The 72,089-nt window shown below is 45.8% G+C and overlaps 1 protein-coding gene across 1 annotated transcript; it reads right to left on the bottom strand.

The window, feature by feature from the left end:
* Nucleotides 1–30,880: 30,880 nt before the first annotated feature.
* ARF4 (ARF GTPase 4) lies at nt 30,881–68,587 on the bottom strand. The gene is made up of 6 exons (XM_078661569.1): nt 68,318–68,587; nt 40,928–41,008; nt 38,195–38,304; nt 36,444–36,515; nt 34,600–34,725; nt 30,881–31,981 (listed from the first exon to the last, which is right to left on the bottom strand). Exons 1-6 carry the CDS (start codon nt 68,382–68,384, stop codon nt 31,895–31,897), a joined length of 543 nt encoding a protein of 180 aa, XP_078517695.1. The 5' UTR covers nt 68,385–68,587; the 3' UTR covers nt 30,881–31,894.
* Between the last annotated feature and the right edge of the window lie 3,502 nt (nt 68,588–72,089).

Genomic DNA, 72,089 nt, shown 5'->3' with positions numbered 1-72,089 from the left:
CAGGATATCGGCCTCCGCCTGGAGCTCGCGCAGCTGATACTGCGAGCTGACCGGAGGAATCGATGGAGGAGGGCTGATGAACCGAAGACTGTATCCATTGCAAACAATATTCAGCACCCACTTGTCCGGAGTAATTTTTCTCCACTCTGCCAGAAAAAATTGAACGCTTCCCCCCACCGGAGCGGGTAACGGATGAAGGGGAAGTGACCGCTCAGGGGCGAGACCCGGCCGGGCTTTTGGTCGCGGTAGAGGACTGCTGTCCACCTCTACCCCTCTGACGTTTTTGGAAGGGTCTTCGGAACTGCTGCTGTTGTTGTCCAGAAGACTGTCCTCTTCCTTTCCCCTGCGAGCCGAACCGCCGTTGGAACTGGCGGTAAGGCTTTTTGTCCTTGGGTTTCTCCAGACCCACAGCCGTCAGGGTTTCAGCCTCGGCCTTCATCCGGGCCATTTCGTCGTCGGCATGTTTTCCGAAGAGTGTTTCACCGGAAAACGGCAGATTGGCCACCCGCTGTAGTGCCTCAGGCTTGAGTGACGTAAGCCTGAGCCAAGCATGGCGGCGCTGGTTGACCCCGTGACAGTAGCCATGTGCGGCCAACAGCGCTATGTCTGCAGCGGCACTGATGGCCTGGTTGGAAACCAGCATCCCTTCCGAGACAATTTCCAGGAAGTCCTCCCTCCTGTCGCGTGGCACAAGGTCCGCAAACTGTTCCAGGGAGTCCCATAGCGCACGGTTGTACCGCCCTAGCAAAGCCGAATCGCTGGAGGCTTTCATAGTGGTGAAGAAGTCCCACAGGCTTTCCTACCAGCCGAATCAATCCAGCGGCTCTCTTTATCCGGTGGCACTGTGGAGGACGGGGAGGTAGAATGCAACTTCCTGGCCGCCGTCACTATCACCGAGTCGGGCACCGGGTCCACACGTAGGAAGGCCGGATCCGAGTCAGGAGCTCGGTACTTTTTCAGGAGTCTTGAGGGAGCAGCCTTCACCACCGCCGGTGTAAGGAACAGCACCTCCGCCGGTTCGACCAGTCCTGGGACCAACGGCAGAAGAGGGCGAGATAGGTGCTTCTTGTGAAGCGTCTCGACTATCACGGACGTCGTAGGTGTAAGAGCCGTCACCGTGATACCCAACTTCGCAGCCCCCCTCAGGAGCACCTCCTGGAACGTGCCAATGTCGTCGACCGGGGACACCCTAGTCTCCGGAGAATCCGATAGAGTAGGCGAATAGGAACGGGTCCTAGATGATGCCGTACGGGATCTGGACCTATGCCTCCTGTGGCGATGTCTAGATCTGGTCGAGGACCTGTGTCTGCTCCTCAATCTGTCTCTCCGCCTGGAGCGCGACCTTGACCTCCTGGGTCTGGGGCGTTCTGCCGGTTTCCCCGGGGTGGACGTCTTGGGCTTGGGCGGTTCCTTAGACTTAGGAGTCTTCTCGGGAGGGGTCGGAAGCCTGGGCAACAAGACCGACCTTGGCACAGGGGTCCTAGGTCCTGTTGGAAGTGGAGGCAGAGGAGGCAACGGAGGAGGGGTTGGAGCCCTCGGAGGTAGACCTCCTGGCAACGGAGGAGGAGGTGGAACAGCCTTCTTCGGGGTATACACCTCCGAGTACACCGATCCCGGTGAGCCGCCATCCTTTCCGGACTGAGGGGAGCCCCCCACAGTCCTAGGCCTGTCCGCACGACCCCTCGACGCCAAAGAACGGTGACCAGGCGTCAAACGTAGGTCCCTCGACGTCGAGCACCCCTTCGGCGTCGACCGTCTTCTATGCTTCGGCGTCGAACGGCCTCCATGCCTGGACGTCGAGCCCGACCATCTCGATGACGATCCTTTATGTCTCGACGGCGATCTCTTGTGCCTCGACGGCGACCTCGACCACCTCGACCTCTTCGAACGCCTTGACGGCGACCTTGTCCGCCTCGACGGCGACCTCGACCGCCTCGACGGCGACGCCTTCCTCGCCGGAGATCTCTTCTGCCTCGACCGCGACCTCTTCCGTTTCGACGTCGGCCTCGACGACGAGGATCCCCTCGACGACGACAATGTCTTGTCTGTCGACGGCGATCGGCGGTGTCGCCTCGGAGGCGAGCGCCGACGCCGGGCCCGTCGACGTCGATCACTCGACGTCGACGCCGAAGACGACGACGAAGAAATCGTCACTGGGTTCGACGGCGGCCTGTGTAAGTCTCTCGACGTCGACGGGCGACGTTTTCTCGACCCAGAGCCCTGGGGAGACTGGGAGCTGGCCGTGGACCTTCCTCTCGACGTCGTGGTCAGTGCTACCGACCCAGGCGGAGAATGTGGACGTTTACTGGACTTCCTGCCCCTGGGGAGCCCCCCAGAGGCCTCAGCATGGGCAGATGAAGCCCCTCCAGACCCACCTTGCGCCTTCAGCCTCCTTTCCTCGAGGCCCTGAAGTCTGATCTTCATTCTGTCCTTCAGGGTCCTGCCAGAGAAGCCTTGTCAGATCTCACACTCCTCTGGAATATGGGAAGAGTGCAGGCAGAGGATACACACCTCATGAGGGTCTGACTTTGCCTTCTTCCTGGAGCACTTCGGGCATTTGTCAAATAATGCAGGCATATTTGACATCAAAAGAGTGCAAAACACCAAGAAGAAAAGCCTAAAAGTACTTAGAAAGTACTCAAATCGATTTTATAGTGAAAAAACACCAATAAACCCTTGAAAAGGGAGAGCTCAATGCTCCAGGGTCCTGCTTGCAGGAGCCCGAAAAAAGAACTGAAAGTAACTGGGACCTGCAGGGCATTCTGGGATACTGTGAAGTTCTTGAAAGTTCTCTTAAAGGCACAGTATCCTGTTCTGAGCCACATAATGGCAGCCTAAGGGGCTTGTCTGTCCAAGTTCTTCTGTCTATCATTCCTGAGGGATTTTGCTGTTAAAGCAAGGGAAATCTGTACAGGCTTTAATGTTTTGTGGATTTTTGTGGTGGAATTTCTAGTTGAAGTACTGGACAGTGTAGCCTTTTTAGGCTGCATTATCTGTCTTTAAATTCTCTCTTAAGTGTCTGTGCAGTTCTGCATTTTTCGACACTGTAAGAGATTATTTTTGATTGCTCCGGGGTCCACGCACATGGGCGGGACTATTCACTAGATTATGACTATACACAGAGATCTCCTACTACAGAAGGGTAATTGGCGCCTGAACCATTCTCTTTTAAAAGACCCAGTAGAGATGCATGCAATCAGGGGAAAAGATTAGATTATACTATAACAACATAGGTGAGACGATTAAAGGAGAACTATGGGATGTCTTCAAGGCGGTAATCAGAAGCTTGTTTATGTAGGAAGCAGCCTGACATAAATGTATGACAGCACTGGCGCCAGAGATTCTGACAAGCTGACATAAAAAGCTGAAAGGAAAACAGAGCAAATCCCTCCCAGGCAACTAGGAGTAAGCTGATAATGGCAAGGAGACCGCACTGTGTTCTAGAAAATGGCTGAGTCAATAACACATTAGCCTGACCAGTGGCCCGTTTCCATAAAATGGAAACAAAACAGACATACTCCTGGCAAACCCAGGCATACTAGTCACGCCCACAGGAATATCTGAGAGATCATAGATGAGAATGGGAAGGTTCAGACTGATGATGGAAAGCTACAGGTGTTGCACACCTAGTACTAGATACACAGCTGTACCCCACAATCTTATAGTGAGTCACATATCTAGAGCTCATAACCCTCTGTAAGCTATCTGATTGGGATGTAGGGCAATAAATAGTTTACAGTTAGGTAAGACTCTTGGCCCAGGTGGTTTCATCCCTGCCTTCTATTAACAATTTGCTTCCCAGTTGCTCGTAATGACGACAGAGATCTTTAATGACTTTAATCACGGACTGGGTTACCCGTACCATGGAGGAAGCTAAGCCAAACAAAGACATTACTCAAAGCATATTATTGCCCAATCATCCAAGCTTTTCACAAAAATTCTCTTTATTTTTGCATGTCTATAAAACACTTGTTTAACCGTTAAATACGAACTCACACATATGCATTCCCCGTTTCATACTCCTGTCTTGAATTTTTTTTATGTTTACTGTTCTTTAACTGTTTTTACACACCTTAGCAAAGTGCCCAATCTTGCCATATCTGTTATATTTTTTGTTATATTCTGGGCAATTACTCAAATTAGCTGTATAGAAATGAGAACCACGTCTGTAACAATTTATTAGTTTTGTACCCCACTTATCAATACATTTGTATTGCCATTTTTCATTGAATCTAGTTTTTGTGACGCAGTTACTGCATTTCCAAGAGTAGAAGCCGCCAAAGAAGAATACTTAACTTTCTATAGTTTTCTGGAAGCTATGACCGATCGTCCTAGCCTGTTGGTGATGTCGCTGCTTTCAGCTAAACTAGCAGCATAAGAGGTATTCCAAATTTGGTGGTATCAATGCCCACCTCCGACAAAATTAATTTGATCCAGCAGCAAGTGTTGGACTAGAAACAGGACAAAAAGGATGCACAAAAGGGGCTAACAATTGCCCTGGGGCTGAAGATTCTACGAGTGAGATCGCACTTTCATATTGTCAAAGACAGTGAACCACCCATTACCTATGATATCCTGAGAAAGCTGGAAAGGAGACATGTCTGGAGGTAAATGTTTGTCCTTTTGGAAATTACGAAAAACTCCTTTGGAGTAAAGAACCTACCCACCAGGTCTGGTGCTCCAACATCTGACACTCACTTACAGGGACCCAAATATAGGTGTAAAACCATAAGATCAATGACAGTGGAACCTCTCCGAACTAGCACCTAACCTACTATCCCCTATTTATTAAGCTATTAGGGAAGTGCCCTAGTGATGTGATCACGCAATATATAGGCACCCACAGTCACGGTGCAGTCCAGCCACTGGACTTAACAAAATGTAAAAAACAGAGCATACGGTGCACCACTTTATGAACAATTATAAAATCCATGTCCAAATCTGTTTCTTCAAGTTTTCCTTTATTTAAATTAAGAATGGTATGAAACAGAACAGCCAACGCAATTCGTCCAAAGAGATGGACTTCTTCAGGGCAAAAAAGGGGATACTCCTGACATCCAGCATCAAGGATGTTCGTGTTAGATGTACAAGACCAGCATATGTGCATAAATCATGATGTGCAGGCTCTATTATTTATAAATGAGATAATAGCATCCAGAATAGGTGGACCAAGACAAGAACAGTGTGCAATTTCACACTTATTAATTAATGGAAAGATTTTTGCACATAAAAAGGTTCCTTCGATATTAAGGAATGTGGGGAGATCACGTTCCGTTGTAATCTGCACTTATTATGGTGTGGAACCTTTGACTGTGTTTGCTCTGGCCCGACATACCTGGTTGTGACCATACATTTGTTTTGAACTGGACACTTTGGAAGTCGGGTTATCTATTTTTATGTGCAAACATATTCCAATAATTAATAATTGTGAAATTGCCACAGGATCAACACTTTATTCTTTGCATCAGCAAGACCACCTGTTTCAGGCCGATTTGTATTGCTTGCGTTGCATTTGACCAAGCTGTGTTGATGAGGTTGAGAGTCAGTTTTGAAAGTCCTGGCACTTGCCAGCATCTCCAGGAAGTCTCTACATCAGAAGAATGACTAGTGGGTGCTGTTGGCCCAGAGAATCCAACAGCAGATCCAGAAAATGAGGAAGAACCATAGAAGAATCGCAAGGTAACCCCAGGAGCAGAACGAACATGCTCTGAGTCCCCCACAGTGGAGCTATCAAGATCACTTCTGAGCCTTGCGGTCCGACCAGGAGGGCAACTCTCAGAATCATGGATCGGGGGGTTGAGGGGAAAGCATAGTTCAGAGGTTTCCAACCCTGTAGAAATGGCACTGCCAGAGGGTCCATATCTGGCTGTGGAACAAGGCTAACTGAAAGGTCAGTTGGAATGCAAAGAGGTCCACACAACAAGGACCTCATTTCAGCATTATCCTGGAGAACAAAAATGAACCCATTACTGAGATATGAGTCAAACAATAGTGACAAAAATCTTTGGCTAACTCCACTGGAAGACAATTGAAATATTGAACCGCCGAAAAGTTGCCAATTTTTAAAAGAATACAACTGGTGCACCAGGTGTAGAATGAGCAAGTCACAAATTGATCCTGCCAAAAACTCGAGTCAGTTGATGGGGAAGTTCAGTTTGTCCCTGTACTACCTGCCTCCTGTCCACTAATCCATCCATCTTGCACACTAGCCGAGGCGGCTCGAAACTGACAATTACCATACGCAGAAAGAGGCAAAACTGGCCTCCCGTTCCAAACATCCAGAACTTCGAGCCAACACTGGAGCTCTTGATGAACTTCTTTAGACAAGCAGACTTGCTTGAAGTAAAAAAAGAACCTTTTGCAAATGATGAATCTTGAGCCATTGAAGGGCCCAATAGTGAAGTGGACCTGGGATGACTGCCTGGATGGATGAGGCCAGGAGGCCTACCAATCCGGCAAGCCAAGGCAAAGTCTTTCCTCAGGACATGGTGAATCTTCTTTTTTTTTAGCATGGATCTTGTGAAACAGAAGAGACAGGGTAGCCAAGACATAGTCTATTTCAAAACCCAGAAAGGACGTCTGATTTGGGGTAGTTCAGGATGAAACTCAAATCTTCTAAGAGAGAGATAAATAGATCCGATTACTGTTTTACAAGGAGTAGGTCTGAGGACATGAGAAAACTTGGCCAAGTAGATAAGGTGAAGACCTCTGGCTCTCATGAACGGCATTATCGTTTTGAAGAGATAGGAAAAGCACCAAGGAACTGATGAGAGCCCGAAGGACACCGCAAGAAATTCATACGTTGTCAGCCGTTACTAGAATTGGAGGAAATGACGAGGAGGCAGAATGGGAAATGTCAGGTAAGCATCCTTCAGCTCCAACTTGACCATGAAGTTGTCTTTTCTTAGGATGCCTCCCAACAAGTGTATTCCTTCCATTTGGAAGAGCCTATAAAGGATCTAGGCGTTAAGCTTCTTGAGATTGATTACACGGCAAAAGCCTCTTCTTTTGTCCAGGAAGAAGACATTGCTTAAGAAACCTCTAGAATGATGAGAGTACGATATGATGTGTTTCTTCAAAGTCAAGAGTATAATTGGCCTAAACCGGAGAAACAGATTTCCAGCATAAAATTCCAGGTGAAATCCCTGGATTGTCCGAAAGGGCAAACACATCTTACGTGATCTGCTGCTAAATGTGATGGAAATGCTGGATTCGACCGACCAGTTCTTAAGGGAAAGGGCTTACCTTGAAATGTACAATAGGAAGACGATCTGTGGAATCCTTTGGGCTGGTATCAGTCTCTTTAGCCCCTGGTTCTTAAAGGGAAGTAGGGGGTTCTCCTCTGATTGTCTATCCAGGAGTGATGTCTGGAGTTCTTTCAGTTGGATGGAGCCTGATCGACGAAGCGGCTGCTTCTGCAATCCCTGTAGAAGAGGTGAGGCTGGAATGCTTTTTTCAAGGCCGACTGTTCCTTGTCTAAGGAGATAATGGTATTTATAAAGCAGGCTACCTCCTTGACAAAAGGGTCATCAAATAAAACACCATCTGCAGACAACCCAATTTCATTGGTGGCCAAATCTCATAATTCAGGATCTAGCTTGAGCAGGATGGACTGGAGAGTTCATTAGATAGGGCACACTTTGCATTTCCCTGAAGGCAAATGGCATGCTGTACCCAGCCTGCCAGCATTGCAGGATCAAGAGGGAATTTTGGTCTTTAGCTCTAAAGACCAAATCTAGGATCTTGGCAAGGGAGGCAGAAAGGTCAAACAGCTTGTCCTGGCAAGCTTTCCAGGATTTGTTGGATCCTTTACAAATGTATCTAGGAATTAAGACAATTTTGGATCAATGTTAAGAGCTATAGCAACCTTGCCAGGCAAGGATGGGTGGGGCATTCTGCCCGAAGCCAGCTTCTAAGGGAAAGGCTTGCACAGCCTATTCTTTAGATAAGCCACAGTCTTCGTGGGACGGACTCCACTCTGAAGAACAAGGATGAATCATGTCTTCAAGACCAAATTTCGTAAGATGAGAGGAACAGATTGTGTATTGATGAACCCTCTCCTGCTTCAAGGTCTACATGTTTTCCTTTCTTTGGAACTAGGAGACGGGAGTGGGTATTGTCATCCTCCGAGGTGTCTATATCGACATCCACCTATATGATTTTGGGTAAAGAGGTCACACTTTCTTCTAAAGCTTCCTCCTTTCCTTCCTCTGGGACTTCAGGACAAAACCTCGTAAGATGAGAGGAACAGATTGTATATTGGATGAGCTCTCTCCTGCTTCAAGGTCTAGATGTTTTCCTTTCTTTGGAACTGGGAGACAGGAGTGGGTATTGTCATTCTCCGAGGCATCTGTATCGACATTCGCCTAAATGATTTTGGGGAAAGAGGTCACACTTTCTTCCAAAGTTTCCTCTTTCCTTTCCTATGGGACTTCAGCCAGATAGTCTAGCTAAACCTTATTTACATTTTCCAAAGCTTCTTGCTTAGCCTGTGATTGCTTGCTGTTTTTGGGGACTCTGGATTTGAAGTTCTCATAGGTAAGGCGAACCGGGGTACAGGAGTTCCTGCAATAAAAGCCTTCAGTTGCTGCATTATAGGGCCCAAAAAGGAGCAAATAGATTTCTGTACATTGTTTTGAAGGATTTGATTTTGCACCGAGCAGTCTGAGCCGATGACAAGGTCTTGGGCATTATCCGCTATGAGATCCACAGGAACATCAACAGGGTTTCCTTGTAACATGGTCAAATCACAGGACCTTCTTAAATCACAAGGGGTCTGCAACATTTCATCCCAACCAACCTGGGCATTACTGAAAACCATGAAGCAAAGAAATGTTAAAAATGGGGACAAATCGATTCTAGGTATGATGTACGCTAAACTTAATATAGCGAAATGTTGGGGGGCAGAGGGGGTACCGACGCGGAGAGATTTGTCTTGGATCTGGACGCAGCAGTGATGGCAGAGAGGATGGTTTATGTGCACCGGGGATGTCCCCGGAAATGGGAGAAAGTATGGGGGGCCTGGAATAAATATAGGGGTAACTTGTGTGAACCGCCTACAATGGAGGAAGGTAGTGACTCGGAGGACTGAGGGATGGGAGGGGGGAAGCGGAACAGTGTATTGTTTGTGGTGTACACCATGCTGCGGCCTTTGTAATGAGACTTGTTGAAGATCTAGAGTGATAATCAACTTTTACACCCAATGTCTGTATCCCTTGATTGCAGAATGTCCTGTATTGCTTCCAATAAAAACTTTTCAGAAAAAATAAAAATGGGGACAAATTAAGATGAAATTAAAGTTATAACCAGTAGATATTCAACTTACTATTAGACTGTGGTTTATTCACAAGAGAGTAATTACACAACTTCAAAAATGACAACCATCAATTTTCAAGCAGCACTTTTATATATCTTTAGAAATGGTCATTATATACAAGACACACAGGGCAGATTTACATGCCCCTTGCGCTGCCAGTACGTCACTTTTTGTGACGCACTAGCAGCGCATTTCTTTGCCCCATATTAACACGGACAGGAAAAGCCACCCTGCGTGGCTTTTCCGGTCCTTATAAATATGGGCCCTTTACACGCAGCACTTTGAGTGAAAGGAGAGTTCCATGGGTGTTGCTGTGGGTGTTCCCACGCAACACCCATGGAATCAGACACATTTCCATATTTACGAGAAATCGTGAACCTGGAAATGCGTCAGTTTGCTACACCATCCCAGGGGTGGCGTAGCCAGGCGCAGCAAGGAGAAATTTTTCATTTCTCCTCGTTTTTTCTCTTTCAATGCATGCTGCATTCTACAGCACACATTGAAAGAGGAAAATGCCTATAGTGATTGTTTTTCAAAACAATCTCCTCATGGCGCAGGCACATGGCAGCTGTTTGTGCGTCAGCGCAGAGTAGAGCACAGGAATGCGACATATCATTGTAGATATGTCGCAGTCCTGTGCTCTAAAAGTGCTGCAGCGTGGCGCAGCCAAAGGGCTTGCGGTGCCACGCTACGTCGCTTTCTTGTAAATCTGCCCCACAATATCTTACAATTGAAAAATTTCTCCCTTATTCAACAAATGTTGACATAGAATTACCAAGTATATACAATTATAAGGAAAGCAAGGTAATACTTAACATGACTATCGTGGAGCAAAGAGAAGAAGTCTCCATGAAAATTGGGCTGTTTATATGGATACCAGCCTCTTCCTGGTTGATTGTCGGACTGTTTATGGAACATGTAGTTTTTGGATTCTGGGTATTTCTAGTCCATCCATCATCTACTTGTGTTTGCTTCATTCGCCCTAAGTTGGCAGGGTATGCCCAGACGTGGGTCACTTGCTCACTACGCTCGAGTACTATTTGCTAAAGTGCATCCCGCACATAGGTGTGCTCAAGGTTACCACCTTACACTTGTAAGGTTGGTTTCTACTCACTTGCTCACTTTGCCACTGGATTCAAGCTAGTCTGGCTGATGAGGGCTGTTAGCTCGGAATGTCCCAGCTGCTTGTTTCCGGTCCAGGGAAGACATGGCTTGGCAGTTCAGGCTAGACTGTGCCCATGAGGCACAGGGTCAAGACTGATTTGCATATATCTGTGTCTGAACTGAGGAGGCAAAGTGAGCTAAAGAACGATGATGGATACAACCCAGATCTGTGACTGGGGATGAGTATCTGAAAAGTTTCAGCGCTCCATCAATCATCTCCTTGTGTTTGCCCTAAGTTGCAGGGTATGCCCAGACGTGGATCCCTTGCTCACTTTGCCACTGGATTCAAGCTAATCTGGCTGATGAAGGCTGTTAGCCCAAAACCAGTCCCAGGATGCTTATTTCCGGTTCAGGGAAGACATGGCATGGCAGTTTGGGCTGAACTGTTCCCATGAGGCACAGGGTCAAGACTGATTTGCATAAAGATGTGTCTGAACTGGGGTGGCAAAGTGAGCTAAAGAACGATGATGGACTCAACCCAGATCTGTGAGTGTCTGAAAAGTTTCAGCACTATGTCCATTATCTCCTTGTGTTTGCTTATTTCTAGTCTGTACTATACTTCACCCTCTTTATTTATTCATGGTTGTTTCAATGGCTGCTATGTTAAATAGAGCAGAGAAGAGAAAGCTTATCCGAAGTCACCGATACACACAGTTCTTATACCTTCACCAGGATGACATTACAAAGATGAAATGTCCAGAACATCCTTTGATTTAATGATAGAAGTAGCTATAAGGCTTTCTACTTGAATCAGCTGATAATGAGTGTTGGGCAACGTATGATGGGTTCAGTTAAGTCGTCTCTACTTGTTAAGTTAGCTTGTGATGCACAAGAGGCCTGTTGACAGATGCGTAAATGATTTATTGGAGTAGAAGTACTGTCCGTACTAATGACACCAGCCATGTTGGTCACAGGACTCCACCAACGGTGACTTGCAGAATACGGAGACCGTCACATCCAGCTCCAAACAGGTGCCAGTAAACATAACATTCCAAACAATCTAAGGACACATAACAGTTTTGTGTTCAACGATTAAATTTAACACTCATATATATCTGCCTTCTGGAATGGCTGTGTGGGCACAAATCATGAGTCGTCCTTCTCTTTCATGCTTTAGCAATTCCAACCCTCGGACACAGACACCGGGGTCAGATTGGCAAGCAGGCAGTCAGCTGTTGCAGGGCTCAATTTGTAAAATAATTAGTGCCAGGGCCCTCCTCAGGACACTGCACCTTGCACCATCTATTGTCCCTGCCAGCGACAGTACCAACACAACACCTACCCATCACACTCTTACAAGTGAGACATTTCATAGTATACCAGGCCCCCAAAGCTATAAGAATGGCTTGGGAGGCAGATATGTGTCATTAAAAATGTAAATTGAATTAATAAACAGCTGCTCTTGTGCACATACCTAAATTAGGAAGACAGCGCCACCACGCGTCAGACTGTCAATTAAGTACCGGCGCTTAGCATCGGAAACCATCAGCTCAAATTATGCACTGGGTTGTTGACTGAGGCCAGCTGGGTGCCATTTTTTCCATACTTGTAACTGTGTGAGAGCATATGAAATATTGCTTGCACTGTCCCCATGGAACCCCAGATGCTGCACGGCCCTGAATGCACACTGTTGAACAAACCATTGTTATGCATAGATTACCAATGCATATGGTACGCCTTCTCCCATCCTGGCCTCAGGGCAAAGGCGGAGGCTTCTCTGCAGAAGTTTTTGCTTAAGAGCAGCAAAGTGTGCAATCGCTTTGCTAGTGGAGAGAAGCTCTGGTGGGAGTTAACTGACTGTGAAACATGTCCCGACTAGGCCCTAAAATCCTGCCCTTTTTTACAGAAAAAAACACTAATCCATCTCTCAAGAAAGAATGTAAGAACCTGTAAGGTAATCCATGCAGTCCTTGTTTACATTTAATGTTTACATCTTGCATTCCCTGGGGGTATTTGCTTTTTTCCACAGCTTTATTGTTTTTGTAGTTTGCCTATGCAACACATGACTCTCGTGTAGTGCATACTGTGAATAAAGTTAGGTGTTCATGAAGGGGCATGACTGCGAGCTTTGGAGCGGATAATGAAATCAATGAGAAATTTGCGTAGTGCCTTGAGTAGGTCTTAAATGTGTGCAGAATACTTGCTCAGTCAACCGTTGGCGTCTCTGTAGAGCACACGAAGCAATGGTCACATATGTGCCCGTTGTAATTACAATTCTAAGTCACATGTATTGAGCCCCTAATTACATAGAACATTCCTGTCGGAAAGATTCCTTGTAATACCTCTTTGGCCACACCCCACCTCCTTTTTCATCCCATTTAAAGCATTTGGGTGAACCAAACACTTCCTGGACATAGTCAGTACTGTCTCTGCTTAATTACAGAGGCCCTCTTATCTCTCTGTACTCTCGTTCTGCTACTAGTAGCCCCAGAAAACTGTAACTGGGTAAAAACTGAAAGCATCTGAAAGCTCCATCTGGCACGTGCATCAAGATCAAGGTAGGATTTTGCGAGTCCTTAATTGCGATAATTAAGGAGTCGCAATTAAGGACTATGCATGTAGGATTTGCTGTAAAAATAGCGATTCCTACACAATCCTTATTTGCGACTTGCAAATTACAAGTCGCAAATAAGGAATGGCTTCCCATTCATTCCTATGGGCCTACAGACCCATAGGAATGAATGGGAAATTACAATGCACAATTTGCAAGTACCAATAGGTCCTCGCAAATTGCTCATGCAATTTCAGGGTGCAAGGGTGTCAAAAGGACACCCTGTTGCACCCCTGAAATTGATCTGTGCACATATGTGGCACACATTACCATGAAGTTCAACCCCCTGCACCCCCTATTGGCGAATTCGCTCATTTTTTTAACTTTAATACATTGCATTTATGGAATCTCAATTTGCAATCGCAATTTAAGTAATCGCAATTTAGAGATTAATAAACTGCGATTTCTGCATTTGGGATGATGCATCCCAAATGCAAAAATACCGGTCGCAAAGGGGCAGATTCTGAGAATCTGCTTGTTTGCGACCGGTTTTTCTTTTGATGCATGTGCCTGCATGTGCGCAATGCAGAGCTGCCAATGCAGACCAGAGAGGGTATAGCACCTGCCAACCACAATGTTCAGTGTGCAGGTGCTGCTAACCGTGTCAATTTACCAAAGCTTCTACCAGATCAGAACAAGCCAAGCATAAAGTAAGTACACTGGCATTGCAGACACCACAAATAAGTAAGAACAGAACTATAGAAGCTCAAAGTGGGGGCTGAAAGACTATGGGCCCCATCCAACGTCAAAGAAAGTAACTTCCATTCGTCCCAAGGCATACACAGTTCTTTCTCTTCCTGTTTTTAACTGCATGAAACTGATGAGAACTCAGAGGATCCCCTCTGTTCACCCTTTCCTTGACGCTTGAAGGCACATATTCTGACCCTGTAGTGTACTCCCGTTTCATACTGTGTGATTCACACCGCAAACTGGAATATCTCTTGGTGCCTATTTATTAGGTATTAGGACAATCCAACCTTGGTATTCATTTAAACATCCTTAAAAATGCTGAAAGTTAATCCGTGGCAATCTAGGATATTTGAGTATTATTAATCCCCTCTGCTCCTCCCACCGAGTTTTCTGTCTTTATTAGGTTTAAGAGGCCCCCGGAGGACTTCATGACCCACAGATTACCTGCATATTGCGTCTGTCTAGCCCCTTTCATTCAGGTGGATAGGTCACCATGCTGAGCACCTCAGCTAACTCTTTGAAGATGCTGAACCACTCGGTTTGCCAGCTGCAATTTCTTCTTTATATGGACAGCACCCCTTGTGCCTGCCTGTGGCACTCCCCCATTTCTCCCTTGTGGTTGCCATCCTTCAAGATTTAGCTGATCCTACGAGAGTCAGTGGGCTTTGGCCCTGCAAATTAATTAGATTCCGGCTGCATGCGCAGACAAGGATTTCGTCTCATCAACAATTGACTGACGTCTCGGATCGCTGATGCGACCGATTTTGGAAGGTTGAGGTCTGTTGGGTCCCGGTGACTTAGTCTATTCATTTTTACATTATTACAGCCACCAACTGATGCTTCGGATTGATGTTGAGCTTGATTTTGGAAAACAGAGGAATGTTAGGTCGAGGTTACTCTGGTAACCAGAGCACATGGCCATAAAATCAATACTTAATCTCTGATGTGGCCTTCAACTTCCAGTAGCTGCAACACTCCTGAAGTGCCTTTTGCACAACATAACTCATTTGTGGGTTTTGGTGACCCAGGTTCTACTTTGTCCTGAGGAGGCCAAAATGTTAAGCCGAAACGCGTCAACCCCTATTTTCCAGGATCATTGCCAAACGTTAAGGAAACATTTATGTACTTTATTGAGTTTTGTGACCATAGAGACATTATTTGAGGCAACGTTTTGAGCCATTAACTAGACGGTCATAAATCAATTTGGTGTTGATACCGGATGGGGGAATACTCCTATTGGAATTGTTGTAATGAGTTTAAATAATCTGCTATTGCGGTAACTTGTGTTCACCTAGTTTTTATACTAATGTGATGTCTTTCTTGTGTTGTGTTAATCCTGATTATATATATGATGGTGTTTGTCAAGTTATTATTTGTGAAAAGATTTTGACTATTGAAATTTACACCATCAAAAGAGATAATAAAGAAACAGTGCTGTGACTTGGTGTTCAGTAATGCCCTTTTTGAGTTAAGAGGCACGAATTCCCCTCAGGTCCAATAGTAATTGATCGTACACTCTAAGCTAGCTCGATTTTTCTGCAGCTAGAGGCGACAAGTAATAAGTCGTTTTTCTCTAAAAAGCATTGCAATCGGTCCTGCTAGAGCTGTGCTTTGTGGTTTCTTGTAAATTCAAAGGGTGTAGCCTAAGCTGTAGAAGGTTATATTCGCTCCCTACCTCTTTTGTTGCTGATCCTTCAAGATTTAGCAGGAGCTGGGGTGGCTGGTCAGCTTCCAGACCCAGGGATGCACGGGCCTCTTCGAATGATAGGAAGGAGCGCTCTCTGCCTTACAACTGAAAGATTAAATCTAAAGGGGAGACCCCTGCAGTGTTTGATGCCATTCAACATCGGGAAATCTGTAACTGGCTTGAATGCCTTAAACTTTGAAAGTGTGAAGAGAGAGAGGCCTTGTAAGAGTTCTATCTGTGCCACATTAAAATATATCACTCCTCCCTGGTGTGCTTTGGACATAATAGCTCCCTTGTCCTGAAAATCTGTACACATGTCTAAACATCTGGGTGCGATGTTCATGCTCATGGAATTGGGCCGCTCTTTCGGTCCTGTTCAGTCTTATTGGCTCTTTTTCTCTTCTCTACAATACGGCATCAAAGGAGGTTCAAGTTCTACCGTTGTAGGTCACTGTGAGCTATTTTGTTGGGGATTCCATGGAAGTAAACATTACTTAATCTAGAGCGATTATTCAAATCTTCACATTTCCCCTTAAGAAGCAGGTGTTGTTTCTTGAACATCTGGGGGGTAATCTGAATCCAATGTCATTTATAGCTTGGAGTATGTGCAGTACTGGTAGTATGTGCTATATGGCTGAGTCGGTCATTCCTGCTTTACGGAAACAATGCAGCAGCAGTCAACCCCTCTCCAGCATTTATAGGTCTTCTATACCGCCGTCCCCAGCCACAAGGGGCAGCGGGGGGGGGCCACCACGTGCAATTTAGCTTCCAGTTGTTTCAATGCACCATTGAGTCCTGTGGCAATTTTCGGAACTCTGCTATTTCAGAGGCTTATGTGCTCCTTCCCCCTCTTAGTTACCTCTCCGGTGTTCGTTGGTTGGGACTGGGTAGAGCAGTTTGACCTAGGATTTAAGTACTCTCTTCTGCCCTTCTTGTGGCAAAATAGGCTCTACACCTTCTCAACACCAGTCAGTCTCTGACATCGTTTCCTGGTCTCAGCACCTGCAGTCACTGTTGAGGCCATTTTGTAGGGCCAAAGCCCACTGACTATCGTAGGATCAGTGGTCTCCCTGAATGCAGGCATCTTGTGTCACCCTCTGCCGGAGGTGCGGTGTCTCCAACTAACACCAGCAGCAATGATCCCCATGGTCCAGCATCAGATGGGACAACGGAAGCGATCTAAGCCATCAGTCCCATGTTCGGTCCCCATAGGGCTGATACTCACTGGAATGGACATTGCACAGCTATATGCAGCGAGCGCTGATCTTCTTACTCTTCAGGACCGCATCTCTGTCTCTCCCTGGCCACCCCCCTGCCACTGCCAACGGGTGTGCTGCCCCTGAGTTTCAGTCTTCTTAAGGGGCCGCCATCTTGGGTCCCCTCATGTGGTGTCCTCTCTTCATAGCCTATTCACACGTCCACCCACATCAGATATTTCACAAGACATAATCACTATTCTTGGATGTCTCTGCCGGACTATGCTGCTTCTTCATGTCACAGCAGGGGCCTTTAGGTGATGGATTTGTGGAGATTCCCAGAGCGAAGTGAAGGGACTGAGATCTAGGGATTCGCAATCTTGTGCACTCAGCCACACCGCTCCCTGCAGCAGTTTAAACAGAGTGTCAATGGCCACTTGAGACTAAGGAGACTGTATCACACATCCAGGGTGCACCAAGCGGGAGTCGTTTTTTAGGCATGTTGTGTAAGATGAAGGCAGATACCTTTTGCTTGTCCAAAACTTTGAGTACATTGGTAGTCCTGTCACTACACCACAAAAGGTGATTGCATGGCAAGAAGCCTGGATGCTAATAAGCGGCTGTGCATGAGGTGAATGGCCAATGGCAAGAGGCAGAAGAAGAATGTACACTCCTCTGGCAGCTGTCCGGAGACAACCCAGTCTGCAGAGCAAACGCTTAGAAAACATGCATTTGCAATGCAATAGGTCTCACATTTACTCAAGTTTGAGCTATTGACATTGTAAATGACAATGCCTTTTATTTTTGTTTTAGTTTTTAAAACATAAATAAAAGGCAATGTCATTTACAATGCTAATAGCTTAAACTCGCGTACATGCGAGACCTATTGCATTGCAAATGCTTGTTATGGGAGACTGAAGGCACAGGAAAAAATAATGTGGTAACAATGGTGTCCTACCCAGGTGGCAGTTCTAGGCAGCATTTGAAATGCAGGTCATGGCGGAGCTGCCTTCCCAAATTCGCCTGCTTAACTCTCGATCATATTAGATAAATATTTATTCTAAATTAATGGCTCGAATAGTTGTCCTTAGAACTGCCCCGTGCACAATGAAGTACTAGCCTTAGAAAGGCATGGCCTATGTTTGGGCGTTAAAGATCTACCAAACCTGAAGACTATTTTTTATTTCAAATGCAAAGTTATCCAGCCCGGGTGGAGCTGGAGTAACTGTAGCTATTGTTAGGGCTGAGCCAGCACAGACTCGAGCCTCCATTTTGTGGTCGGTCAGCGTGGGCCGCCATCTTGAGAGGGCACGGTTTTTAAGCATACCTGCTGGCAATGTTGGTTTCTGTACCATAAATGCAACTATGATTATTTGTTTTTTTTCTTTTAACCAGATAAGGTTTGCTCTGGATAATTATTCCAAATGGAAAATACGGAAAAATAAAAATACACTGATTTGCATTTTTGTACTCTGTTTAAGGGGTGAAATATGTAACATTTTTTAGGACTATATTTTTTCCACTTAATTTCGATAGCTACCTATTCTTTCCCACAAAGATTTGGTGAGGTGTGTTTAAATTGTGATCAGTCGACTCATTACAAAATGGCAGCCGTGATTACATAATGCTGATAGGAGCCCCCTCACAGAATTGCTGGGAAGGGAACGGTTTAAAAAAAATAAATGGGAGGCTGCCTGTGTCAATACTGGTGCACCGGATAGGAGATGTCGGGTGAGCGGTGCGAGGCAGCACACAGCACTGCTGGAAAGCAGTGTATGCACACAGATGTGGGGAAGGCAGACTGTGGCTGCGGGGTCCATTGAAGTCAGCATGTCCTGCACTGAAAGCGGCGCCGTAAACAAATAAGCGCAGCCAAAGCGGACATCGCTGAAAATGAAAAGAAAAGAGTGCTTACTGTCTTTTAAAGGAGAGCGTATAAAGCCGCCAGTAAAAGATCCAGTCCGGGTGGGCGAAGCAAAAATTGGACAGGGGGGTAACCACCAGGGACTAAAAAGCCTCAGTCACACACAAAAGACACAATTTACGATAACCAATGACGCATACCAATGGAAATAACAGGCGGAATAGAACCTCAACTTCTTAAAGTATATTGATTGCAAGAAGCCCTCGCAGAGAAAGCAGCGCATGCGAGCTGCAACGCCAGGCGAGACCTAAAAAGAAAACAGTTCCAGATAAACGAGTGACCAGAAAGAAAAATCCTTGGAAGAGAATCGCTCAAGCTAGTTCTGAGGCTACTAAGTGTGCTCCAGATCTCTGGGAATAGTGACCTAGATGAGAGAAGGAAATGCTTCTGTGGGATGGTATGTCCCTGTCTGAGGATTAACTATTTTCTTCAGTACGCACACCTCATCTATTACCCAACCCTCCCACTTCCTAAACTCTAATATTTAAGTCAGTATTCCTCCTATGGCAAAGGGCATCAATCAAGGGGTGCTTCTCACTCTCGTCTGAGTTTCTTCATTCCCCTAGCCTTTCAACCCTCTGGCAGATCCTCCCTTTTCTTCCAACCTCTCATTTATTTCAAGGTTTTATATAGAACTGGCTAGACCCGGAGGTATCAGAGCACTTTACCTGACCATCAGATCATAGTTACAGGTTACATCGTTACAAAGGTTACAAAGTTATTAGAGCATGGCAACATAGTTACTTGTAAGGTCAAGATAAACAATAAGCACAAATATGTAAGGGCGAAAGCAGGCAAGGGGAAAGATTCAGGGGACGGGGAAGGAGCTGGGGAAGTAGACAGGTAATGAAGGCCGGAAAGAGGAGGGGAGGGTGAAGGCCATCGTATGGAAAGAGGAGGGGAAGGGCGACGGGGACACAAACCGGTAGACGAGTCAAAGCAACGTCCAAAGTCCAGTAAGCTGTGATCCCAGGGGAAGTGGTATCACTTCCCTATCTCTGTTGCGGGAGGCTCCCTTTACGCAGTGGACTCTCTCAGAGGGGTCTCTGAGACTCCAAGGTCTACAAACTGGATCCTTTCCCAAAAAGGGGAGAGGGAGTGCTTTGGCAAGGGGTGCCATACCATACCCCAGCTGTGAGTGGCTCCCTAGGCACAGTGGACTCTCAGCGGGTACGCTGAGACTCCAGAGTATAAATATTGGATCTTTCCCCAAGAGGAGAAGGCGTGCTTAGTCAAAGGGCACAAAGGACAGGCTGCTAGGCAGACTAGCCGGCAAGGGGGAGAGAGGAAAGGAGCTGGGGAGGTAGACAAAGGGAGAAAGAGTACTAAATGAGAACAGATTTAATTAATGAGTTATTATATAGCGCTGGCTAGACCCGATGGAATCAGAGCGCTTTACATGTGGGACAATAATGTTGCAAATTACATCAGTTAAAAATCACATAAGTATCAAGAAAAGCATTTAAAGAACATAGGGGACAAGGTGAATGGAGCAGGAAGGGTAAGGTGATAGCGTAGAGGGTAGGACGAAGACAGGACGTAGAGACGAGGGGAAACTCTGCCCAAGGTCCGGCTGGGTAGGTGACGTCAGGGAGGGGGAGTCCACAACCCATCTCCTCTTTAGCTATATGGTAGCTCTACCAGGCATCAGCCAAATCGCTAGGTCTCCACAGTCTGGGGTAAGTTCCGCAGGTGCCAAGTCTTGATGAGAAGGCAAGTTAGGGGGTAGGTTCAAGGTCTGGTCAATGTCCAGTTGTTGTCCTAGGGAAGTAAAACAACGTGTAGGGGACCACTATGGAAGCCATCTTGGGGTCATGCAGGGGAACTGTACTGTACACTGGTACTCTGGTGGCCATCCTAAGGTTAGGCATCAGGCAGTTAAAGTCAATATCCAGGACAGCGGCCGCCTGAAAATAACAAATCCAGCGTGCACACACCATCACACGCACAGACATGCACAAGCACACACCAATGTTAGCACACACTCTCTAATGCGCACTGACGCACACAGACAAGCACATAGCCATAAACATCCAAGAACACAAACACACATAAAATCCCATGCTCTAATGCAAAAACACCCATATACATGCACACACAAACATTTCTAGTTTTCACTTTCCCAACTTGAACACAGGTTCTCCTTGCATGGTACATACGTTTCACCTTTTATTTCAGGGGAGAGGTGAACTGCATCAGTAATAAGTAATGAAGCCCCCCGATTAGAGGAGAACATTAGAGGAGTACATAATGAGGGATCCTTATCAACACAACGTGATATTTGGACATCCTTGACATGAGTCTAAGTTTGCGGGATGACATTTGATAGAGATACAAATTAGGTTCTAAAAATGCCTTGGTGCGATTGTGGGGAATAATCCATCCTAAAATTGGTACCAGGACGATATTCACATCCTTGTGCTGCACTTCTAGGTGCACCTCCTGATACCTTCAAGACCAGAAGGTACACGGAGAGGACAATATTTCAGCAAGTTTCCCTTGCCATATGGATGATGGTACCCTTAGGCAAGAATACACTTGATCACAGATCATTTCAGCTGATTCTTGGCCCAGGTAGTCAGGCGAAGGAACAATAAGGCACTCATGAAAACTTGATTGAGGAATGTCCTGTGGACATTGTCCATCTTTCAGAGATGCTAACAGGAGGAGCCCTGGTCATTAGGGTAGCCTGATTTGAGGGACAACAGAACAGTTTGAGTATCTTTAATGGTCATCTTCGGGAAGTTGCTCATCTTTTCATTCCCCAATTTTGGGGGTGTACTGATCTCCTCATGTTTCCCTAAAGAATGGAGGATAGTATTGACCTTTTTAAGAAAGAAATTGGCCAATTGGCTGCAGTGTGCTTCTGAAGGGGATGAGCCAGGGTTCCCGCTGTTGGGATGCATTAAACCATTCACCAGATTATAGAGTTCTTTTGTGGAGTTGGACCGGTTTTGTATTTTGTTCGCAAAGTAATTAACACTCATTTACCTGATAGCATAGTGATACTTCTTGACAGCTTTTTTTTATAGTTATTTATACTTGTGTTATTGTTTTTCCTCCATTAACTTTCTGCCCATTTGGAGTCTTTTTTTAGTTCCTGGAGCTCACTTGAGAACCATGGTGCTTGTAGGTTTTTGTTTCAGAGGCACCAGGAGATCTGCAGCGTTCAGAATCCATGTTTTAAACTTATTATATGTTAGTTAAGTCTCACGCTGGAGGAGTTCGCAAATGTGTCAGGCCTCAAGGTCAACTGGGGGAAATCCTCCATATACCCGCTGAGCCCCCATATGGCCCCCTTCGAAGCCCGGGTGGGTGCCCAATCACTCGCCTGGAATGCCGAGGCCCCCCGTTACCTGGGAGTACGGTTGTATCACACCCCGGAGGACTTATACGCAGGTAATCATCGTAGAACTCTGGCTGGTCTACGATCAGCGGTTAGCTTCTGGAAGACACTCCCACTGGCTCCTATAGGCCGAGTGGCCCTAGCAAAAATGATTATGGTCCCCCGACTGTTGTATAACTTCGCGAACCTCCCAGTGATCCCCACCACAATCATTCTTCGGAGAACTGAACACTCTCCTGATAGACCTGATATGGGGAGGGGGCCGGCGACGGGTGGCGCTTTCCACACTCTACCTGCCTACCACGGAGGGGGGACTGGGTGCGCCGACCTTTGAAGCATACTTCCTGGCGGCCCAGCTCCAGTGGCTGTCCTACTGGACGGCGGGACGGCACACAGGGGAAACCATCACAGCTAATGGTCCTATGTCGCAGGCCGCGATCGTTAGACTTTTGCTGCCAGGCACTAAACCCTTACGGACTCGACCCATGCAAGTATCCATTGCCCATGCTTGCATGATGCGCATCCACCGCATGTCCAAAACACAGCCACCATATTCGCCTTTGTTGCCGCTGGTGGGTTTCCCTCGCAGGGATTCATATTATTCCCCAGGCGCGCTTCGAGTCTGGACAGAGCTAGCGGTCACGGAGATCGAATCCTTGTTCGAAGATGGACAGCTAAAAACGTTTGCGCAGATGATGGACCAGTATGACCTACCCCCGGGACAGTTTTTACTCCATAGACAATTACTAGATAGCAGCCGCACACACTGGAACCCAGATGCCGGTGAACCCACGACACATCCAGTGATTCACGCGGTCATGCACATGGGGGTGGGGAGACACCTAGTTACGTGGCTCTACAGAGCGGTGCGTTCTTTACTCCTCCCATCCCTCCAATCTCTACGCCAGAAGTGGGAGACAGACTTCGGCAGAGTGGTCCATGACGGGGAATGGAGCTCGGCCTTGGAATTTCCTAAAAAAGTCTCCAGAAACGCAAGGTTCCGCAATATACAATTCAACGTCCTCCATAGGGCCTATCTCACACCGGGCCGCCTCCAACGGTTCTTCCCGGACACCCACTTCGAATGTCCCCGTTGTCGAACCCCGGGAGCGGATTTCAGACATATGTTCTGGGATTGCCCCACCCTCTGCCGTTACTGGGACACAGTCCACCGAACCCTAGAAGAGGTCACGACCATTGCCACCATGAACACATGGGAGGCATGCGCACTCGGAATTTTTCGTAGACGGAAAACCGAGAAAACACAACACCGATTTCTATCACTAGCCATCCTCCTAGCAAAGCGCGGAATGGCCATGCACTGGAGGGCCCCCGCGGGACCACCGGAGGCAGCGTGGATCGGCACGGTAAATAAATGGGGTAAGGCGTAGGAGGAGATACTCCGGGAGGAGGAAGTACGCGGACATCGCAAACATCCCATATCCCTGGAGTGGGCTCAACTACTGTATAACTTCACACAGGCGACACGCCCTCAAGAGTCACCTATAGCCTCGCAATCCCAGGTATGACCGACCACACCAACCCCCACACATCCATGACTATGTCACGAATACTGCATTCACGTCATGAGTGGCCGCACCCAGCGACCCTCTAACGCCCGGACACATACCAACAACGCCCGATATGTACTTACGCCAGTCGACCCGAGAGCACGAACTCTGTGCTTCGATAAGGTGACCCAGATCCCCCCCCCCGCCTTTCCCTTACTTCCTTCCCTATCCCACGTTATTCAGTTCACCCCCTCAGTTCCTGGGTAGGTTGGGAGGCTCAACTTAGACAGGGTGCTACCCTTGCATATGGTTCACGGATTAGACTCACAGACAACGATACCACGATGCCACATGTCATCACGAACCGAACCCACGTAGTCGGTGCCTCCTGCACCGCCCCCATAGTGCCCGACATAACACAAGTTCACCCCCCCACGGGTGAAGTTGACAGACTTGAACGGGACGATTCCCCCCTGGGGGGTGCATACGCTATGGTGGGAAATCACGTGGTACACGCTACTGAGCACACGGATAGTGGCAGTCGACGGACAACAACCCCGAACTGAGAAGTGCCAAAAAGTGACTATTCCTAAAATTGTATCTCTATGGCCTCTTTTTGTAATGCTCGTTTACCTTCTTGATTACTGCCATATTGTTAATGTAAATGCAACCTAAAACCCAATAAACAAATTCAAACAAAAAAAATGTTAGTTAAGTCTCCAAACATTACTGGAATAGAACTGTAAAGAGTATTTTTCAATTTGTAATCATTTGTTCCAGTCCCGACGAAATCTGGGATTGGCAAGTACCCCTGCTGTGGCGGAGTTTAGTGAGCTTAGTGAGCTGAAATGGAATCATATTATGGTCAGACAACATAATATCTAAGGGCTTTACAATGAGAAGATTAGGGCCATATTACAATAAGTTCGCTGGGGATGCCACAAGCATATGCACCCGCTTTGCGCACCCCCGGGGGCACTTTGGTATTACAGAAGGGGGCGCAGACGCTTGTGCACCCCCTTCAGTAATACAGATAGCGCGGAGCTCTTAAAGTGAGGCAGTGCATACATCGCAATAGGGAGCATGGTCATTGTTTTCGCCTGGCGCACCCGGCGCAAACAATGACAATGCGTAATACAGCCCAAGGTAATTAGAAAAGATGGGCTCATGTAAATTCCCTTGAGTATGAAGGGGATCATTGACTCGCTGTGTTAGTTTGACCGCATCAAGATCCACAAGAAAATTACTTATCATTTTGCAGTTCTTATTTTCCAAGTGAAGATTGAGGTCTCCTAGGACTGAGATGTTGGCTGTAAGAAGACTGTATTCTGCCACCATATCTGGGACCGCTTGTATAAGTAGTGTAGAGGATCCTGGTGGATGGTAGAGGAGTAATCCTTGAGAAAGTGAACATCCAATGGTTTATGGGTTATTGAGATGGGTTAGACAAGCTGAACCTCAGGAGCCAAAGTACTCTAGTCTTTGGGATGTCAATCAAGGCCTGAATATAATCTGCTCATTGCAACACAATGAATATCTGTGCAGGCAAAAATTACCAGATAAGCTGGATAAGATCCTTTGGTTTCGTGCAAATGAGTCAGATGTGAGAGCAGCGGCCCTCTCGGGGAGAATATTTACCCCGCATAGTTACTTTTTTGATTTTTAGGTGAACTAAGAGTAATACTTTAATAATCTCCAACTCAGAATTCAAAGACTTCCAGAAGTTATTTGGGGTAAGATACATTAAGGCTTATAAGGCCAAGCAGGAGGAGTTCAGACTTTCGAACAGGACAACTTTTAACTGCCATCAAGAAGCCCTTTATGGCAGTGTCATCTCAGACTATAGTGAGATTGGTAAAATGAGTGATTCACGAAGCAGGCATCAGTATTACAACATTTGGAGCAAATTCATTAAAAGAGCTATGGCCTTCACGGCTTTCTCTCTGGGGGCTCCTTCAGAAGGTATTTTGAAAGCAGCACATTGGCCATCTGATTTCACCTTCAAACACTTTTGCTTGAAGCTAGTGAGAGACATAGCTTCACTGGTTTGAATTGCATAGTCCTTGCCTCTGATCCGGACACAAAATATAAAATTCCCTGGCAAACATACAGGAAAGTTTAAAATTCTATTAAGGACATGGAGGTGAGGATTATTCCACCCAACGGATATTGGATGATGTAAATATCCAGTGTAGATGATCCAACCCTATGAGGTTTTAAAGAGTAAGTGGAAATTGGTTGTTGGTCAATAACATATAGAAGTATATAAATGCATCAATACCATATGATGATATCTATGAGCTTAATTTCCTATAATAACACACATCTGTCACAATGTGTAAATATGATTATAGCAATAACCTTACAATTATATCTATAAGAAAATCAATACATCCAGAACCGATGATGTGTTTGCTCATGGATTTACTTTCCTATGTTAACACAGATCTGTCACAATGTGTAAATATGACTATAGCAATTGTATCTATAAATGCTTAATATAATAAAAATAAAACAATCCCAATTCACTGCAGAAAAAACGGAAAGTCTGAGTTTGCAAATATTTATCCATGCAAGTACATATGGGACCTTATCCAGTATAATTTATATCTCCTGTTTTTATTCAAAAAAGCATATCATGTTAAAATCTCTATGTATGCATACTTCTTCTGTATGGTCACGTATCTCCACATTTATACATTTCCCTCCCACTGCAAAGAAGAAGACAATGTATCTAATTCCCCACACCTCATCGCATCCCCACTATATGACTCGTCCTATTCCTAAAGTAGGATTTCCTTATAATGGTAACATAGTGATACCATCCCTGGGATGGAAAACTTATGCTACATGATTTACTCTGTACTTAAGTTTGAGAAAAACATTGCTTATTTTTAAATGTTGTGTGCGGGTCATCCTCATAAAGGAGTATGAAGAGTAAGAAGGTCAAAGAGTGAATGAGACACTTTTGGTGAAGATTTCGTCCTAGCTAGGCCTTGTAAACAGAAAAGGATTCAAATGGTTATATCATCAAGTCATCTTCTGTTCAAAGAGGTTCATGTTTCTGGAGCTTTAACCTTCAGTACTTTGATAAAGTGTTTCAGGACAGACTGAGGGGCTTGCATTGAATCAATAGTACCTTTAGTTGGGTCTAACAGAGTGGCTTATTTGACTGCTAGCTGCAAAGTAATCACATCCTGCACTGTTAAGGTACATGAGTTCATGTCATCTCTCTGAAAATACAAAGGTAGTTATCTTTATCATCACTAATGTATTGTGCTGTGCACTAATTTATCAATTATGTTTGATTTTAGCCATTACAAGTTCCAATACCCCAGGGAACTACTTCTAACCAGGAGACCGTCTGGTTGATGGCTCAGTGTTGGCATGTAGGGTGATCCATTATCTTTTATGTGCCCTTGGATTCGGACAGAACGCAATAATGGGGTTGGCTTTAATCCTTCTTAGTTAATAGGGGGCACCAACTTGCAAGATTATGGACTAGCCCAGATGTTCGAATCTAGCCTAGTCTAGTTTTAATAAAGTAGTCCTATAACAATGCACAGTACTACAGAGGTCGAGTGTATCTGGTGGATCTTACAGTAAATATGTAACCTTTAGGGTGTTTCATGTGACCAGTTAAAATCCCGATTGCACGAAAGTGATGTCAGTTTTTACTTACTTGGAAGAGGGCTGCAAGTACATCTGATCCTTGATCTGTTACGTCCACAGGCCGGAGCAGTACTCTGTAGCACCGTCTGATGCAAGTTAGAAGCAAACAGGCCGCCTGGTAAGACAAGGCCACAGACAGACCTTGAAATATGGTGCTACCAGATACTCCTCTCGAACATGGAGCATAAGGTCCTGGAAAAAGGGTTGCAACCTTCTTACTGTTACATATAGCTAGTGCTAACTTGGGATACCATGCTATATACTGAATGCCCCTTGCTTAAGTGTGACAGTTTCTATCCCACAAAAAAGCGAGTCTCTTTCAGTCCAGGCCCCTTCATGGTCAAACAATGGCTCCTTGGTGGCTTGGAATGAATGCCAGCTGAGAAACCACAAGAACTCATGAGACGCATGCCTTGCAATGATCAGCATCAAGAGCTGCTTCTCGCAAGCAAGCCATCACTTATAACCTGCTATTAACAAGAATAGCAAAGGGGGGGAATTTTTCAAAATTATTTTTCACACATATGTAAGACAGAGGCACTTTTGTGGAAATGAGGAGATAAAGAACACCAACGCAGAAAGAGGAAAGAAAATAAAAGTCAATTCTACATCCGGTCTGATATGCAGAAAACTACAGGTAGCAATTTGTTAACCAAGAAAAACAAAGTGGAGCTTGGATACACAAACATTTAAAAGATCATCTTGAGAATGTGTTCATTTTAAGAAGTTTTTTCACAGACCTGCCAGCTCACAACCAAATGTGGAGGTGGGAGAGCCGGGTCAAACTTTACCTCTTAGGAAAGTTTTGCTTTGGAATCGAGATGTTCAAGAGGCTGAGAAACAACCTCACATACGAGAGAACCGTAAAAATTAATTGCAGAAAAAAAGTCTAAACCACTGATTGAAGATCCCATTATTGAGCCTGGTACTGATAAACACTCATGTCCACATTCCTTAAATATTTGTACATCTGCTCCAGCATAATCTTTCTCATTAGTATTGAAAACAGCTTAAGTCCGACAGCAAAGTCTAGAATATCCATTTGCACAAAAGGAGAGTGCTTCTCAGCGACCTCAGATGAAATCTATCACAGTGGACAAAGGATACACTGTAGGTCAGTTCCATAGTCTAGTTTTTATGAAGCCCCGTTACTGAAAACTGATTGCCACATCTGATGCACCAGTTCAAACTCATTGTGAATATCTTGGTATCAAAGGGAGACAAATGATTTTTTAAAAGTCCAATCAGAAATGCAAGGAAAACATTCAAAAAGGAGGTGAAATAGCGAAAGAATGCCCTCCATTGTTCAAAAAAAGAGGAGGGTACTGTACAATCAAATTTCAGTCTCCTGCCTAAAAATTGGCAGGAGAATAGTGTGCACAGGTTAGTGTTCAGGGGTGAAGCTTGCACATTGTTTTTTTCGGGTTGAACCTTCCAATTCAGCAACAGTAAAGGCATTGGGCCAATTACAAAATGTAATCCCGAAGAAAGGGGGGAGGGGGGGGTTCACAGTATAATACAAAGGGAATGTTGTGATTGCCACAGGATGTAGGGGATCTTGAGCAGTTGAACTTGCAGAGTTTCTTCCCACTCTGAACAGACGACAAATAAAGAGTCTAACAGTATTTATATATGCTTCATGGCAAATGCCCCACTCTGCCAATGTGCATGGCTGGTCCATAAATCCATAGCGCAAGGGAAGACTGCAAAGCTAGATACAAGACTTGCCAGCTAGTTGCAAAATGCACCACAAATTTCAAATGCTAGGCATTTCCAGCAAGTTTTCTAAGAAATTTTGAAAAAAGGTTTGGATAGATCATAGAGGGTTCTGGACGATTATTTTTCATTTTCTTTACTCCCCTACACAAGGGCCGAATCGAGACTAGCACTTTTTCTTTATAGTGTGGGGCTTTAAAATCCCACAACTTGTTATACTACATTAGATTTGTAATTACTTCTCTAACTGCTGGGCCATTGTAGCGCTGATTGTATTCTGGGCTGGAGAGGGCATTTCCAAGTGGATGTCACTTATCCTACATGCCAAGTCTGTGTCTTTCAAATGCCTGCTCGTGAAATTCAGTGACAGTCAGTGTCCACGATCTCCCACATATGAATAGTGTCCATATTTCCTGTGACCTCACTTCCAGCAGTGTCTCCTGTTCGCCCTGTTGACGCTCTGGATCTGTCCAGCATCTTCATGCTTCTCCAGTAACCATGTCAACAAGTGTTTGATATCCAGGCTCCTTTTAATCTCCTGAAAATTCTGATTTATCAGTCTCAACAATTGTCCTTTTTTTTCCTTGTGTCTTTCCAGGTTCAACCTACCTGTGTTTTCGCTTGTGTGAGTGTGGTGGTGTGGAGTACCTTGGCGGCCTAAGAGCTAGTAATACCGCAGGATGTAAATGTAGTAATCTGGCAATTAGCTGCTAGGATTCACAACAACACACAATAGTCTTCTCCGAGCACTCAAATTATGGTAATTCAATACTGTCCATGTACAATCTTTATCCCCAAAAATGTTTTGGTTCAATTGGCAGTTAAATCCGTAATTCAACATTCTGTGTCCATATACACGCCAGTTCATAAAGTCTTCCAAAATAGTATTTAATTGTTCCAATATTCGATCCAAAGAAAAAAGCAGCCAACACATGTTTCGTTGTGCTCAAATCTTAGCACGTTTGACTTCTTCAGGGCTGCAACCCAAAAAATAATATAAAAGTACATTACTTGTTCATCCATTACATAGGAAGCTTATATATTTTTTCAAATATATATTCTTTCAAGATGAGTGGCAAATTTGGAAGATTGTTGACTCACTGATAAGCCGTTGGTTGGATCATAATACTTACGAGGCTTCAATAATTTTTTGGGAGGTTGGTCTCTATGAGAGTTTGTTTTCTGTAGATTTATATGCAATTATTGATTGTTATTCACTTGGAGGTTGATCTATATTGGGTATTTGGTTCTATTCTTTTCTGAGAGCAGGTGGTAATGGTTGCGTTAGAATCTTTCCTTCAAGATTGTGCCTATAAATGTATGGATTATAATTGGATATGTAATAGATGAACTAGTAATGTACTTTTATATTATTATTTGGGTTGCAGCCCTGAAGAATTAAAATGTGCTAAGATTTGAGCACGACGAAACACGCGTTGGCCGCTTTTTTCTTTGGATCGAATATTGGAACAATTAAATACTATTTTGGAAGACTTTATGAACTGGCGTGTATATGGGCACAGAATGTTGAATTACAGATTTAACTCTGCCAGTTGAACAAAAAAAAATTTGGGGGATAAAGATTGTACATGGACAGTATTGAATGATCATAATTTGAGTGCTCGGAGAAGACTATTGTGTGATTTGGTCTTCTGCATCTGTGGATAATTATCTACATCTGTGGAGTGTGTTTGGGTTGTATGGTAACCAACCTCTTCTTCACCTTGAATCACCATTAGAGACGTTGCATAAGAATACTTTCCCTAATTTGTTGATCGCCCTCGTATGTCTCTGGTTACAAATCAACTTAGAGGATTCACAACAAATTACAAAAAAGGTAGGCAACTCCTCTCCATGCCAATAAGGAGGAAGAAACAGTCATTTCCCTGATTTAGTGTGCCCTGAATCAACGTGTGCCTGTTCTGGCAGGGAATGTGTATATTTATTTAGGTTGTTTGTACACCACTGAACATCACCTGGTGGTTATTTCAGTGTTTTGAATAGAAGGGCATTTCAAATAGAATTTTAAACTCAGCGACTTTTCTTCAGCGCTCACAAAAATCAAATTAAACTTATGAGCTATTAAGCACACATACATAATATGTCCACATTTTATTAGGAATTACATTTTCAAGTGGGTTATGAAGGAGATTCCGTTTTTTAAATTTGGTGATTTTTCAAAAATCTTTTAGCTATTAAGATATAGGTTTATCAACAAACAAAACAATCAAACTTATGATAGGATCGGGCTCAAACAGTAAAATTGATATCAAAAAGTTCACATGCAACATTAACAAAAAAAGTACAATATGAAAGACAACCTCAATATGAGCTCTCTAAAGCTGGCACTGATCTGTTTTCATTCATCATATCCAATATAATGGAATGCTGGACTAACAAAAGGAGTGGCGAATAAAAACGTTCCTCAGTGCATTTTATGTAAATAGTATTTTGGAAAAAGGAGTGGAATTCCATGAGCAATATTCTATTTCTTTTTGCAGCAAAGAGTTAAATAAATAGAAAAGGAATGCAAAACTTTAGCAGATAGCAATGACAGGCTGTCAGGAAACTAAAATTGCAAGGAGTAATACATCTAAAAATATTTATTGGGGTTCTTGGTCCAAAAACATTCGGTTTTAAACTTTTTTAGAAGAGGCTAACAACCTGGGTTGAAATAACATCATGTGGTCTCTTCGAAGACTTAGCGGGACAAACACAAGCACAAAAAGGCTATCTGAGAGAAGTCCAATTGCATGAAAGATTAATCCAGAAAACCAGTAAGAAACAACCAGCTACAAAATATATATGCTGACAAGTGAGAGTATAGGGATACTGAGTGAGTGCACTGCAGATCAACTGCTGCATCAAGGTTTTTGGCATGGGTGAAAAAATCATAAACTTAAAACATACCCCAAATTTAAGGTAAATTGATTTTACCCATCGCATATTACTACAGCGGCAATATGCAAATCAGTAAACACTTGGCAACGTAATAGTTTCAAACACTGCTGTCAAAACCATCTCCAGATTCAAACTGAGATGCACGTTGTTTGGTAGCAACAAGTCAAAATTCAAGTCCATTCAAAGAGGTCCTTGGTTAAATAAAGTTATACGGTTTGATTTAGCGCTTTGAGAGCTCGTTTGACAACCAGTCTAGTCCTTCATACAGACCAGTTCCTTGCGTTGCGCAGGTAGCTTGCACGTACCACTGTAAAAGGCAAAACAAATATTTTTATTTTAGCACAATTTATCTTGAAACCACTGCAATTTTCAAAAGTGATTTTACTATAAACTATGACAAATAAAAATCAAAACATGCCAACATAGATTTCTTATCAGAGGTTCTGTAAACCAGCCTACATACTACAGTTGAAAACAATAAGCTGATCAATTAAGGTATCATAACAACAAGACAATTCTCTATCATTACCCAAGTTGGGTGTTCACAAACTGTAGGCCAGACGCAAATCAATTGAAAGCTGAATTGACACATTTTCAGTTTGAGCTTCAAAGTAAGTCATCAAACCAAAAAAAGAGTTTAAATTGATTTTAAGGAGGTCTTGCTTAACACCGCTGTGGAGGCAATCACAGAAAGAATGTTTAAATGCATTTCTAAGGTATACATTTGCAAATATTTAAATTAAACTGTCAAAATGCAGGCTAGGGTATGGGGAAAGCCACTTTAAATTCAAATATGGCTTTGCTGAATCACTTTTTTCAGGAAAATGATTTTAGTTAATTTAGTTAGTGGAGTGTCTTATTTGTCTTACAACATCCTACACCAGCTAGAATCTTGTAGTATAAACCTTGGCTAACTCGCATACAAAACCCACCTACTACCAAAAATAAGACGGATGGCTTTGTCACATCCAAGACTAGTATTTGATGTTCTTCCACCTCTATTAATTCGCGGTCATCCCAAATTAACGTCTTTCAGCAAAAACCGAAATTTCAAAACAGCTGAAAAAGCTTTCGAAACAGGATTTTTAAAACCCTACTTGGTTTGAATCTTCTCTCTGACCCTGGTACGATCCATCCCCGAAAATTATATAGTACATAACACAAGGATGGCCCTGCTCATAGGCACTCTAGAAGACTGATTTATATCATACATCCGTGAGGAATTAGATTTTAAATGTTGGAAAACCCAGGTATTTGAGAAAAAACACACACACACACACACACACACACACACCATTGTAGTCATGCACCAAGCAGAACTTTGTAATTAAAAAGCAAAGAATCCCATGTCTCACCACTATTAGACTGCTCGTTTATGTGCAACCCAAGCTTCCTTCTTGACACGCAAGTCATTAATTGCTATTTACATGAGCTTTTCTTCTTCCTTGGTTTGACTATGCTCAACTGTATGCACTTACCTAAAAATTATGGGGAGCCCTACCATTTAGATGTATGCATATTATAAAATAGGTCCTAGCCACCAGCGGTTATACTTGGGGCGCACTATTCCCATTTGCACTGCGGCGCACCTTTAGTAAGGTGCACCAGGTGCAAACAGAAACACTGCGCTGCATTACTTAATTTACGCAGCCCTGAGGGTAGCTGCAGATATGCACCTGCACTCAGGGTGGCACATTAGCGGGAATCACCCCTTTAGTTAGCACAGACACTATATTGCAGAAGGGGTCGCACAGGCCCCTGCGGCCTCTTCTGCAATACTACAGTGTTAAGCTGGCTGATGAGGGGTGTTACCCCGAAACCGGTCCCAGGATGCTGGTTTCTGGTTCTGGAAAGACCTGGTTTGGCAGTTTGGGATGGACTGTTCCCAGGAGGCACAGGGTCAAGACTGATTTCAATATAGCTGGGTCTGAACTGAGGTGGCGAAGTGAGCTAAAGAACGATGATGGATTCAACCCAGATCTATGACTGGGAGTGAGTGTCTGAAAAGTTTCAGCGCTCCGTCAATCATCTCCATCTATTTGCTTTGTTCGCCCTAAGTTGGCAGGGTATGCCTAGACGTGGGTCCCTTGCTCACTTTGCCTGTGAATTCAAGCTAGCCTGGCTGATGAGGGCTGTCACCCCAAAACCAGTCCCAGGATGCTGGTTTACGGTTCAGGGAAGACCTGGTTTGGCAGTTCGGGCTTGACTGTTCCCATGAGGCACAGGGTCAAGACTGGTTTGCAAATAGCTGGGTCTGAACTGAGGTGGCAAAGTGAGCTAAAGATCAATGATGGATTCAACCCAAATCTATGACTGGGCGCGAGTGTCTGAAAAGTTTCAGCGCTCTCCCCAGCATCTCCTTGGGTTTGCAAGCCTGTTGTTACCCAGGGCACACTGCATGTACTACAACCCATGGCCTATAAAAAAAAACATTCTACTTTAAAGATATCATAGATGGAACATTTATTTTTCCAAACCATTATGATTTTTAAATAGCTACTGAATAAAAAGGCTCAAACATTAACTTGTTCCAATGATTCATTCAAAACACTAAGCACTCTCCTCACCCATGCCTGCCCTCCCACCCTCGTGGCTGCCAAACAGGAACCAGACAAATATATCTATTGGTCAAGTGGAAATAAGCTCCCCAGGTCAAGTGAGCTCGGTCACTGGATGAACAAAAAGCATGTGTTTGAAAGTTCCATTATTCTTTCGTGGAACACAGTTATTTTGTGCGTTTCAGTGAGGTCAGTCAAGTGCGAGGTGAAAAGTTCTTTTTCTTTATAGTTGATTCAAATAATTATAGGCTCGCCCAAATGAACAAACCAAGCTGAAGCAGATTTTGGAATTGACTTTAAACACCCTAAGAAGGCATAGTACTAAATGATGAAACAGGAAAGTAATGCTATAGAAATAAATACTCACAGTTCTGTTGCGTAGAGTCTGAAGTGTTAATTTATCGGTCATTTCACTAATAGCCATAGCATTTGGCAAATCTTGTTTGTTGGCAAACACCAGAAGCGCTGCATCTCTTAACTCATCTTCCTGAAGCTATTCAAACAAAAGAAAAAAATGGCTTCTGTTCACAATGGCAATACACCAATTGAAAACAGTCAATCATAAAATTGATCAATTGTGAATATAAACCGGTTGAGCACTAGAATTATTTTTAAATTAACCAGTCACCTTAAGTTTTGTCATTTAAGAAATAAACTCCTTAATTTTTCATAAGCACAGCAACACTTGGCAATAGCAGGTTACCACAGCCCTTTTCAAGCACTGCCACATGTAGTAAATCTATACTTCGTTTTCTTAATACCATCCCTTGTACGTTGAATGTCAGGTAATTTAAATAGCTTGCTCTTCTTTATGGCTCCATGCTGCATATGGCATCGATTAGAGCTTAAGATTGCATGCGTGTCGATGGATGCAGTGGTAGGAAGGTTCAGGTTGGTCTCCTTTTAATCAGCTACTTTTCATTTATTTTTGAGTACTATAAATACTCCCAATTTATTTTGTCAAGAGAATTGTTCATTTTACATACATGTGCTTATCTACAGCTAAAACCAATGCTCTCCTCAGCGAAGACTCCAAATCTAATGTTGGACATGTGCACTTTGCCTCAATTCCCAGAGGCTGGAGCTCACCTCACCACAAATCCGTGGGATTACCACAAATTGAATTTTTTGGCCACAAATCAGAAGCATACCATGAATGCATTTTTATGTGGCCAATTCTAGTCTACTTTGAAACACAGCTAACACCTACAATTTCCCTGGTTCTGCTTGTACTGTATGTATTTATCTAGGGTGAAATCTCTAAAAGAAAAAAAGGGTCTATTGCTCACAGCCCTTTTCAGAATTAGTCACTGCATAACCTTAATAAAGGATTAGAGTCACTACATACACCTCAGATGTAAATGTGGACGTTTCCATAAGAATTTGTAAAGTAAGTTTCACCAAGTCTGCAACCAATACAGAATCTCCTGGCCAAGTAAGATGAAGGATAAAACAGGTCGCAGTGTAAATACGGTTAAATAATATATATATATATATATATATATATATCAAAACAAAACCCTTTTAGGAATAGAGTGACACATAAATTATGCAAAAAAGAAAGAGAACTCTGGGTAGTTCTCAAGTTTAGGTGGAAAGCAGCTCCTGTTAGAACACCCTCAACACCAGCGACACTCTAGATCTGCTCACCTCAAATGTCTGTTTTTCTGTCAAAGTCATAAGCATAGGATTAGCACAGTGCCATCCACGCCGAGATAGAAAAGGACCAAGTCTTTTGCCATTTCTACAGCAAAGTCTTTAAGCATAGGACTAGCACATTGCTGTCCTTGCCGAGCTGGAGAATGAAAAAAAACATTTATCACTCTGAAATGAGTAAAACCAACCCCTGACATAGTGTTTCGCTCTGATTAGAGCTCTTCGGAGAGGTATAGCTTTGTCCAGACACAAGGGAGCACCCAGTATAAGTCTAGAGTGTCGCTGGTGTTGAGAGTGCTCTAAGGAGCTGCTTTCCACCTAAACTTGAGATCTACCCAGAGTTCTCTTATATATATATATATATATATATATATATATATATATATATATATATATATTATTTCCACACAACCCCTCTAACCAGAGGGACAAACGGGTCGAACTCCTGTGGTCGTGTTGCAATTTTTCTTTTTATTTTCCTTTACATTCTTCTCAATGTGGCAAAGGGCAAAAAAAAATATATATATATATATATTTTTTTTTTTCTATAATTACCATTTTCTGTAACTCTTCTGCTGCTTCCTGAATTCGCTCTCGGTCATTGCTGTCTACTACAAATATAAGACCCTGGAAGGCAAAAAACACTTTTACAATCAAATTTTTTTTTTTTTAATAGTTTACTGGTTTACAAAAACACGAAAATATATAGTTACCTTTACAGGAACAGCGGTTTGAAATCATTAAGAAGCACACATTCCATCACATATGCGGGAACAAATGTGTTTTCAAACTCAGAGGAGAACCCCACTGGTCTTCTAGCTTTTCAGGATTAGTGTGCATCACCATCGTACGCAAGAATGGTAACAGCATTTACCTATACTAGTGAAGCCAGTGCTGCCTTATTTTAGGCACCCCCTGCCTTCAGAGATTCGCTTCTCTGAAACAAGCAATTTTGTTTTAACATGAAAATAATGTGGGCCCTTTCTTTTTATCAACAAAAACAGCCTATTGAGCATAGAAATCTGGAGAAAGATGATACAAAAGGCATCCAAGTGAGGATCCATGCTCTAGATGGATGCATGTTTGAGGTTCAAGTATACGCTATGTCATGAGGCATCCAGGAGCCCTTCGGGTTGGAACGAGCTCTGTGAACAGCTTCACAGGAAAAAATATGTGCTTGAGAGAAGGGACAAAAAGCTCTAATAGGGAACGAGCACCCAGAGACCCAAGCACAGTAGTACTTTCCTTGGTTCTTCTGGTTATAACGCTTAAGTGGCCCTCCCTTGTCAACATATTTGCTACCCACGGTCAGCGATTTCTTAACAATGAAGAGGATACAGAGGGCTTAGTAGAACTGCTTGAAGACTCTCTAGGCTCATTAAATGAATGCATATGAACAAGAAATAAAGTCATGTAAATCCTGGTCTGTGATAGGCTCTCTTACCCAGGCTGTATTTTCAGCGAGGAATGAGGCTGCATATTCAATGGGGGATCCTGGCTCTGTGCTCAAGACAAACTATCCATCATTGGGCCTTTAAGTACGGCATTCCTCACACTTCTGATACAAGTTGCAGTGCTTTCAGTATGCCTATATTGTTTGGAGGTGAATTAAAAAACACATCCCGGCATTCAACCACAAGCTTCAACTTGTCAAAGATAGTGCCATCGACCCGTGTATATATATATATATATATATATATATATTTTTTTTTAAATAGGACCACACAAAACATTGTGGTCACCGGTTATAAAAGACCCATGGTAACTTCAGGGTCTTTTGTGTTGTCCTGCAACCCATTTACGACAGGTCTCGGAAGTACTTGATTTGACTCATCAGCATAAAGAGCACTTCTCTCTGCAGAAGACCCAGAGCTGCCAAACCAGTGTCATAGTAAAATGTGGGAACGCCAAGTGTTTCAGGTGCTTTACTCATCTACCTGTGCAACTGCATGATCCTACTGGTTTTCCAGAGTTTGACATAAACAAGTATTTATTAAAACACACAATTTGACTAAGTAACTGAAGTCTCGTTTATTCTGGTTTGAAATGTGTTATTAGCATCTTCCAGAAAGTGCTTTTTTTACATTATAATTATCAACATTGTATTCTGTTTGTTTTTTCCACTTAGCAGCGCCCTGAAGCTCGTATAGAATTTTGTACACAATATCAAATAAATACAAATATGAACACAAAAGAGAAGGGGCTGCAAAAGAAGCCTCACTGACAGTCAAAGAACAAACGACATTTAATCCCAATGTTTGTGATCATTCTTTTCATGTGAATAACTCTATAAAATACTCGTATACCTGTGTATTTTGAAAGTAATGCCTCCAAAGGGGTCTAATTTTATCTTGTCCACCAACATCCCATACAGTGAAACAGATGTTTTTGTATTCTACTGTTTCAACATTGAAACCTGAAAAAAAAAAGCCAATGTAGTCACTTTCTAAATAGAACATAGGAAAAATGACAAAAAAGGTGTCTTTAATTTTGGAGTAGCTACTTCAACTTCACTCAAAGACATCTTCAGCAGTAGCAATTCTAAAACAGTTTAGTGGCGGCCAGTGATTTAAATGATGCATGTCAAGATTAATACTGTTTTAATAAATTAAATACAAATCCCTGCAATAGAACTCACCTGGATAGAAAGTAAACTTTAGAAAATGTACCTTGAGTTAGGTGGTTCTCACTGTTTTTTCTTTTTATTTCATAATGATTGTTCCTCGCTATAAATTCCAACGTAAGGGAGGGCGTAGGTTCGCTACCCTAGCCTCCAAATTATGGAACTCCCTTCCTCTGGAAATCCGCTCCTGTACCACCCTTCTCCCGTTCAGGAGGTAGCTTAAAATTAAACCTGGCTGTTTGTCCATACTCTGGCATAACCCTCTTTCTAGCCTTTAAATTGCAGTCTCTTAGTTCTGTCGGTTAGCGCCATGAAACCCTCGGGTGTACGAGCGCTTTATAAACCCTTGATAAGATAATGCTCAGAAAAGAATACATCAAGGACCTCTTACAGTGGATCTTCAATCCATACGTCATAAGTAAAATAATCAGTGCGACAATCTGAGTAAGTATCAGTGCGGTAGCAATCTCTTCTTATTCCTACATGTCTCTCCCTATAATGCTTGGTAGGCCTGCCATTTCCCCCAGATATTTTCCCATTTCCATGGGCACCCCCTGCTCAGATGTACTGTATGTTCAGCTTGCCCAAACCAGTCTAAATCAGTTTTCCAATCTGCCACCCTCGGTGGAGAGGATGCTCCCCAGCTCTTCGCTATGTTACGCTTTGCTACCACCACGGCCAGCCACAGTCTATTATATTTGGGCCATGCCTCGTCACCAGGAATTAGTAGCAAGAACCATTTCGCCTCAACTGGATCCTCTACCCCCATCACCTCAGCCATAATCCTCCCAATGTCAAGGCAGTGCGTTTGTATCACCGGACATTCTTGCAGTAGGCGATAGAGATCCCCTCAATCAGCTACCCCGTTGACACAAAGGATTGTGAGCCTAGCCCAACCGATGTAGTAATGATCTAGAGTAGCACATTCTATGTAAAATCTTTAGCTGAATCAGCCGGAAATGGATTTGTAGAGCCACTACCCGGTCTTCATTATCAAGTGGGCCAAAATCACCCTCCCATGCTGCTCAGAGGGTCTGGGGAGTTGTTCACCACTTTTTTTTATGTTAGCGATATCGCTTTCTCAACAAATGGGTCCGTCAGCAGCCGATCCTCTAGGGAGGGACGCCTCTGCAAGCTTCTCCCCATCGCAAGTATGGGCGGAAGCACGTATTACAACTGCAAGTAGCTCTCACTGTTATGCTACTGGAGCTTGCATTGAGACCACTTCGAATTATTACATTACACTTTTTGCTTTTAATTACTGAATATTTTTTTTTACGTGGCTGTATGACAATTTAGAAATGAAATAGTAATTTATATAAATAGTGAAATGACAGCATGTATGTCATTACCTAAATATCCCCTAGGAGCAGCGGATGATACATTTATGGAGGCTTGCGTTGGCTATTTACCCAAACTGATGATCAAGGGTGACTGGCTGGGCACAGCGAGGGAGAAAAGCTGTTGCAAGCCTTGTAATTTGGTCCTGGAAATCGATATGGATATTTTACTAGCATGCAAAATTACAACGAAGGTAAAGAAGGAAGGATGGTACTTGAAAGAAATTATGTTGTTTGGCTGTAAAAGCCTAACAGCAGAAGCACCGTGACCGTTTTTAAAGAAATAAAAAAGGAGTGGAGAAGAACAAACTTTTAGGCATCTTTAAAAAGTACTGCTAGTAATATGTGTGTCAAGAAGCTTAAAGATGCATGTAGACAGACCTAAAAAGAATAAAAAAAGTGATGTCTGTCACTTCCTCCGCTAAGGCCCATGTTCTTTTGATGCTAATGCAACAGTCTGCACAGAGACTTAGTAGAGGCTTGAGAGTTTTGCCTTATCGTGCAATCAAAAAGGTTCTATTAATTGTCATGCGTTTGGTGAAACATGGTTTAAGAAAGTGTTCCTCCTATAGTAATATGTTGTTTCATCACTGTGTTATTCACACATAAAAATATAAATTCTAGCCCTTTGTACTAGTAATTGAAGATGCAGAATTAGGCGATAAATCAGACTATCTAATACTGATCAGCAAATCAGTTCATAGCAAGAACATCATAATTAGCTGGCAAATATAGACAGATTTTTTTTTGCAGTTTTATATAGCACGAACTAGAACCGAACCAGTTATCAAATCGCTTTACATAGCACCAGTTACGTTACATGATTAAAAGTGTCAGGGACAGACTTCTGAGCAAATGTTTCAAGGAAGAGAACACATTACAAGAAACAGTAACAATCACCTACAGAATGTTAGAAACAGATAAACCTTAAACAATTCCATTTACCTTTCACCCAAAGGGATCGGATTATAATGGTTCATGTAAAAGGAAGAAAGAAAACAGGTATGGGATCCCAAACTCGGGCTCAACATCCTTTTAGTGAGATTAGGTGATAAAACTGTTTTATATATACTTACCAATAGTTGGAATTGTTGTTACAATTTCACCCAACTTCAGCTTGTACAGAATGGTCGTCTTACCAGCAGCATCCAAGCCAACTACAGAATAAAAGGAAATTGTATTTTAAAATAATGTACCTTTTACAGGACTGATAAAAAATACTTTAATGTCCGCACAAATTCTAGAATTGTTGCACCAACGCTTGGGGAACAATAGTCAATATAGCAAGTCATATGGCGACCTAGTTAATTTAGAACTTAAGGCCTGATTTAGATCTCGACGGACGGGTTACCCCTGGCACAGCAGTGACGAGATCCCATCCGCAAAATCTAAAATCGCATTATATGCTATGGGATTTACATTTCACCAACCGACATATCCGTCAGCGTTGTGAGATAGTAGCCCATCCCCCGATTGGAGATGGCATTACAATTGAGCGATAATAGTCTAGTTTTCAGTATGCTTCAAGATTGCCGATCAGATAGGTGTAAAGAATCAAAATAGAACAAGCACTCGCCGTGCCTTTGGTCTGTAAGCACCGTCCTTTTCAGACTGGGGGCGTGTTTTTCTTTCTCGCCTCTTCTCCATTGGCTGGAATGTAAACAAAGGGCGTGTTTTTGACTTGTTGTTTACATTCCAGCCAATGGAAAGAGGAGAGAAAGAAACGAAAAAAACACGCCCCCAATCCGAAAAAGACGGGGCTTAGAGCGAGAGAATGACGTCACTGAGACCTCTTCTCCAATGGCTGGCCGCCGTTTAGGAGGCCAGCCAATGGAGAAGAGGGGCGGGTTTACCCTTGCTACTCAGTCATTAAATCTCGTCAACGGGACTGCGCATGTGCGCAGCCTACGCTAGCCGAGACCTAAAAGGATCCAGATGCAAGGCGTTCGCACATTAAAAAATCCTAACATAGTATGAAATGAGACATTAAATAGCAGTTGGGTTAAACTAAGTTACAATAAAGTCAAATGAACATAAACACTTGATATTGTTGCAAATACAGTTATGTTTACTACAAAAGCCTGGCAGACACCTAAAGTGGTCACTACAGACATAAAATGAAGAGAAAATAAGACTAGCATTTGCAATGCAATAGGTCTCGCATTAGGAAAGTGTGAGCTATTGGTATTGTAAATGACAAATGTTTTAAATATGTGTTGGCTTTGAAAATATATAAATTAATAGCATTGTTATTCACAAAGCCAATAGCTTACACTTTCCCCGAGTCCTATTAGCTATGGCAATGCTTATTGGTAGCAAGCAAGAACAGTGCTGTTGTGGTGCTGAGTGATGTGGTGGGGTCCCCGAGTCATGTGGTGGGGTCCCCGAGTCATGTGGTGGGGTCCCCGAGTCATGTGGTGGGGTCCCAGAGTCATGTGGTTGTGCCCATGAGTGGTGCCTCCACTGAGTGATGTGGTGGTGCCTCCACTGAGTGATGTGGTGGTGCCTCCACTGAGTGATGTGGTGGTGCCTCCACTGAGTGATGTGGTGGTGCCTCCACTGAGTGATGTGGTGGTGCCTCCACTGAGTGATGTGGTGGTGCCTCCACTGAGTGATGTGGTGGTGCCTCCCCTGAGTGATGTGGTGGTGCCCCTGAGTGATGTGGTGGTGCCCCTGAGTGATGTGGTGGTGTCCCTGAGTGATGTGGTGGTGTCCCTGAGTGATGTGGTGCAGCAGCACAGAGACTGAAGCTAAGAACACGCAGGGTTGAGTGCTACAAAGCGCGTTCAGTTTATCAAAGCACAGAATGATGGAGCCGGGAAAAAGCAAGGGGAAATAGGAAAACACAGGGAGAGTGTATAATGATAGAGGCAGCAAGGGCTGGGGCTTGGACAGCAATCAAGTACGGGGTGAGAGAAGACACTGAATGGGAGAACACGGAAAACACCCAGGGCCAAGGAAGGAAGATCCAAGCACACGGGAGAGCAGGCGGAGACCAGAGGGCAAGGAGTAGCAAGCAAAACAAGCACTCGGCATTGCTGTGGCGGGAGGGGGGGCGCATTCCTTTGAAGTCTGATGCAGGGGCGGGCGCGGCAGCCTTTGAAGTCTGATGGGGGAGGAGAGCGGCAGCCTTTGAAGTCTGATGCGAGGCACAGACAAATGGTGGTGTGTGACGTGGCTGGCGCTGTGCACGCGCATAGATCACATGAACTGTGTCTAATCCGCCGTTTTGGTAGACTGTTCTTTTCCCCTTACTATAATCTCGCCGGAGCAATGCGCAAGCGCATTGGCTCAGGCAAGACCTAACAAAGGTACGTAGCAAAAGAAAGAAAACCAGAAAAAATGGTGTGGGAGGAGGTAAAATGGCCTCACTACCCTCTGGGTCCGTTCAAACACTTAGCGGCCATGCACCAGTCAATTTCAAAGCACCATGCTTCCATTATAGTGGTCACTAGGCTGCTCCATATCTGTGCAACGTCCCTGCTGGTGACCACAAGACTCAGACTGGCAAATATGCTGCAATGACCTTGGAAGACTTGCTATTGCCAGATGTACTATTTTGGTTGGAATGTCGGATAATCCCAACACCACATGCAACAGCGCCTGAATTTGACCAAGAAACATGAATTTACCTTCCTCACCATATCCCCACAGACACACCTATGGAAGCCCTGAATAATAAAAGTCTAGTCTTTGGTGTAATAAACTTGAAGATCTAAAGCTGGCCCATTTTCAAACCAGTCATATCACCCCTGCCTTTGGATACACCTGGGTCTCATTAAAATCTGAATTTTCTAGTGGGCCCACACCCTGGTTTAATGTCATGGTCAAGATGGCTTGGGTGTCACGAGAAATATTTTATGTCTTGCACATCTGGAAAAGTTCTTTCTTGGACAAAATCACATCTTCCAAGAGTGAGCATTTTGGAAAATCCGCACTCATTTTAGTGGAATTCAGTAAGGCGTGCTGGAGCTGCAAGTAGATAAAGAAGTCAATAGCACTCTGTAAGTAATTGGGTTTGTGGTTGACAGGGGTGTAAGCCCTGGTCAAGCAGCAACCACAATCCTGGTCAGGATGAGGCACAAGCAAACCCTAAATTAACCTGTGCTCACCCCCTTGGTAGCTTGGCACAGAGCAGTCAGGCTTACCTTCGAGGCAATGTGTAAAGGCAACACTTCAAACAGTAAAACAGTGAAATCACCACAATAGTCGCCCACAACAGATTACGAAACAGTAGTTTTTATTAAATAAAAAAAGACCAAAACGACAAAAATCCACTTTGTGGAATTAGAGGCATTGCATTTTAAAGTTTGTAGTGAAATAGTGCCAAAAAAGCACAAAGCACAAGTTCAGGCTGACTGCGATGGAGCCCGGGCTGGTTACAGGGGCCAAGGTATGACAGCTGAAAAGAGTACCTTATATCCTGGTTGCGGAGCGTTGTTTGGCTCTGCATCGAAGATGTGCTGCTCAGCCACAGCGCTCCATCGGGTCTGGGAAGCGGTGAATCTGCGGTGCAAGGTCCGGTTGAGTCGTCGTCGAGGATCCCATCGATGGGGCTTAAGATTGCGAAGTCTGGTGCACAGTTGCAGATGCGTTGGTTCTGAGCGGCTGTGAGGCGAAGTCTGTTGTCATTGCCAAGCCCACCGTAGAGGAGAGATGCAGGGCCCTGCGCTGTGGATGTGCCACACCGCCGGGCTGATGCATCAGTTCAGAGGACTGCAGAGCACAATCCAAGGAGTTTGTGACAGGTCCAATCCACACAACAGCGGCGATGCGTCAGTTCTGCTCAGGGATGAGCCGCTCAGTCAGGGAGATAAGTCAGTTCTGCTCAGGGATGCTTCGCTTTAAGACTATGTGTTTGTTCCACTGGTAAGCACCTCAGGCCCATTTCCAAGGGTCCAAGACCAGGGTGGCACCACTTGGCATGGTAGGCTCACAAATAAGAGTTCAGGTGCAAGATGTTTGGAAGCATGTTATGTCCCTAAGGCTTCAGATCAGGAGACCAGCCAACTAGCCTTTTGTGTCACTCTGGGTTCCGAGTTCAGAAGATGCAGGTCCAGTCTTTCTCACCCAGGCAAGACGGAAGAGATTAGCAAAGCAGGAGTCCAGCGGAGTGGTAATCCTTCAGCAGCACAGCAGTCCTCCTTCCTGGCAGGGTATCCACAAGTGTACTGAAGTGGTGGTGTCCAATGCCCTTCTTTTATACACAATTGTGCCTTTGAAGTGGGTAGAAGCCTCTAGAGGGATGCTTTTGAAGTTCACAGGTGCCCTGCCTTCCTTGCCCTGGCTCCAGACTAACTACAGAACTATTCAGGTGTAAGTGAGGAGAGGCCCAGCTCCTCTCCCATCCTGCCAGGAATGGCCCATTCAGTTACACCTAAGCTCCCATTCTGTGTGGCTGTTTTGAAGGAATACATATGTACTATTAACTTGCCACATATACGGAGAAAGAAGCACCCTGTTGTAAATAATGTTCAAATCATGAAGTGACTAATTTGCAGAACTTTCTCTCTCATAACTCATAGAGCTCTTTCCAGAACGATTGTGTGTCAGTTTAATGTGATTTTTGTTCATTATGTCCAAATTTGTATTTTAGATTGGGGAGTGAGTGTAGTAGTATGCATGAAGGAATGTATGATAACAGGATAAGATGATTTGCTTGGGGTTCTTTTGCTTAAATTGAATTATGTTTTGTTTAATTGGATTCAGATTATGTGTCACTTAAAACATTTTTTGTATGTTAACAAAGTAATTTGTAATTATGACAAATATATAAACCGTAAGGCAAAAAGAGAAAAATAATATTTTGAATAAATTACATGTCCTCCTTTTTAGGTCGAGCGTAGAGCTGCGCATGCGTAGCATGCGCGGTCTAGCTCAGGACCTATAGCTGTTACTTTCGGGGGAATCTGAGACAGCATTCGGCCACGCGCCTCTGTGTGTACACACGTACACACACACACACACACACACACACACACACACGTACACACACACACACACGTACACACACACACACACACACACACGCACACGTACACACACACCCCCCTCCCCCCCCTCCTTTCCGCACCGGGCTCTTTTGTTGTTCGAATCCCTCCTTCTGACCGGCTCCCAATGGATCGATGGGCTGGCGGGCGGGGGCGATGTCCAGTGCTGCTACGGCGGGAGGGGCCGACGCGGCCAGGGGCTCCAGTGCCGTCCATCGCCTCTTGTACGCCATCAGCAAGCGGAGAAGCGGGCGCGGCCAAGAACACTCTGCGCCTGCACGGAAGTGCGTGCGGCCACCTGACGTCACTTAGAGGCAGAACCTTACGGTAGGCAGTATCTTGTTGTATTTTACTTCCTCGACGTGGTCTTGCCTTCTTATACTCCCCACACAGTGAAAGATAGGTATGATCACAGGCTTGCGACCATTCGCGTATTCAATGTGACACGTTTATATTTCTTATAGCGCATAGAAGTGGTTGAAAGGGGGCGCTGTGACGCTGTATTCAAGCCCCAACTAATTAAACCATTTTACCACCAAGCTGCACGTCTCAAGCCTGTGTCCGATGTCTGGTTCCAAGCGCTCTGGCATTTGCAGCCCTACCATAGTGCTACTTAAGAACACGTACCGGCAAGGCCGCTTCTGTGCATTGCACACTAGGTCACTGGGGGCCCCTCTCTTCTCTGGGCCCCCACCACTTCAACAGAACAGGCAGAGCTACTTGAGACCAGGCAGTGGTTTTCTTTCTTCAGAGGCCCTATACACGGGGCGATGCCTCTGCGGGAGTGCTGCAGGTGAGTGTGTTTATTACCCACTCGGTGTTATTACTATCGAAGGATCACCCGGGTGCCACTGCCCCGTGTAACAGGGTGAACCTGAGTCACCGGGAGCAGTTCAGACCTACAGCGGCCGGGAGTATGTTTGAAATAAACCCACACCCGGAGTTACTTGTCTGCACGGTTATGTGAATGAGGCACTTTGCTGCCTTGTAAACTTTCTGTCCTGTGATCAAGGGGAAGTTGCCCCAGAAATGCGCAGCTAATTAAATCAACTGTAATATCCACACAGGCTCCCCCAAGCCCCGGCAGCCAAAGGATTCCTGACCGGGCAGTTTTATGGACAACCAAAGCACATAGTTAACTGTAGACTGTAGCATTTACGAGAGTTTAAGCTATTGGCATTGTAAATGACAGTGCCTTTTATGTATGTGTTAAAAACCAACACATAAATAAAAGGCATTGTCATTTACAATGCCAAGAGCTCAAACTCTCGCAAATGCGAGACCTATTGCATTGCAAATGCTTGTTCATGTAGCATCCTTTCTTAAAAACATTTGTGAAGAATATCACTGAAAAAGCAATATGGGTCTTGTCAGAGGCACCTCCTTAGTTAAGGTAAGAAAATGCCAACTTTCTAAAACGGACTTTCTAAAAGTGCCATTTTCAGAATCGTAATGACAAATCCAACTTCACATTATAGTAGTGAAAAACAAATTCAAGAGTTTTTCGCTACTAGGACACGTAAAACTTAAAAGTACATGTCCTGCTTTTTAAATACATTGCACCCTGCCTCTGGGTTGTCCAGGACCTACCGTAGGGATAACTAGTGTGTTAAAAAAAAAGGGTTTGGGCCTGGCAAGGGGCATTCATTTTGCTAGGTCAAAATGGCTGGTTAAAACAACACATCCAGGCTCTGCAATGGAAAGCCCGAGTCACGTTGAAAGGGCTACTGAAGTGGTTGGCACAACCAGTGCTGTAGGCCCACTAGTAGTAGTAGTAGTATTTAATTTACAGGCCCTGGGCATATATAGTGCCACTTTACTAGGGTCTTAAGTCAATTAACTATGCCATTTGGGGATAAGCCAATATTACCATCTTTAGAGGAGAGAGCACAAGCACTTTGGCACTGGTTAGCAGTGGTAAAGTGTGAAACGCTCTAATACCAGCAAAATGAGTTCAGAAAAAAGTGGAGGAAGAAAGCAAAAGGTTAGAGCCAGAGAGAGTGGATAGGAGGGAGGGGGAAATGGGGACCATCCTATGGCCGACATGTCTAGCACACTCATATCATACTTGCTGAGCAGTTGATTAAATGGTTTCATACCTGCTCGTTCCCATACTGCCAAATCTAAGACCAATCAATCCACTTCAACCTCTAAAATCTGTGTCTACTCAAAGGGAAGGTCTCTTGTGTAATTCTACTCTGTCAGCCCATCATAGGTGTGGCTAGCCACCAGATCTAAACAAGTGCAGCTATAGACTCCGGTAATTCAACTGCAGAGTAAGTGCAGCCATGGCCAACCACTTATTTTCTGCTTAGTAAGGGTTCCACCAGAGGAGAAAATGCAAATGAGCAACTCAAACATACTTGCAAATGTAAGACAGTAAGATTCCAACTTCATAAATGCCTCTGCTAAGCGCACTGAAGGAGCTTGTGGGTATACCTTCCCCAATATAAAGTAATTTCAGGAGTGTGATCATTTTAAATAATGCAATCCAAAAAGGACAGTGGGTGCCTCTTCAATGAAGCAAATAAGTAGCCTGCCTAACTTATGATCGTAGATACTGTTCCTAACGTTAATGATCATTATTCCCAAATATGTAAAGTCTTTTTAAAATTCAATGAAAACTCAATGTTTCTATCACAGTTGCATAACTGTTCCTTTTGTCCAGTTAATTCTGAATCCTGTTTATTGCATTCTCAGGGTAGACCACACCAAATCATGGCACAGGGTGCTGCTGCACTATGAATGTCTCCATTACCGTATTGGAGATCTACATAATTATCTGTTTCATCTTGGTGAGTTTGACCTATCTTGCAGTTGCCGATTGTTGGACCCGGTCCTTTGGGCAGGTTCACCCCGAGACTTTTTTGCTTTTTCCTAGCCTGTTTCTGGAACCTGGATTGGTGATTTTAGGCCTCTGCGCAATTTTTCACTGTGGTACAGTATAAAGTGCGTGTGCTCTCTGTGTATGTGTGGTAAGTGGCCTGCCCTCCCATAGGAATGAATGGGGAATATGTATGCCCATGGTAGATTCCTGATGCGTGGGGAGTGCAGGGTCGAGTTTGATATGTGAGAATGAGTGCTGCATAATGGTATATGCGGCATGGCTGTGTCTAGTCTAGAAGCGCCACTTTTAGAAGTTGGCATATTTGTGTAGTGAGTCTGCTGGCACGTGATTGGGTGATGAGCCTGGCCCAGGAGTGCCTGGGACTGCTTGTGGATTTATTGTCTGGTTTGAGTGGGACAGGGGCTGCAGGGCCCCCGGAGGGGGTCGGAGCCATCCCAAGGATGAAAGGCCCCATCTGCTATCAGGGAAGTGGGAGGAGATGGTGCCGGGCTGTGTCTGCCTGCCCACCATGCTGGCTCTCCCTCCTGATGGCCCACTGTCACCTCTGACCTGAGGCTGACAGAAGAGGGAAACCAGAAACACCCAGGGATCAGGGCCCGCTTACACAAAGACTTCAAAAGACTTCAAAGCCTTTTCTGTGTATAAGAAGGGGCTGTGTCCCCTTCCAAAATGTTCTTGTTTCTGACTTGAATCTGCCAGGGGCGTGCTGCTGCTTGGGTTCAGGGGAATCCCTGAGTCCTGCCCAGCCCCTGGACTCCTGATGGACTTTCCTGGACTCCTGGGGGACCCCTCTGCCCTGCCTGGGCTGATGGGGGGGACTTGGCTTTGCCCCCCTGGGAAGCTCTGGGGCTTTGGCAGCATGGAGGAGCTGCATTTTCCTGTGGATAGCGCTGGAACTGTATTTCTAGCCCCTGGAGGCGCTGAGCTTCCTCCTGAGAGCGCTCTGCCTGCGGTTCTAGCGCTGGGAGCGCTGTGGATGGTGCTCTAGCGCTAAAGGGCGCTTTATGTTGGTTCTAGCGCTGTATTTGGATCCTGAGCGCTGATAGCGCTTTATTTGTACTTTTGGGCGCGTGGTTTTGCCCTTTAGCGCATGGGGCGCTTTAAATCTCCGTCGGCGCCGGGGAGCGCTCTAGCTGTGTTCGAAGCGCTTTGGCGCGCTTTGTCTCCCCCCAGCGCTGAGAGCGCTGTTTAAATGTTGGCCGTAAGAGAAATCAGCCCCCGCCTGCCTGCCTAAGGAGAATGGCCGCTGCGCTGCAACCCGGAAGCGGTTGGCTGGCCGGCCAATCTCAGCGCGGCCGTCCGGAAGTGCCCGGGAGATGGCGGCCGTTCGCGGGGCTCCTCTCGGCTGAGGGAGCCCCGAGGAGACGAGGCGGCCGGTTGGCAGGGCTCCCGTGTGCCGAGGGAGCCCTGCAGAGAGGGAGAAGTCCGGCGCGGGAGTGGCGAGGCTCCCATGTGATCGGGAGAGCCCCGCCTTCACCCCCGCGAGAAGGGACTGCTGCCGGGAGCCTTGCTGGCTTCACCCTGAGTCCCGGTCCCGAGACGGGGGACCGGGCAAAGCGAGGAGAGACTGCGAGGAGCAGGAGCTCCGCAGATGTCGCCGAAGCCCGCCCCCGCCGCACAGAAGCCCCGGTGAGTGAAGGGCTGCGGGGGGGAAAGCTCCGTGTGGTGCCGGCCGAGGCACTGAGTGAAGGGCGGCCCCGAATGGCAGTGGGTCGCACCACCGTGGTTGCAGAGCCCGCGAGGGGCTCCTGAGGGCCCGCACGGCTGTATGTTGGTGCCGCTTCAAGGCACTGAGAAAGGGCGGCCCCGAATGGCAGTGGGTCGCCCCACCGTGGGTGCAGAGCCTGTGTGGCTACATGTGGGGCACGAGTAATGCCAGAGCCTGTGTGGCTCCAACGTTGGGCACGAGTAATGCCAGAGCCTGTGTGGCTCCAACGTGGACCTAGATGTTTGTAGAACCTGTGGGGCTCCAGCGTGGCGCAGTTTGCGCCCGAGGGCCAGTGAGGGCCCTGGCGCAGTTTTGATGATTTTCCAGCTGCCCAGCAATTAATGGGCAGCTGCACCGTTTAGGCGCAAGATGGAGAGTGAGTCCCTGAGAGGGATAGAGATGGCACAGAGGTGCCCGGCCAGTCACAGCTGCGCAGCACTTAGTGCCAGCTGCAGCGTTTAGGCCCTTGTGAGTGTTCCCAGGTGCCCAGCAAGTAGTGGGCACCTGCATCGTTTAGGCCCCTGACATTGAGACTCAGGGCGTTCTAGCCCCAACAAGGCCAGTTGGCCTAGGGACTGCCGCAGGTGGTGGCTTATGTAGGTCTTGCGCAATTGTATGGTTATTTGCACCTCTGAATGTGATTTCTTGCATCATGTCTTAATCCTGCACCTCTGAATGTTTTTAGACATCATGTGACTTTTGCGCTATTGTAGTATTATGGTGCCTCTGAATGTAATTTTATTGCATCATGTGCTTTATTCTTAACACCGCTGAATGTGTAGGTTCATGCATTATGTGTTTTTCTTTACTACTCCTCTGAATGTATATTTATGCATCATGGGTAATGTGTTCTTTCTTAGACCCCTAAATGCTGTGTGATACTTAGGTGGTTGTTCTTTTTAGTACAGGTGGTCCTAGTGAGGTCCTGGTCCCCTGCGTGACAGTCTCCTAAGGGGTTAGGGTTGCGTAGGTGGTACTTACCTGTTCCCAGTAGTTACTGGAGGTGATCTATAACTGTTACTTTGTGTTACAGTGAAGTTTATATACTTTTATTCTAATTTCTGACAAGTATTTCTATATCTGCGAAGTGTTGATTCTGACAGTGGCCCATGTGGCCCTGTCTTGTAAATAATCCCTTGTGAATATTGCCGTGCCAGTTGGCACAATGTACATGTGTGATTTCTATCTGATATGTTTTGACAATACAAAAGTTATTTTAATATAACCTTGTGTGGAGTCTCTTTTGTGGTGTGCCTAGTATGTTGTTGCTGTTGTGCGCTGGCGCAAATGCTTTACACATCGCCTCCGAGTTTAGCCTAGACTGCTCGTGCCAAGCTACCTAGAGGGTGAGCAGGGGTTATCTTGGCGTGTGACTTCCTTGCCCTGACTAGAATGGTGGTTTCTGCCTGGCTTTGGCGTCAGCCGTAGCCTACCAGAAATAGCCGGTTCTAACAATGGTGGCAGCGGTGGGATTTGGACTTGTGTTTGCGCAGTGCCATAGCAATAACTGGCTACATTACAAAACTCTGCATTTTTCAGATAGTCACATGTTTGGGATTATTGTTTGTGATTTTGTTTTTCCTCAAGAGTGTCATTTTCAGATGGTGTTCCTGCGCTTTATCTTTAGTGGCAGATGAGAGAAAATGACAGGGCGGGACGCCAGTAGAGAGGGGAGGTTCCCATAGATTAGGAATCCCTTGCTGGGTCCAGTGTCCATTTCCTGTTCCTGTCCCTGTGTGGGTAGATGGAAGAGAGGGAGGGTGGAGGAGAAATTGCTTGCTCAGGAGGGTGGTTATTCCCTGAGTGTAGTGTGTGTGTCTGGATTCCCCAGTATGGTAGGATCCAGTGGTGGCAGCTTAAATGTGTCCAGTGCATGAATTCCCATTCCCAGTTCCCAGAGTATGGTGCCTGGTGCTCAGTAAGAGGGTGACAGGTTGAGAGTCAGAGGCAGTGAGGAACTGTCTCACCAGTCTGGAGCGGGAGTGTGTGGATGAGTGGTGTCTTGAACTGGAGGAGTTCGTGTGAGGTTTTTTTTAAGGAGCTTGCACGTGAGGTGTACCTCTGGTGGTGTGCAGGAGGTCCTGCAGAGGCATTGGACGAGAAGGTGGACGTCTGGCGGTGTGCTAGATGTCTTGCAGAAGCATTAGGGAGTGATTCTAAAAGTAGTGGCTTGTGTATCTGATGATCCTGTGTAGGTGAAGAGGTTCATGTGTAGCCCAGCTAGGTCCCATTAGGATGGTAGGGGTGTAGGGGCTCACGTCCTGTCTCAGTGGAGGCGGAGTGAGGGTGGAACGGTGTGTCCCACGTTGGCCCGAAACCCTGTCTTTGGGCCTGGAGGGTTCCTTAAGGGAGCACCAGGTCAGGGGCCTAGGCTGTACTTACAAGTCATTTGAAGAGGATCTTCCTGTGTCTAGAGGACGGGGAGTGTCTGTAATCAGAACTCCGGCGGTCCTGGTGTTGGGCTGTACCGCTCCTAAGTGGAGGGTGCAGAAGTCCTGGTTCGCTGGGCATTTGACCGTCTAGAGTGCTTGATCATTTTTTTGGGGCCTCTGGAGGTTGTTCCCCGAGGAGGGGGGAGGCCAGGTTCAGGTTCAGCCTGACCTGGAGGGAAGGGCATCTGTAATCAGTGCCCTGACCTGGTGTTGGCTTCCAGGGGTACCTCTCCAAGGTGGGAGGGTGCAGAACTCTGGAGGGGGGTGCAGAGGGACGGTGTCCTTACTTCTGACCCCGGTGGCAGGAAAGTGTGTTGCTGATACGCCGCTGGCGTGTGCTCTGTCCAGCCTGGAACATACTGAGAATCACCCTGTGATAGGGAGTACTGGCGGAGAGTGTGTCGCTGCTACGCCGCTGGCGTGTGCTCTGTCTAGCCTGAGACATACTGGGCCTGTAATCATGGAACTGCAAGGGGGTGCAGAAGGACGGTGTACTTCTGACCCCGGTGCAACCTGAGGGTTTGGATCCTAGGTTGGGAGATTAGGAAGCTTCTAGGTCAAGAGGAACTCTACCAAATTGGATCAGCTGGAGAGACTGAGGGGGCTGCCCTTGCTGTGTGTTCTGGGGCCCACCTGCAGTTTGTTGTTCTCACTAAGGTAGAGGAAAGGGGGCTTTGCTGTGTGCTGTGCCCCCCACCTGCTTGAAGAGGGACTGTGCTGTGTGCTTTGTACCTCAGAAGTGGAATAGTTTCCAGGGGGTAGACCAGTGACGGAGTGAGGTCCTGATCTGGTAGGAGAGTTGTGTTCTGGCGAGTGCTTCCCTGTGAGGGTTATTCCTTCACCCTGACTAGAAGCAAGGGTCCCTACTTGGTCTAAGGTACTTACCTCTGCCAACTAGAGACCCCCAGTTCTAACATTGGTGGAGTAGAGGTAGGATGGGGCATTCTTGCCGTGACCTCTGGTCAACCTGAGGGTGTGGTCCCAAGGTTGTTGGATCAGTGGTAGTGTAGCTACCCTGAGAGAGAGAGTGGAGATTGGCTATTGTGTGCCAGGGGCTACTGCCCCCACTCTGTGGATTGGTTAGGACCTGTGACATTTGGATGGCCTAGGGCCTGGTCCTGGCTGTGGATGATTAGTGTGTACCAGTGGGGTATCCTAGTTGTGCCAGAGTTTTTTTTCTGAGGGAAATCTATGTGGGTTCAGAGTGGCGAAAAACTGGAAGGTGTCCCTGCCGTGCAGGCCCGTGTCCGTGGTTTTGTCGCCCAAAGCAGTGAAGTCCATCAGTGGTGTGATTGGTCTACCCTGCGTTTTGGCTGGAAGGGGGTCGTGTTGGACCCGGTCCTTTGGGCAGGTTCACCCCGAGACTTTTTTGCTTTTTCCTAGCCTGTTTCTGGAACCTGGATTGGTGATTTTAGGCCTCTGCGCAATTTTTCATTGTGGTACAGTATAAAGTGCGTGTGCTCTCTATGTATGTGTGGTAAGTGGCCTGCTCTCCCATAGGAATGAATGGGGAATATGTATGCCCATGGTAGATTCCTGATGCGTGGGGAGTGCAGGGTCGAGTTTGATATGTGTGAACTCGTGAGAATGAGTGCTGCATAATGGTATATGCGGCATGGCTGTGTCTAGTCTAGAAGCGCCACTTTTAGAAGTTGGCATATTTGTGTAGTGAGTCTGCTGGCACGTGATTGGGTGATGAGCCTGGCCCAGGAGTGCCTGGGCCTGCTTGTGGATTTATTGTCTGGTTTGAGTGGGACAGGGGCTGCAGGGCCCCCGGAGGGGGTCGGAGCCATCCCAAGGATGAAAGGCCCCATCTGCTATCAGGGAAGTGGGAGGAGATGGTGCCGGGCTGTGTCTGCCTGCCCACCATGCTGGCTCTCCCTCCTGATGGCCCACTGTCACCTCTGACCTGAGGCTGACAGGAGAGGGAAACCAGAAACACCCAGGGATCAGGGCTTGCTTACACAAAGACTTCAAAGCCTTTTCTGTGTATAAGAAGGGGCTGTGTCCCCTTCCAAAATGTTCTTGTTTCTGACTTGAATCTGCCAGGGGCGTGCTGCTGCTTGGGTTCAGGGGAATCCCTGAGTCCTGCCCAGCCCCATGACTCCTGATGGACTTTCCTGGACTCCTGGGGGACCCCTCTGCCCTGCCTGGGCTGATGGGGGGGACTTGGCTTTGCCCCCCTGGGAAGCTCTGGGGCTTTGGCAGCATGGAGGAGCTGCATTTTCCTGTGGATAGCGCTGGAACTGTATTTCTAGCGCCTGGAGGCGCTGAGCTTCCTCCTGAGAGCCTGGGAGCGCTCTGCCTGCTGTTCTAGCGCTTTGGGTGGTGCTCTAGCGCTAAAGGGCGCTTTATGTTGGTTCTAGCGCTGTATTTGGATCCTAAGCGCTGATAGCGCTTTATTTGTACTTTTGGGCGCGTGGTTTTGCCCTTTAGCGCATGGGGCGCTTTAAATCTCAGTCGGCGCCGGGGTGCGCTCTAGCTGTGTTCGAAGCGCTTTGGCGCGCTTTGTCTCCCCCCAGCGCTGAGAGCGCTGTTTAAATGTTGGCCATAAGAGAAATCAGCCCCCGCCTGCCTGCCTAAGGAGAAGGGCCGCTGCGCTGCCCGCAGCGACCCGGAAGCGGTTGGCCGGCCGGCCAGCCAATCTCAGCGCGGCCGGCCGGCCGGCCGGAAATGCCCGCCCCCGCAGCCCGGGGAAGAAGAAAGGGGAAGGCGCGGGAGATGGCGGCTCGGCTGAGGGAGCCCCGAGGAGACGAGGCGGCCGGTTGGCAGGACTCCCGTGTGCCGAGGGAGCCCTGCAGAGAGGGAGAAGTCCGGCGCGGGAGTAGCGAGGCTCCCATGTGATCGGGAGAGCCCCGCCTTCACCCCCGCGAGAAGGGACTGCTGCCGGGAGCCTTGCTGGCTCCACCCTGAGTCCCGGTCCCGAGACGGGGGACCGGGCAAAGCGAGGAGAGATTGCGAGGAGCAGGAGCTCCGCAGATGCCGCCGAAGCACGCCCCCGCCGCACAGAAGCCCCGGTGAGTGAAGGGCTGCGGGGGGGAAAGCTCCGTGTGGTGCCGGCCGAGGCACTGAGTGAAGGGCGGCCCCGAATGGCAGTGGGTCGCCCCACCGTGGTTGCAGAGCCCGCGAGGGGCTCCTGAGGGCCCGCACGGCTGTATGTTGGTGCCGCTTCAAGGCACTGAGAAAGGGCGGCCCCGAATGGCAGTGGGTCGTCCCACCGTGGGTGCAGAGCCTGTGTGGCTACATGTGGGGCATGTGATGCCCAGAGCCTGTGTGGCTCCAACGTTGGGCACGAGTAATGCCAGAGCCTGTGTGGCTCCAACGTGGACCTAGATGTTTGTAGAACCTGTGGGGCTCCAGCGTGGCGCAGTTTGCGCCTGAGGGCCAGTGAGGGCCCTGGCGCAGTTTTGATGATTAGCGATCAGCGAAAAAGGTTTTTTAAGTGTTTCAGAAAAAATGGCGCACAACTTGTTACGGTAGGGTAATGTTCTAATGGATGATTATAGTAGGTGCTTCTTGGTCAGAGGAAAACCTTAACCTCTGTGAAGGAAGAAAGAAGAAGGACCTCCTTCTCTTTAAGTTTATGTAATTTTGTCCAGAGCACACAATATATATAGGTAGACTGGTTTGTCTGGAAGTAACGATAGTAGGGATAGATCGGACACAGCGAGTAGTCTTAAAGGGTTTTTATTCAAACACAGTATTCCCCATTTTGGAATTACTGTAAATACAGGTCAAGCCGACACGTGTTTCGTCACAACATGTGGCTGTGACTCCTCAGGGCTGACGAAATTCGTCAAAGGTCGGGGTCGAGGGACCGGTGATATTTCCAACCCGGTCCTGATCGGGTAGTTTGAAAGCACAGGGGGCGGCAACAGTAGATTCGCCAGAACCCTTGTTTGGAAATCGCTTTGGAGCTTGGCAATTGTGCAAGTTCCAAGTAGTAAAGGCAGTGTAGCGCCTTCCTCGTGGAGTCGAACGAGTCTCGGTTCGAAACCGAGACTCGTTCGACTCCACGAGGAAGGCGCTACACTGCCTTTACTACTTGGAACTTGCACAATTGCCAAGCTCCAAAGCGATTTCCAAACAAGGGTTCTGGCGAATCTACTGTTGCCGCCCCCTGTGCTTTCAAACTACCCGATCAGGACCGGGTTGGAAATATCACCGGTCCCTCGACCCCGACCTTTGACGAATTTCGTCAGCCCTGAGGAGTCACAGCCACATGTTGTGACGAAACACGTGTCGGCTTGACCTGTATTTACAGTAATTCCAAAATGGGGAATACTGTGTTTGAATAAAAACCCTTTAAGACTACTCGCTGTGTCCGATCTATCCCTACTATCGTTACTTCCAGACAAACCAGTCTACCTATATATATTGTGTGCTCTGGACAAAATTGCAGTTTTGATGATTCTCCAGCTGCCCAGCAATTAGTGGGCAGCTGCACCGTTTAGGCGCAAGATGGAGAGTGAGTCCCTGAGAGGGATAGAGATGGCACAGAGGTGCCCGGCCAGTCACAGCTGCGCAGCACTTAGTGCCAGCTGCAGCGTTTAGGCCCTTGTGAGTGTTCCCAGGTGCCCAGCAAGTAGTGGGCACCTGCAACGTTTAGGCCCCTGACATTGAGACTCAGGGAGTTCTAGCCCCAACAAGGCCAGTTGGCCTAGGGACTGCCACAGGTGGTGGCTTATGTAGGTCTTGCGCAATTGTATGGTTATTTGCACCTCTGAATGTGATTCCTTGTATCATGTCTTATTCCTGCACCTCTGAATGTTTTTAGACATCATGTGACTTTTGCGCTATTGTAGTATTATGGTGCCTCTGAATGTAATTTTATTGCATCATGTGCTTTATTCTTAACACCGCTGAATGTGTAGGTTCATGCATTATGTGTTTTTCTTTACTACTCCTCTGAATGTATATTTATGCATCATGGGTAATGTGTTCTTTCTTAGACCCCTAAATGCTGTGTGATACTTAGGTGGTTGTTCTTTTTAGTACAGGTGGTCCTAGTGAGGTCCTGGTCCCCTGCGTGACAGTCTCCTAAGGGGTTAGGGTTGCGTAGGTGGTACTTACCTGTTCCCAGTAGTTACTGGAGGTGATCTATAACTGTTACTTTGTGTTACAGTGAAGTTTATATACTTTTATTCTAATTTCTGACAAGTATTTCTATATCTGCGAAGTGTTGATTCTGACAGTGGCCCATGTGGCCCTGTCTTGTAAATAATCCCTTGTGAATATTGCCGTGCCAGTTGGCACAATGTACATGTGTGATTTCTATCTGATATGTTTTGACAATACAAAAGTTATTTTAATATAACCTTGTGTGGAGTCTCTTTTGTGGTGTGCCTAGTATGTTGTTGCTGTTGTGCGCTGGCGCAAATGCTTTACACATCGCCTCCGAGTTTAGCCTAGACTGCTCGTGCCAAGCTACCTAGAGGGTGAGCAGGGGTTATCTTGGCGTGTGACTTCCTTGCCCTGACTAGAATGGTGGTTTCTGCCCGGCTTTGGCGTCAGCCTTAGCCTACCAGAAATAGCCGGTTCTAACACTGATCAGTAGGCAAGTGTTCCTCAGCCTGTTCCACCGGATATATATGAAAGCACATAGCTAGCCATCTATTTAGTGATCCTTTTAAATTGCACACCAGAGTTCCTAGTGAATCAATCCATATATAAGCATTTAGCCGATATATGGCTATCCTAATCTCATCTTTAGTCACCTCTTCCTCCAATATAGTCCTATCCCCACATCCAGTCTAGGAAGAGGAAGATCATCCCTAAATTGTTCCATTTCTTGCAACCAGATTGGGTGTCAGTAAAGGTTTGGGCTACAGCAGAATCACTTGTGACTTTCGGTTGCATTTCCATTTGTAAGTAGCCATCTATTCTTCTACTCTCTTGCTAAACCAGGAAATACATTTAGCCTCCTTACTACCTACATTATACAATCATATCTGTGAACCCAAATGTGTTTAATACAATTTTCTTCTAGACTTCAGTACTCTTTCCTGCTACCGATTCCTTGAGGCATTCAAGTTGGATGGGTTATGCAAGCCTTTTCCAGAACAAGCAGGTCCTACAAACTCAACCATCTGAGTTCTGGACCTTATTTCCCATCTGCTTAGATACACCTCACCCCCTTAGGACAGTTTTATATGATTTCTAAATATTTACACCCTACTGTGCAGTGCTCTTATTTCGAGTCATTATCTGGCACATCAGACCTGTAATCTACCATCTTCTGTTCCTGCAATTCCCTACAGAAAAACCCTCCATCCCTCCTGTACCTGTGTGGCACTAATCCCATCACCATTTTTCAAGTACACCCTGTCCCTTTCTCTACACATCTAAACAGGCTATCAAACAAGGTTATGGAAAAAGCTCTGAAACATGAAGCGTGAGCTCTAGAATGAGAAGACTAATTGCAAGTTCTTTCATATGTTCACTACTGGTGTGATAACCATTTAACTAGACCCAAAGCTGAAATGAAGTAGAAGTCTTGAATAAGAACCCTCTTTCCTTCCTTTTGGAGACAACCTATTTTTCTCTTCATCCAATACATACAACCCGTTACCCATGATCAAGATAACCAAAAGGCTGTGGCTGTAAATACTAATGGTTATCACCTCTTTAATAAAGAGATGCAGAAATACTGAAATTGCTAATATCTTCTCACCATGGTCTAGAGAACAGTTTCCAACACTTGTACGCCCATTACCAATATGTCCAATACAAAACAGGATGATTTCTTCAACAATAGTAATATACAGAAAGAACCGGTTATATATCACGCATGAGCCCACAGAGTGTATTTGGTCCTACCTACATAATAGAGGTATATGCGGACCAAAAGTATTTCCTACAACAGACCTTGCTCCTGCTGGTGTCTACGAAGCACCTGGATAACCACTTCGCTCTTGCGTCTAAGAAGATCACATTTAAAGTAAAGAAGCTTGGGACTCCACGTGTAAGGGCCATCATATCAGGCATGGATTCACAAATGTGGCAAAAAATAAATAAATCAGTAAATGCACGTGCAGTGGAAGGTTTCCTGCAATCATGATAAACTACGTCAACAACCCCCTTCTTCACCAACACACAGCCCACCAAATAATTTCATAAAACAATCTAACACCCAAAAGCATAAAATGCCTGTTCCACGAAACGGTAAGATACTCTATCTGTGATAAATACCAGCAACATTTGAAAGGGGTAGATTGTCCAGTCTTTCACCACCTTTGAATCCACCTCCTTTCAGCATAAAGTCATGAAAAATTAAACAGCATCGTTTTCAGTCCAAAACCATGAAGCAATAGTAATTATACAATTTGATATATGTGCTAGGTTACAACCACTCCAGGGGTGGGGGTTAGCAAGCATTCTAAAATGCTAAACAGCCAGATTCAATTTATATCCTCAGCCTTTCAACGACACCTCCATCAGAATGAATAGGAGCAGGTCGAATGTGAGGAAGTGGACATAAGAAGATGTTAGTGACGAGCAAAATGGTAGAAGGGTATGTTAACACTCAGTTGGTGAATCTCAAGGTACCCTCCTCAGTCTGGGTTTAGAACCAATCACTCTACAGTTTTACAGATTATATAAAAATGGAGATGTCACTTCCCATCATCCATCTGCACAGGAAGTGACACCAGTGGATTGCCCATCATCCAACTGCATAGGACATAACTTCCTGCTTTCTCCCTACTTCAATCCACTCATCAAAGGGTATCATCTATATGGAGCCGTCAGGGCCAGAACCTCTGCTCTACTGAAACTTAAACAGCAAGATAAAATCATGTGCATCACCCAGCAACCCATACTACGAATTTCCACAATCACTCCCAACATTCACATAGCATTTGCACAATAGACATTCCCAACATTGTACAAATCCCATTAACTACTACACACCCTCAAACTACAGAGCACACATTCCAATTCATGCTCATCAATGCTCGCCCTACAGCATTCCACACACACACGACATTGTAAACCGCATCACCTATCACAAGGATGATGCTCTCTTTATCAAACAAACTTGGCTATAGCATACTACGTGTAGACCAGCACTTAAGAAGGGATGAGGTCCCACTGTCAACCTTAACTCCTAGTACAGCACTCAAGGCAAGCAACAGTTAACTTCATGGAGCTGCTGGCATGCCATTCCACACACTCGGTAACTCAGACTGCCACCTTCCATCTCATCTACAGGCCTTCATGATGAATTCCCAGATCTCACCACCGCCTTGTCCAACTGACATGCCCAAATTTGCCCTCTTAGGTGACTTCAACCTCCAAGAGAATACAAGCTCATAAAAAACAAGAGACTCCCTCTTCAACCTCATAGATCCACTCAACATGATACAGCATGTCACACAGCCAACACATTCTAAAGGCCACATCCTTGACCTTGTCCTCGCAAGATCACCAACATTCCAAACAGAGTATTCCCTATTATTCCATATTTCTTTTTTCCAGTGCTTCATTTAGTTTTCTTCATTCTACTCACCAGTACAGTAATTTAGAGAAATAGAAGGGAAAGGAACAATGTAACTTGTTTACTAAAGTGTTAACTGTTATTTATCACTTAGCATAGAATGCTTGAGTCCCCATCGATGTTCAGAGGGCAACCTTCCTTTACATCCTTAATGTTAATTTTCCAAAAACATACACTATATCGCCTCCATCACTAATTTTCCCTGCGTCCCTCTCTCTCACAAATTTGGCGAACACTGCGTGTGATATTGTTTGTATTCTTGATTATAACATTGTGTTTTCTCATGTATGAAAACGATTTGTTTTGTTGCATGTGCTGTTTGCAAAGAAATACCCAATAAAAATATGTTACCCCAAAAAATGCTTATATCCTCGATCTTGCAATATATACAGAATCGTATTCAAAATGTGAAGAACACTTAACGACACTCAAGCCAGAGCTGCACACCATCTTCAAATGCAAACTACATAAAAATGAGGAAACAACTTCTGCACTGGCAATGTTGACCGTTTATTACTACATCTTTTGCCGCTGTTGTATGTAATATCCCCTCAAACTGACAGCTGTTGGCCTCCCCTTAAGGACCACATATTTTAGCCACACAAGACACCTAAACGTTGTATTGGCATCACAACATCTAACTTATCAGAAGGAAATCCAAATGAACACTGTTCACTTGGAGTAACATTTGTGATTATATATTCTAGGTCAGAGGTGTAAAAAGGTATCTCAGAAAATGTTTCAAGTAAAAGGTCCTTAGCAAGTAAAAAAGATATGCAGTAGGTGCATAATAAAACGGGCACGGGGTGAGTAGAATTGTGTGTGGAAACTTATTCTGAGAGGCATTATGGTTAAGATGTAAAAACCAAAAACTGCTGAAATATTTGTTATGGTTGTCGCCATGATGACATACAAACCTAAAGAACCACAAAACTGGGTTAGGTAGTAAGTGCTGCAATGAAGGCAAAAAAATATTGAAAATGGCAGCCAACCTTTCTACAAATCCGATCTGTTCTTAAAGTACAGATGTACTTCATTTTGCTGAATCACCATTCTTTTTATTTTTCAAATATCTTGAAAAATAGTGTCTAGTCCCCAAATCAAAACGATATATGTAGTTCCATCTTTATGTCAAGTTTGGTGCAAATCTATGCAGTTGTCGTTGCTAAAGAGGAAAGAACAAAAATAACTTGGGGATTTAAAGTGCCCAATGCATCCAACTCACCATAACTGTTGACCTATGTGACCAATCTGAATCATATTAGTAAGAAAGAACCAGGTGAATGAAGCTTGTCAATTTTGGCCAAGATTATTCTAACACAGAGGTCTTGACACTGTGGGGTACCCCCCTGGGGGTCCGTGACTGCATTCCGGGGGGGGGGGGCGCAAATGCCTCAGCAAAGAAGTGTAAATGAAGATCGCCTGGAAGTGTGCCTTCTTTATTTGGCGCATTTCCAAGCCATTTTCTTTTACAAACAGACAAAGTGTAAAAACCGTGCTATGGGGGCTAGGGTCATTGAATGTGGTGGCATGGTCAAAGAGGTGGCTAAGAAGAACAAACTTTTCTGTAAGGATTTTATTATTTTATATGCAGTTACGAAGGCAAAAAAATAACCCGGGGACAATGGAATAAAAAATAAATACAAGTTAAAAAAAGTCAAATTTGCCCTATATAAAACAGGGATGTGGAATTCCTATAGCCTGACGCCCTGGACATATTGTTAGCGGTCAAGGGCAACAAGTTTTCATGTGTATTTTGGCCTGGAGACAAGTAGGCCCAACCCCCTGCAGCACAAAATCTTTGGCTGCCAGTTTGCAGGACCACATTATGGATCAGGGAATGGCACTGTCTGCAGGTAAGGTAATATGTTTGCCCATATATTAATGCTGTTCAAACTTGTATTTATGGTTCAGTAACTGAAAGCCTTTATTATTAGTTTGCGCGCTCTAAGTAAATGCTGTAATCTCTGACTGCACTACTGACAGTGGTCCCAGTATAAAAATGTGTACACATGTTTTCAAAGTTTAGCAATATGAGGCTACGTAGAATGCCCCCAGAATGCTCTCTGATGGATGCAAATATTTGCTGAAGCTTGAAAGCAAGATGTATGATTCTTTGCTTTCAAAATAAAATGTTCATAAAAAATGATAGCAGGAATAAAAAAACATTTTCCTAAACTACCGTAAAATATCAAGTACCATTTCTTTGCAGCATCACTTAGTAACGTATTGATGCATGCTAGTAATTCCCTAAAATATTCATAATGGAAAATCAGTGTAACCAGTTTCAATAAGATTATGGGAAACAAAAATAAACAAGCATTGGCAAAGCCAGGTCTGAAATTGGTGGTGTGCTATGGCATGGTTTTTGTGTAAAACTATATTGGTGTGGGAGCTGCCAGGTCTCTCACCAATTTATAAACAAATACTGACAAAAGCAAAAATAGTTTTTGGGACTCAAAAAGCACTCACTGCCACTGTAGTTACTGGTACTGAACAAAACTACTTTGTGTGCAGATATGCTCCTTGTGGAAGAGCAGAATGATGTCACTCACAGTGAAGACAGCCGATACAGAGAGAAACACCGAATTTTAATAAACACAAAAGGTCACGGTAAACGCCAGACCAAATTAGGGGCTCAATTATTAAAGAAAGTACCAAAAGTGCACCCATGGTATATGTCCATGCATTAAGTGCAGCTATACGGCTTTTGTGAATTCCCAAGAATTTACAGAAGTAGGACAAGAACTAGTACTCTTAGAAAATATTTGTGTACTGCATTTTAGCATGAGTAAATATGCATGTGTAGATTTGCTCATGCGAAAATCTGAGTGTTTGCAATTCACTTTCCCTCCACCACATTTTTTCCCCCAACTCTGGAAGAAGGTTTACGTTTACCATTGTCAGGAGTACGTTTTCAACATTTCTTAGTATGGGAAAAGATTAGAGAAGAGTTGTTGAAAACACTTAAGATATGCAAGTTAGTAGGTTTGCACAGATTCAAAAGGGCATTTAATCCCTGGAACTATTGCTAACCACTACCTTCAGCCCCATTATATAGATCTGTGGAAATGTGGCAACATAAGGGGGTTGCAAGAATTCAAACACTACTATGGTAGGAGCCCCGACATAATCAGAGAGGCTATATCAGAGCTCCTATATAATGAGATTGCTGTTATAATCTGTTGCTGCACTAAATGGCATCAAAGGGGCAAGTGGATGTGTGTGTGTGTGTGTGTGTGTGTCTTCGTGTGGGTCTTTGTGTCGCCAGACTTGCACGAAATTGTAACCTAGTTGGCGCAGTGTGGAATATTGACGTGTATTTATAGTGCTATGAAGTCCCAGCCTGTGACAGAAAGCACTGTGAATATGTAAGTCATTACTAATGGCAGAGGAAAAAACAAAAAAGGAACAAGAACCATGGGTAGTGTCAAAGATATGGCCCAGAAGAGGGGGCACCATGTGGAAGCTCATTTTTAGGGCTCGCCTGCTGATGCGCTTCAGCGCATAGCTGGCGAAGCTCTATAGGGGCTTATCCAGTGTTTATCCACTGGCGATTCCACTGGCGATTCCTTCAAGTGCATGTGCTTTTTAGGTCATTGCGCTTGCGCAAGCCCTAAAAAGCGCGTGCACAATGCCACCAGCCGCCTGCCTGCCTGCCTCGCATTACCACATCAAAGGCAGCCCTCCGAGCGCATTTCTCACCCCCTAATTATTCACGGCCGGCCGGCAGGCACATCAAAGGCTGCTGCTGCCGTGACTCGCATTTCTCCTCCCTCCTCCCCTATCACTGCCCAGGCCGGCCGTACTTTCTCTTTACAAGGGCGCCCATTCCTGAATCACTTGAAATCTCTGCACATTATTTGCATTTTGTTAATTAAAAAAATTAACTTCAACACAGCGTTGCACATTTTTCTCGACTTCGGAAGGATGAGTCCCAATCTCATTTGTACAAAGTGTTGTAATGGGATTATTGGAGAGTTAGAGAAACGTGCTCACAAGTTACATTTTTATGCAAATCATCTGAGTAAATAAACAATAGCATGGTGCCGTTTGCGTCCTTGACTTGATCTGGTTTTTATTTTTATTTTGCTATTATTCTCACAAAGGCTAAGAAGGTCTGCCTACTTTAGTATTAAGTGCTATACGTCGCATAAGCAACAGCTAACCATTCACTCACCCACGCAACGCCACTCACCCACGCAACGCCACTCACCCACGCAACGCCACTCACCCACGCAACGCCACTCACACACGCAACGCCACACACGCAACGCCACACACACACGCAACGCCACACACACACGCAACGCCACACACACATGCAACGCCACTCACACATGCAACGCCACTCACACATGTAACGCCACTCACACACGCAACGCCACTCACACACGCAACGCCACTCACACACGCAACGCCACTCAACCACGCAACGCCACTCACCCACGCAACGCCACTCAGCCACGCAACGCCACTCAGCCACGCAACGCCACTCAGCCACGCAACGCCACTCAGCCACGCAACGCCACACACACACGCAACGCCACACACACACGCAACGCCACACACACACGCAACGCCACACACACACGCAACGCCACTCACACACGCAACGCCACTCACACACGCAACGCCACTCACACACGCAACGCCACTCACACACGCAACGCCACTCACACACGCAACGCCACTCACCCACGCAACGCCACTCACCCACGCAACGCCACTCACCCACGCAACGCCACACACACACGCAACGCCACACACACACGCAACGCCACACACCCACGCAACGCCACACACCCACGCAACGCCACACACCCACGCAACGCCACACACCCACGCAACGCCACACACCCACGCAACGCCACTCACACACGCAACGCCACTCACCCACGCAACGCCACTCACCCACGCAACGCCACTCAGCCACGCAACGCCGCTCAGCCACGCAACGCCGCTCATCCACGCAACGCCGCTCACCCACGCAACGCCACTCACCCACGCAACGCCACTCACCCACGCAACGCCACTCACCCACGCAACGCCACTCATCCACGCAACGCCACTCATCCATATGCAAAACGAAAAAAGTCAAACTCTTCTATTGCGAGACCTATTGCATTTTCAATGCTTGTTTCTTTTACAAATGTACAGGGAGTGCCCTCACAATCATTAGTGTAATAGGTACTGAACAAGAGTGTAAGTGACCACTGTTCCACAATTATGTCTTGCTTACTATGATAAAGGTGCTGTGGGGACCCATGGTCCTTGCTTGCTTTGGAGCCTGGGTCACCCTTGCTGTTTTGTTTTTTTTAACACTCCAAGGCAGAAAGTATTATTAGTGCTGCAAGTAGATTGGCATCAAGGCCCCTTGGCATGAGAAGCCAAGTAGTTTGTGGAAGAATACAGTAAACACAGTTTAGGCAGAGTGAGGGATGAACTGAACCTGGAGAGCCTAAACCAAATAAAGCCAACAAATAGAAAGCCAGAAAATGTGACTTACAAACCACAAAGCCAATGGTAATCAGCGGGCGGAATGCATTTCTAGGTCAAGTTTCTGAATGTCCCCAAGATGTCTTTAGCGAACCAGACAGCTTCGATGTGTGGTAGGCTGCAACCTTAAACTGATACATTTCACCCCAAAATGGAGGCACGACAAATCACTAAGGGCCAGATGTATCAAACGGTTTTACCCATTCTGTGTCTATGGGAAAATGTGTTCATACATATGGCCCTAAGAATCATGACTGATGCCTACAATGACCAACATATGACCAATAAGCTAGTGACTAGATTCTAAGTCTTGGCCCCTCTCTCTTTGAAAATGGCAATGGTGCTGTGAGACCAGTAAAGATTTTAATCTAGCTCATCAGAATAAATTTACCTGGGTGTAGAGAAAGGTTTTGTTCAATTCAAGGTGAAGAGTGGATAGAGGGAACTGCTATACTTTTGTGGAGAGTTACCAGCTCCTATATTCACTTTAACACTGTTTTAATTTGCTGTGGAATAGAAAACATCGGCACAACTACCAAAGTCTCTGAAGCAAGACTTAAGAGTACAAAATCATACGAAAATGTGGCCGGGCACTGCACAGCTACTAAATGAAAACTGCACAGTATGGACAAACACCTCAAAGTGTGCCATGGTATGAAAGACCCTCTATGGAGCGGGGGCCTGAAGAACCACTAAGGTGTTACAAAATGCAGCAGGGACTAGGACAGTGTTTGCCAGTCCTGCGTTTCTTGCCCAATGAAATTAAACGCCACCGAAAGAGATTAACTGCTGCATTTGTTACGAAACGCCTACCAATATCTTCCCAAAACAACTACCAGGGCCACAGCCGCAAATGTTTCATGATCTGTGCCACTGACCAAAGAAGAGTCGATGTATAAAGTACGACGAGTCCAAGAAAGTTAGAAAACGAGTGACAAATAAATGGATGTATAACCTAGAGGGAGAGAAGGGCAGAGGCATATCCCAGACGATGAGTTAAGTCAAATCCAAAGAAAGTTGGGCAGCCAGAGCCCTATAAAGTAAGGAAAGATGACAGCAGGTACAGCCAGGGAAAACGGCGTGGAGTCTGTCACGACGCGAGTGGTGCTTAGTGGGCAAGCGAAAGCTAGTAGCCAATAGGCAAAGGAACTACTTTGAATTATTGAGCTACAGATGGTTTAGGGTCGGGGGTAGTTTGTATGAAGCCAGATCACAGAGAAAAAAAAAAGATGTCCGGTTCAACTAGCAGTACATGTATAATCAACGGACTGGTTCGTGAGGCTTCGAACACCCCACACAGTTAACACTAGTTCGTCTGAAGATGGAGGGGATGCCGGCAGAACACAGCCCTGCACCACCGAGGAGATACTCGCCGTCTGACAGTGAACCTCCCCCCACTTAGAGAACAGTAAGTAGTCAGGAACCCAGCCCCCGGGCATGCCCCATCTACAAGCGAGCACCGGAGGTTAGGGGTAGACTAGTGACAGCTCACCCATGAGAATCCGCATCTGTCGCTTGCCGAAGAGCCGGGAGAAGATGGAGGAGATTGTGAGGCCCATGGCTGCGCTGTCTGAGTACTTCCGACACTCCTCGCTGCTCCCTCTGCCACTGACTGGTCTGTGTGGGCTTCCGTCCTCAAGCACTACCTCTGCCACGTCACGGTCTGCCTGTCCGTTGCTGCAACACCACCACTTCCAACGCGACTCAAATGACGTCAGTACTGCCACATCCCAGGGCAGACCGGAAGGGGACCCCTGGGCGTGGCTACAGATACGACGAACAATGAACCCTCAGGAATCTGAAGCTGGAGACATAAAAGAAGGACGAGACTGCGCTTGTGTTTCATGTTAGAAGTACAACACTGTATCGTCGCCTTTCCTTAGCTGTACAAAACACAAGCGTCGATCGAAATGCCTTAAAGCATTACTATTATTTGTTTGTAAGCAAGGACATATATAACTACGGTTAATCTACTCTACAAAACGGTTATCCCTGACCTGGATACTGTATATTTTCTCATTGTACTGAGAAAAAAATCACTGTGCCTGTGTTAAGGTTACTTTCATGTGAATCATTTTATGTCAGTGCTTGGACGTATAGCTCTTCGGCCAAAGTCTGTAGCCATTTTTAAGTGGTGAGTTAGGTCTATTAAGAACATATTGCCAAATTAAGGTCTCAGTTATGTCCTTCTAAATTGTTCGTATGCGTCATATTTGCAGTAAGAGAACAGATTGGACAGCAATAGACGTAAAATAAATACCATAGACTCCATTTTATTTGACAAGTGTAATGTTACTAAATGTTCAAAAGTAAACATAGTACGAAAACAATGTTTTCAGATAAGCCTACAATAATGGTAAATAAGAGATTTATGTAGCGCATTAAAAAAAGTATGGGAACTTTGATGTATGCAATGGGGCAGGGGCAGTGACTGAGGGGGCGGGGTCTACTGTGTGGTTAAAAAAGACTTATAATTGTAATATTCCTGACAGCAGGCCTAGGAATAACGTATCTCGGGAGTGGCTGGCAAGTGACCTAACCACGCCCAGAGCCCTGGGCCTTTTATTGCTTGCCTAACGTGCCCCACGTATACGTGGGGCTGAACCAAAGTCCCCTCACGCTCGAGGGGTAAACTGGGAAGAACAGTGGGAGGGGGCGTGTGCTGTAGTGGACTGCTCCGCAACCAGCAACACTACATTCCTCCTTTACCTAGGGATAAAACAAACTGGGAAGCAATGATGCACAAAAGTCTTTCACAGTCAATAATGTTCTTGCAATAACTACTGCAGGCATCATATAACAAAGTTCGCCAAATGTCTCTGGTGCAGTCTCTGAAAAGAACATGACAGGTGATGTACAAATCAAAACAGTCTTACTTTAATCTCGGCGGGGTCAGCCATCTCGGTTACTTCAGCGGCAACACTGGGCCACAAAATCCCGATATCTCTGGGAAGGTTTTGGGCACGGCCGAAGACTGTATCTTGTTTGGCTCCGCTCTTCCGCTGTAGTTGGTGAAGGATCTTCAGACTCCCCTTCAAGAACGCTGGAGTCTTCTGTGGGTCTCTCTGGCTCTTCCTCGCTCGTGGCGGTGTTATAGGCTGGGCTTCTTAGGGTGTCAGTTCCCGTCAGCTCCGGCGGTCTGTTCTGGGGGGTCAGCTGCCAGTCGTCTGGGTCCAAGTCCTCACCCGCTTCGGGTGTTTTTTTGAAGAATGAAATGTTCCTTGTCACTCTTTCCCCATTCCTGACAGCAGTGACCATTGTTCCATTTATCTCTGTTACTCTCCAGGGGTCCAGCTCGAAAGGTAGACGGAACTTTCCGCCAGGATGTCGGTCTTTCACCAGAACCCTGTCTCCGACTTGGATCTGGCTGTCGGATGCTTTTCGCCTACGGGATGCTTCCTGATTGTTTTTGGTGCGTTGTTCCATGGACCGGTTCCTGGGGGTTGGGGCTAGCTCCCACGAGGGGTGGTGTGGTAGGGTGTCAGCCATAGCCCGGTTGAAAGAGAGTCGGCTTGGGGAGACTCCTGTGGTGCAATGTGGGGTCAGGCGATATTCTCTGAGAAACTGGTAGATAGCCAACTCCAAGCAGTGGCCGTCAGCTATTGCGATTTGGATTGTTTTGTTCAAAGTCCTCATCAGCCTTTCGACCTCACCGTTGGCTTGGGGCCACCTCGGTGTTATCCTCCTGTGCTTGATACTGTGGCTCTGTAGATACTCTGTGAACTCGCTGCCATTGAACGGGGGTCCGTTGTCGGTGCGGACTTCCTTCATGAGCCCGTGGGTGGCGATGATTTTCTCGAACTTCGGGATTACTTCGGATGCCGCTGTTGATGTTACAATTTCCACTTCGGGGTAGCGAGAGAAGTCGTCTACCACGACGAGCATGTACTTGCCTCCGGGGAGACTGCCGAAATCTGCGCTTACCCGCACCCACGGGGACGATGGCCCTTCTTCGGTGATCACTGGTGCTGGAGGGTTTGGTAGACTCGTCGCTAGGCACACTGGGCAGCTTTGGACTACGTCCTCTACGGCTTTGTCAAGTCCTGGGAACCACAACTTGCTCCGGAGCCTATTTTTGGACTTGACGATCCCCTGGTGGGACCCATGGGCTAGCACCGCAGCTTGTTGGGTGAGGCTGTCTGGCAGCACCAGGCGAGGACCTCTCAGGAGGCATCCTTCGGCTGAGATGGATAGCTCGTGTCTGACTTGATACAGGGCTTTTAGGACCGCTTGCGCATGTGGAGTGCGGAAAGATGCCGGGCTTTGTAGCGCCTTCCAGTCGCCAGAGTCTGTAGCGTGGATCGCTATCTGGATGCAGTCGTCATCCTTGGTGGCTCTCGCCACTTCCTCTAATGACATCGGCCTTGGTCTTGACCGTTCGACGATCAACCGGACATATTCTTCCGTGGCTGCTGCTTCGGCTGCTTCCGCATCGGTGACTGGACGGGCATGCCTTGATAGATAATCTGCAGGGTTTCGTGTTCCAGGCCGGTACTCCACTGTGAACTGGAACTCCTGCAGCTGGAGTATCCACTTTTCGATTCTCGGAGGTGGACGAGAGGAAGATCCTTGGAATAGTGGTACGAGGGGCTTGTGATCGGTGATCACTGAGAAAGGATGTCCATAAAGATATATATGGAAGTGTCGGCACCCCCATAGAATGGCGATGGCTTCCCTTTCGATCTGTGAGTAGCGTTGTTCGGTGGGCGTCAGTGTACGGCTGGCATACGCCACAGGGGCCCACTCTCCGCATGCCTGTTGTTGTGATAGGACGGCCCCAAGACCTGTGGGGCTGGCATCCACCAGCAGCTGTGACTCGTGTTGCGGGTTGAAATAGACCAGGGTGGTGTCCGCTGATAGGGCTGTCTTGGTTTTTTCGAACGACTCTTGTTGCTCCGGGCCCCACGTCCAGGTGGCATTCGACTTCGTGAGGTCGCGGAGGGGCCCTGTCAGGTCGGACAGGTCCTTGATGAACCGCCCGCAATATGTCACCATACCCAGGAAACTGCGGACGGCAGTTACCGATGTGGGGGCAGGCGCGTCGTGTATGTCCTTCACTTTCTCTGGATCAGGCCCCACTCCTTGATCGGAGAATTTGTAACCAAAGAAACTGATGTCTTTGCGTAGGAATTCACATTTGTCTCTGTGAAGAGTCAGACCTCGCTCTTTCAGCCGATTGAATACTGCTTGGAGACGTCTGATGTGTTCCTCCAAGGTCGGAGCGTGCACCAGAATATCATCGCTCACGTTGAGCACTCCGTCGA

Source organism: Lissotriton helveticus, chromosome 9 (genome assembly GCF_964261635.1).
Source record: "Lissotriton helveticus chromosome 9, aLisHel1.1, whole genome shotgun sequence".
NCBI lineage: Eukaryota > Metazoa > Chordata > Amphibia > Caudata > Salamandridae > Lissotriton > Lissotriton helveticus.
This window is presented reverse-complemented; position numbering and strand designations above follow the sequence as displayed.

Bases quoted from the DNA above. Each gene is read 5' to 3' on its own strand.
- ARF4 (XM_078661569.1), bottom strand. From the start codon at position 68,384: ATGGGCCTCACAATCTCCTCCATCTTCTCCCGGCTCTTCGGCAAGCGA. The intron at 41,009-68,317 runs GTGAGCTGTCAC...TTTATTCTGTAG, and splicing joins ACAGATGCGGATTCTCATGG to TTGGCTTGGATGCTGCTGGT. The intron at 31,982-34,599 runs GTGAGTATTTAT...TGCCTTTTACAG, and splicing joins AGACTCTACGCAACAGAACT to TGGTACGTGCAAGCTACCTG.